A 72,089-nucleotide genomic window follows, 5' to 3' on the forward strand; every position below is an offset into this window, starting at 1 on the left:
GAAGAACAATGATAAGATCATCATAAAACCAGCGGACAAGGGTGGGGGGGTGGTCATTCTTACAAAAGAAGGATATGACCAACAATGCCTCCTACTATTGTCAGATGAGACTTTCTACAGAAAACTTGATTCTGACCCTACCGAGAGACTGTCCAACACCATCACAATAATGATATATGAAGCAGAGATGAATGGATGGATTTCCAGGAAAGAGGCAGATTTTCTAACACCAAGAACACCTAAAGTCCCCCTTTTCTACTCATTGCCAAAGACGCATAAAAACAAATCCCCACCACCAGGACGCCCGATAGTCTCGGGAATCGGGTCACTTTTAGAACCTCTTTCCAAATTCGCAGACGAATACCTCAAACCACTGGTGCAAAGAACCCCGACGTATCTAAAAGATACTCGTGACCTACTAACCCAGATAGCGGATAAAGCATTCGATCCCAATACCATGATTTTGGTTGGATTAGATGTGGAATCGCTTTATACAAGCCTGCCCCAAGATGACACAATGCAAATGCTGGAAGATCTTTTATTCCTCATTGAATGGCCTCACAAAACACCTCGCCATTTTATCCTTGAGTGCTGTCGTTTAGCATTAAAAGAAAATTACTTCGAATACGACGGACAACTCTTCCTACAGTGCCATGGTACCTCCATGGGCAGCGCCTTTGCTCCATCGGTAGCTGGACTGTATGTGAGTCAATTCGAACAGAAATTCGTCCTCAATAATGTCAACCCATACGTTTCCAGTATCCTTTACTGGAAGCGTTATATTGACGACGTTTTGTTGATTTGGGACACAAGAAATTCCCTGTCCACATTCATGGAATGGCTGAATGCCCAAGATCGCTGGCTGAGGTTCACTTCTACCGCTAACAGAGAGAGTATAGACTTCTTGGATTTGACCATATTTTGTGAGAATGGGAAACTAGAGACAAGGACATATACAAAACCTACAGCCAAAAACAGCCTACTGTCTTATTTTAGTTTTCATCCCCAACCTCTAAGAGACAATCTCCCTTACAGTCAGTTCCTGCGACACAAGCGAAATTGTAGCAAATCTAGTGATTTTAAACAACAGGCCACAATTCTGTGTAAGAAATTACGAGCGAGGAATTACACTCCACAAACCATTGCCAAATGTAAAAAAAGGGCCCAAAATCAACCAAGGGAGTGTTTGTTACAGAGCCATGAAAAGGAACCAGTAAAGGACCTTGTCACATGCGTGACTACTTTCTGCCCAGTCTCGTACCAGGTACAAAAACTTGTAAGGAAGAACTGGTCAATAGTGACCTCAGGTAATTTTGACTGGCCCAAGCCGAGATTTGCTAACCGGAGGACAAAAAATCTCAAAGACGTGTTAGTACACACTCGCCCCAGGAAAAGACTCACCACGACTACTATAAGGAACATCAATATGACCCCAATAACAGGCCATTTTCCATGTGGCACCTGTGGAGTGTGCAAATTCACCAGTCCAACCAAGACCCTACAACTGACAGACAGCCTACTATGGACTCAAAGGCAACACACTAATTGTAATTCCACCCATGTGGTGTACCTCGTAACATGCCCCTGCCAACAAAAATATGTGGGGATGACCTGTCGCAAGGTAAAGACTCGTATAGGGGAACATAGGAGCAACATACGTCTCAAGAAAAGCACAACAAAACTTTGCACTCATTTTGTAACAGCTGGACACTCGTGTGATGACCTCAGATGGACAGTGCTGGAAAAACTGCATGAGAAACATACTGATGCTGAACGCACACTTTTTGAAAGGGAACAAAGATGGGTTGATCGTTTGGGAACCCACCTATTTGGGATGAACGACAATATTCCATGGCACCAATTTTATTGAATGGCCACTGGTCTCCCGACACACCGTTTAACCCCCAAGCCTGTTCATGATGCATTCGCCCTAACCCTAAAACATTTAAGTGGGATCTAATATCATATCTAACATGAGACTCTTGATATTTTATTACTCACGAAAATCTTTGCAGATGGATTAAATCCAAATAATAAATCCCTTAGGTTTCATTATGTGTCTTGCTCGCAATACACCCCTAATCACTAGAGCTTAATCATACCAACACTAATTACGAGACTCTTAATTTTCCATACAAAGTCTGTCCCAAATATAGTACATGTAATATTTCGTACTATTTAGCACAACTGTTGGTCTTTATGTCTATGCAGAACGGTGACTGTAATTCACTCCTCGATTGTTGTCCCGTGCTTCTCATAACAAACGAATTGTCCCTGCCTCTTTTAGAAGCATTTCTGTAAGTAGTCCCCTCTTTGTTTCTTGTTTTTATCACAATAAAAACTAACGAGGGATTCCAGTTCCTCTTTCCAGGGGGCAGAGTCAGCACCAGCAACAATTGCAGCGCACACGAGGGTAAGAATGGCGCAAGCTGAGCGGAGAACCTAACGCAGTGAGTAACGGCTGCGCCCTTGCTGGCATTTTCAAACCCTGTTGCCCTTTATAATTCCAGCGAATGCCTATAAAAGCGACTCTGATAACCTTCACTGATGCGGAGAGTTTTCCTACAAATTAAGGTACCAATGTTTGTAGCGCTTGAATTCTACTTGCATGACGCATAATGTTAGACCCCCGTGCCTTTATCCACCTTGTGGGTCTGTGGGTTACTTATAAGCACTTTTATGGACTATTTAATGACCATTATTCTTAATTTACATCTCTCTGAAATCCCAGTGTCACGAGCCATTGTCCTATTTTCTCCACCGCCCCTATGTAATATTGTATCCACAATGTGATGCAGATAAGTGTACTTAGGGAGTTTGATGTAATCATTATCATCTCTTTGCACCGGACCATTAGAATTGAGTCGCCTGCTGTGCATGCTATATGCCGCTATGTACAATTGTCCTTATATTTGTTTTTCCTAAAATACAGGAAACTGAGTGTGATACTTTCACGCTTCCTATGAACACTACACGAATAGTGTGAGTATTCAGCTTGTTTTTATGTATTGTCCTGACGAAAGCTCTTTAGACCCCTCGGGCCAACTAGAGCTGAAACATGTCGACCTAGATGGAGTTATATGGTAGTCCTGTAACTCGATTACCTCGTATACCACTAATTTTAATCACTATTTACACCCCTTATTTTTCAATAAATTGTGTGTTCGGGTGTTAAATAGTTTTTTAGTATTTTTCTGGCTCACTAGCACTACACTTAAATCCTCTGGATGAGTGCATTTTTCATTCCTGGACACTTCTACTCTTTCCAGAGGTTGCCTCGGGTGAGGCAGGCATATAGCACGTCATTTGTTAACCCGATGAATATGCCATGACGCTAGAGAAGGGGCGGATAAAAGATACACCGCACTTATAACATCTCAACGTCTATGAGGGTTTTCAAAAGATAACCAAAGGTTATTGTAGATACAAGTGTCCATTCCTGCGCATGATGATTGAGGTATCCCCATATGAGAGGTTACCAAAGGCTATTTCTCCACTATATTATTGTTGGAGCTTTGAAGCTTAGCTACACTAATTATCACAAATGCGGCGTTAATAATATTGGAGGCTTTCATACCCAAATTCAATTCCATCACTAAGAAAAAAGTGACTAAATAAGTACATTTTAAAGGATTGAAAACAGCATCAAGTGAGTGCAAATGAGAGTCCATATTTTTTGCCATATAGACCAAGTTATATACTTTTTTACCATGAATATAGAGCTACTGGGTGGAGGAGTAAATCCTATATTTGTTGAGTCCTGAAGAAGATGGTTTACATTACCTTTGTCTAGTAACCATCGAAACGCGTCGACGCCAGTTGTTTTTCAGAATCCAACTTGTCGGAATTCTTTGGATTGGAGTAGTACTCCCACCAGGTTTTTCCTTTGAATATAAAACAATTGGATCTATTCAGACAACAGTCTATAAATCTATGTCCATTGGGTTTCCTTGTGTATTCTGATGATGTTTTTAACTGCATAACTTTTTCCAATTATGAACTGTATACTATTGATGATTGTAATGTATTTTTAATTTTTGGTTTGAGGATTCATTGCAAATTCTCTTGTACAGAGATATTGTATTTTACTTTTCTGTATTGATTGTTTTAATAAATGTGTATGCTTGTAAGTGCTACATCTGGATTTGAGGGTTTATGTTTTACTCTAAAGCAGTCAATAGGTTGATCCAAACAAAGATATATGCTCCAACAGTATGATGGGAATGTACGAGAAAGGGTGTCACTAGTTTGAGAGGAGATAAACTGCATGTGTGTATGTTCCTGCCTGCTCAGGGGAAATTTGTGTTTTTCACTCATCTGTGTCATGCCCAGCGGTCCAAGCGACCAACACCTCTCACTCCTTTCAGAAACCAACAGTGTTAAAAAACGATTTGCACTGAGAAAACCCTTTGAGACTCAAAAATAAGATTGGGGTGCCACCTCCACCCAATCAGAATAACTTTGTCACAAAAATAGCATCTTGGGAGCCATAAAGGGCTCTATAATAAATATTCACCTTTCCCAGTGTGCTGACTATTGAAAAAAGTGACTTCCACAGGATTGCCTCTGAGGCCGCCTTACGACTGCTCAGGTAGGGCATATAAAATAGATAATATGCCAGATTTCTGTCAGTGGTAGGATACTCACATTATCTTTTTTAGGCTTCTCCCTAGTTTGTCATATGTCAAATGTTTTACCAAGATTCTGATGCAGTCTCTTACTGTCTGTGATGGCTGCTTCAGGATGGACCTCTTCCCTGGGAATATAGCAGAACTTTCAATCAATTCCAGTGTCTGTTCAAGTTGCTTGAATATGAGTTTATCTTAAAGAAATAAAAAGACAAGAGACGTTTGGTAAAACAGGAACAAGTTGGTTTAATTAAACACAGCGGCTGGGAGAGTTTAGTCAGAACACTTCTGGGAAAAGTCTATCAGTGCACAACGTTTTGGCTGACATTATATACATCTTGCGAGGTACAATAAAGTAATTTCTGCATTCCTGAAAAAGCATCTCAGTCATGAATTAACAAGTTTGGGCATCTGATAAAGACACAGATATCTCTCAACCTTGGGGAGTGCTAGTGTGGGCCAGTGTGTATGTGTGCAGATGTCAGGCATGAGGAGTGCATGATCACTACATGTGTTGTGCATGTCGTGTCCTGATTAGCTGAATGTTCCTATCTACATGTGGTATCTAGCTTTGTGGCATTTTTGGGGAATGTGAGCCTTTGCTGCCACAGGTGGGTTCATATTGTGTTGCTGAAAACACGCTATTCAACAATATTACCAAACAAGGGAAATAGCATTATACTAGGTAAGGTAAGGCTGTTGGGAATGTCCTGAAGCCCATGCGATATTTCACAAATTGAACTTTTAATAGCAAGTTGGTCTGAAGTAGTAACAAAACACAACCTCATCCCAGAGTCTTAGTGCATTTTGGGCCATATGTATTAAAGCTAATTTTTTTTGCAAACGCTGCGAATCGCAAAAAACAGTGTTTGCGAATAAAAATGTGCTATTTCCAATGTATGAAGCAAAATCGCTTCTTAAAATGAGAAATCGCAAAAATTGCAATTCCTTACGTTGCGAGACCCAGTATTCTGCGAATTCCCTAGCGATACCTTATTTTGTGATTTCTCAGTTAGCGAAATTCGCAAAAGGGAAATCGCAAATTAAGAAATCCCTATGGTATGTATGAAAAAATCGCAATGTGCGAATTTATGAAAATCGCAATTTAGAGAATCGCAATTACCACCAAGTAGGAGCAGGGGGTAACCAGGTGCAAACTATTTAAGGAGTCCCAGAATGCAACAGACTCTTTCCACAATGGCTGAGCTGTACGTGATAGCCAGGAGGCTGCGTCTCAGAGCTGCTGCACAGAGGAGGAGACGCCAGGAGAGGATATTCCGTGCGCGCATTACCATGTTCCAGCGCACTGTGGAGGAGATCTATACACACTACAGACTGGATGAAGAGAGTATCCTTGATTTAATTGAGGAACTCAAACCCTTCCTTGAACACCTCACACGCAGGACACACTCCATCCCCACCCACATCCAAGTCCTGTGCTCACTGCACCTCTTGGCATCAGATAGTTTCCAGGGGGTGATAGCCTCAGCAGGAGGGGTGTCACAGAGTTCACTTTTGCGCTTTTTTCCACGCGTTCCTTTATGCCATGGTACAGAGGCTGCATCACCACATTAACTTCCCAAGCACCCCACAGGCATTAGACCAGACCAAGCGGGACGTCTATCAAATAGGCCAATTTCCCCACATCATTGGACGCATAGATGGGACACATGTTGCAATATCCCCTCCCTCCCAGAATGAGTACGTGTTCAGGAATCGCAAATCCTACCATTCCCTGAACATACAGGTGGTGTGTGATGCCAAACACATCATCACGGACATTGTCGCTAAATACCCAGGCAGCATGCACAACACCTTCATCTTCTGTCACAGTGGGATATACCGTAGACTCACAAGTGGGGAGTTTGGCGAGGGATATTTACTAGGTAAATGCATTTGAACAGAGGCCGCACTTGTTAAGAATAGCATGTGCAGGACAGTGTTTAACCATATCCATCCCACCCCACAGGTGACTGCGTATGCGGTCTGGGACTTCATACTGACGCCATACCTGAATCCAGCCAACGCTGGGGAGCCGCGGTACAACAGCGCCCACATAGCAACCAGAGGCACCATTGAGCGTACATTCAGAATACTCAAGAGAAGATTCAGATGCCTACACAAGAGTGGAGGGGATCTACAATACAGCCCCCAGACCTGTTGCAAGATAGTGGTAGCATGTGCCATGCTGCACAACATCGCCACCAGGAAAGGCACACAGGTGGAGCTCAGTGCATTGGATTCATCAGATGTGGAGGGGCCTGCTCCAGAACGTATGCCAGCCGGTGTAGCTGGTTCAGCTGCTGGGCACCAGAGGCGAGATGAGATTACACACAACTATTTCTAGGTAAGAAAATATGACACAATGCTAGATATCATTTGTGAGACTGTGTTTTATTCCTTAACTTCAGGATGAATGATGTCACACAGCCGGAATGACACCCAATGTCTCTCCCAATGTCCAGCACATGTTATTGTCACAGTGCAAGTCTTTTATCAGGAGCAAGTGTACATGTAAAGTGGGAGCTGCACCCATCTAGTGGTCACATTTGGTGCACCTCAAATGCGGCGCTGTCATGAGGAAGCCCCTGTTTGGGGTTGCACAGTGCCCTCCTCACTTCGGCCACTAGGCCTACTGGTACGGCCACTATGGCGCCTATCCATGGTGGGCGGGGGGGGGGGGGGTGAAGCTGCTCCTTCCTGACTGTGCATCCTCATCTGTGGGAGTCAGGACTCCTGGCCCAGTAGTGTCAATTGCCCGCAGCTCGTCTTCTGCAGATGTAATTTGGACCAGTGCCCTCGCGCTGCATGCCACCTCGCGCTGCATGCAGATGCTGCGCCTTGATAGAACATTGGTGGCAAAGTACAGGCGGCTCACCGTCCATGTGTACAGGTCTAGGTGCTGCACCTCTCTGCGCCTAGCAGCACGGTCAGCTTTGAGTTCTGCACAGAGTGCCTCAAGGGCACCCGTCATGCCCCTAAAGCCTGCCCTGACTTCCCTCTGTAACGCTTTTATATTTTTTGCTTGCAGATGCTGTACCTGCAACATGTGCATCTCCAGTCCACCAAACACTGTTTCATCCCCTGGGTCTGCAGCACTGCTGGATGTACGAGACGTGCACGGTGTCGCTCTGGCTGTGTTGGCTCTGGTTGCACATCGCCATCGCTGTCATGGCCTCGTCCTCCAATGGGGATAGTGGTGGGACTACATGTCTCCTGTGGTGCTTTGGAGGGTTGACTGGCCTGTCCTCCTCCTCTGTGTCCTCCTCTTGCCCTGCTGCTTCTCTGTTTGGGGTATCGCCCTGTCTGCCACTGCCTGTTGGCTGTGTTCCAGATGGTGCTGTGAACGTAAATGCACACATTTATTTACTGTTCTGACTTACATGTGTCTTGTATTTGCCTTTCCTGAAGTGCACATGCTATTGGGGAGTGACTGGGTGTAAATGCACCACTGCAATGTGCATGTGACCCATAATGCATTGCTGTGTGTGCTTGTGTACCTGCACCGGACTACTAATTTTGTCTTACCCCTGGGTCGCTGCTGGGGGGGGGGGGTGGGGGTGGTTGTGGGGTGTCAGGGGTGTGATTGCATGCTTCTTACCTTATCCTGGTACCGGGTGGTCGGAGCTGTCTAGGTCAGCCACACCCATTACGCTTTCAGGTAGCAGGGTCCTGACCACCAGTTCCTCAAGAGGTGTGGAGTCAGTGGCTGTGGAGGTCCTTCCACCGGTCTTCCTGGACTGTTCCAACCTGGCAGCCACTTTCTCCTTGCAGTGCTGGCGCATATCATACCAGCGCTTTCTTAAGTCTTCCACACTCCTGTGTGTAACACCAACACCATTCACTTTCTGCTGGATTTCTGCCCATATACGCCGCTTGCTTGTCTCAGGCACCCAGAGTGATTTTTTGCCAAATAGGTGCTCATGGCTGACTACCATTTCTTGAATTAGCACCTCCAACTCTGCCTCAAAAAACTTTTGCTTTCTCTTCCTCTGGCCTTCCCCCTGCTGCTGCTGCTGTGTTTCCTGGCTGGCCATGTCTCCAGTGTCTACCATTCTTTTCACCACTGCAGAGTTCCCTCTCCACCACTCCTTCTCTCTGACTGTGATTCAGAAACTCAGGTGCAGCATGGGTAGTCACACTTCCTGGTTGTGATGTCATCAAGCTGCACCTGAGTTTCCGATTCGAAGATTTGCAAAATTCGCAAAATTGCGATTTTTTACATTAAGGAATCGCAAATTTGCTTTTTTTTTACGTTAAGGAATCGCTATTGGGGTTATCGCAATGAAAATAGCGATTTTACAGAATCGCTATTTTATTGCGATTTTTTACATACATACCATTTTGCGATTCGCAAAAAATCACAAATTCAGAATTGCAAAAGGGGAGCTTGATACATATGGCCCTTTATAAGTAGCCCACTAAATTGATAGAGATAGTCATCTTCTGTTGATAAGGATCAACCACTTCATATTGTTTCTGACCCTCGGGTTGACCTAGCCACATACCATCCACTCAGTTTTAGATTCATGTGGGAGGTAAAGGCAGAGAAATGTACTTTACCTAGTAAATACTCATACTCTAAGATGTGGCACATATCTCCCAATTCAATTTTTGCAATTGATGCTTATCACACCAAATTCTGCATGATGTGGAATTTACTGTGGTTTCCCTTGGTACTGATTTTATCTGCTCAAATACTTAAGAAGAAAATTGTAGGTGTGTGGTGTTTACTGCTAAACTTCAAATTCTGATATCTGTGCAACAGAAGTTTATGTGACGATCATAATTTACCACCTCTCCAGAATCAGACTCTTAACCGTTCAGTGGAAAGTGCAAAGTCATTTATATTCCACATGTAGGCAACCTGGAAAATATACCATGTTCCAGAGAGCCAATGTGATATGACCTGTATACCCCAGGTGTAAACCAGTTGTATGTTGTAATTCTGTGAACTGTTCAGACATCAAAGTAGATGATAAGGAAAGTCAAGGTATACTCAGCTGGAAGAAATGTTTTGGAAAATCTCTAACATTGGTTTGGCTTCAATTATGCATTGTGTGTGATTAGTGGCATAGAAAGTCTTAGCAGGTTTAGGTAGCCAAAGTTAATTTTGTAAATGTTCATGTTGGATGGAATCACGATCAGGTCAGCATCAATGCACTTTGATAGGTTCTACATCATTGCCAGCCAAGGGCATAGGTTAAGCAAAGGTTGAAGCTCAGATTTCTATGGGCCATTGCTTTTAATTGTATTTTATTGAGTGAATCAGGCCCAAGGTTCATAGGAGCTTTATAGGCTAGTGCACAGAGAGGAAGATACACTGAGACAATAGTATATCAGATAAGACAAAAACCTGCATATCAGAGAGACATTGAATAGTATTAAATAGTATCAAAAGAGAAAATGTATGGGCAAAAAGATAAAAAGTAAAGGAGTTTATGAGAGCAAAGGAGAGCACATGCCGAGACTATTTTTATGATAATGACGTGGTGACGTTACAGAGCAGATGAGAATAAAAGAGAGTCAGCAAGCAGCAGTAGGAGAGGAGAAATGCAGTTACAGAGGCCATAAGGTATACAGAAATTAGACTGCGAGATGATGATTAAATGAAAGTTGTTTCATGGCAGTTCTGAATAAGGTGTAGTTATGAAGAAAGAGAGGACAGATAGAAAATTAGATTGAGAAATGGGAAGACCATTAATAGAGAGGAATGATCGGTTGATACACAATTTCGACGAGTTCTGCACGGAGATGCGCAAGCTGTTCGACAGGAAGACACACCTGCTGTCCTCCGATAAGGAGCTGCTCACACTGAAACAAGGCTCCTGCTTGTTTACGTAACCACCTTCAACCGCCTTGTGGTAGAAACGGACTGGCCACCCACCGAACAAAAGAACGTCATTGTTCTACCAAGGCCTGCGGGGTGAGCTGAAGGACGTCCTAGCCCAGGTTGTCTATTTGCCTCAGACTTGTGAGGAATTGATCGACCTAACTATTCAACTGGATCATCAGCTCCAGGAGAGGAAGACTGATAAAAGCAAATGTGAATGCAAATTCTTTCTCCCTCGGTCTAGGACTGTTCCAGGAGAAGGAACTCCAGCTACAGATGCACCGGAACCTATGCATATTGGAGGGACGCGAGGTCCCTTGAGCGCTGAAGAACGGGACAAAAGACGGAGGCTTCATCTTTGTCTGTACTGTGGCAAAGCAGGTCACTTCATCAAGGACTGTAAAACACGGACTACACCCCAGTTCAAGGCGTTGCCTCTTAAGACCCAGGCTATCGCTCAGAGAGTGTGGGAACCCCAGGAGAACCCGGAAACGCTTCTTAAAACTGTAATTTGTTGTGTTTTTTAAAACTTGCTGCACTCACCGTCTGAGCACTAAGCACTGCCACAAACCTCCGAGGTCAGCTGAATAATACGCTGTCACCGGCGAGTGTTTGTTTACCTCCCTGCCGCCATTACCAGGACACAGGCCACGCCCACTGGATAGGCCACGCCCCTCTTCGTCACTCGGTATAAAAGCGCGCTGAATACTAGCGCTACCTAATGTTATTGAGGAACCTCCTGAGGCTTGAGCCGGGAGTAGAGCTGAAACGCTTTTTAAAACTGTAATTTGGTCTGTTTTTTAAAACTTGCTGCACTCACCGTCTGAGCACTAAGCACTGCCACAAACCTCCGAGGTCAGCTGAATAATACGCTGTCACCGGCGAGTGTTTGTTTACCTCCCTGCCGCCATTACCAGGACACAGGCCACGCCCACCAGATAGGCCACGCCCTCTTCCTCATTCCTGCTCCCTATAAGTATGTGTTTATACAGGAAGCGCAGCGGACGAGCGCAGCGGGCGCGACGAATGCGCGCCTAAGGCGCGCATAAGGCAAGCTCGTCTGCGCTCGTCCGCGCCGAGTCCGTGCCAGGGGCCATACCCCTTTCATCTCAGGCTAAACAGACCATAGCCTACAGCGCAGACGCTCTTCACGACATGAGGCCCGTGGGACATGATTGTGTAAGGTATTGTCTCGACACAATCCCCCTTGCAGCCACCTGTCCAAAATGTAACGCCTCTCTTATCACATGGCAAACCAAAACCTTGAAGCAGGAATATTGCATGCTCCTATTAAATTGCAGATCCTTACCTAAACATAAGGTGGAAATCTCCCTCCTACTGGAGGAACGTAGGCCGGACGCAGTGTATCTCACGGAAACATGGCTAACGTCTGACTCCGACCCTGATGTGGTAGCATCCCTCCCCTCTGGTTATCAAATTACTCGTCAAGATGATCCAGATGGCAGAGGGGGAGGACTAGCAATCATATTCAAAGATCAATATCGCTGCAGACTTACCTTGGAAAACATCCCAGATTGTGAAAGCATAGCCTTCTCGCTGGAGCTTTCTCCCAATCACTGCTTCTCAGGCACATTGATATATCGCCCACCTGGCCCTCCCAAACAATTTCATAATCACCTACCAGCAATAGTGGCACCACGCATTAGCACCGCCGCCAACTTCACTGTGTTGGGCGACCTTAACTTTCACTTTGATTCACCGCTGGATCCCACGGCTACTACACTAACCGCCGACTTGGCCGCGTTACAACTCACCCAACGAGTAAATACATCAACTCATGTGAAAGGACATCTCCTAGACCCAGTCTTTAGTAACTGTGTGGATCTCGTAGTTGAGCCCCCACTCCCTCTCCCCTGGACTGACCATTTCTTGGTGCCTTTCACCTGGTCCACCCAGAAACCCATCCCGGTAACACCCAGGACAAGACATGCTAGATCCTGGGCACGGATACAAGTAGATGAATGGACAAATAAACTAATGGAAGAACTTCCCCCTAATAACGAAGATCCATGCCTGGCAAACCAGGACTATGAAAATTGGATCTTGCACTCCCTCGAAACTATCCTCCCTCTTAAGAAATCTACGGTAAAACGTTCCCACAAAACAGCACCATGGTACTCGGAAGCCCTCAGGAACAAAAAGCGCCAATGCCGAAAAATCGAAAGGAAATGGCGCTCAGACTATTCCACGGAGGAAAACATTCGATATCAGGAGGAAATCAAAGCATATAAAGAGGAAATAAAAGCCGCTCAAGCAGCATACTTCTCTGACAAGATCCTAGCTTCAAAATCTAAATCCAGGGAAATCTTTCAAACTCTGCAAAAATTGACTAAACCTCCCCCCCCCCAGTGTATATGAGGAAAAATCTGTCTCCCAATGCAACGATCTGGCGGAATTTTTCTCGGCCAAAGTAAATAAAATATACACTTCCTTCCCTCTCAGCACTACTCCTTTGACAGTTCAGGATACCATCCGGGGGTCAGACCTTGGGCTAGCCTCTTCACCCACACTTGACCACTTTCCCTGCATGGATCTGGAAGTGGTGGAATCTACGGCTCGGAAAGTAAAATCCGGTTCTCCAACCGACCCGGCACCTCCAGAGGCCAGGTTACTCGCATCTCAGACGGTCCTACCTATCATCAAGAACCTTCTGAATGCCTCCATTGCTTCTGGTATTGTCCCTCCTGCCTGGAAACAGGCAATGGTCAGAGCACTGATAAAAAAGCCAAACCTAGACCCATTGGACTTTGCCAACTATCGTCCAATCTCACTGCTTCCCTGGGTGAGTAAAATCGCTGAGAAGTATATCAACCTCCAGCTGGTTAGCTTTCTTGAAGATAACCAGCTGTTAGACTCCACCCAGACAGGGTTCAGACCTAAGCATGGAACAGAGTCCGCCCTCCTAATGGTCATAGAGGAGTCCAGGAAAATTCTTGATCAAGGAGGATCAGTGGCAGTGATCCTCCTTGATCTCAGCGCGGCGTTCGACACGGTCAGTCATAACACCTTACTGAACCGCCTTTCGAGCGTCGGCATTGTGGACAAGGCCTGGCTCTGGATTAAATCCTTCCTAAGCAATAGGTCGTTCCAGGTGTTTGACGGGCAAACAGTCTCCTCCAGCATACCCCTGAAATGTGGAGTCCCCCAGGGCTCCTCTCTAAGCCCCGCGCTTTTTAATATCTACATGAGGCCACTGGCTGAGGTAGTTCGTCCGTATGGAGTTAAGATCATCTCCTATGCGGACGACACCCAGCTGGTGGTCTCACTAGCGCAGGAGGCTCATCATCCACTCTCAGGAGGATTAACAAAATGCTTGGAGGAGGTGAAGGCCTGGATGACTCTGTCATCACTAAAGCTCAACGGTGACAAAATGGAGCTTATGCTCCTGGGCCCGGCTGATCCGACCTTCGTCAACTCATTATGGCCCACCTGTCTTGCCCCCCCCCCCGGTGCCGAAAGAAAACATCAAAAGCCTAGGGGTATGGCTGGACAGGAGTCTCTCTCTTAACACTCAGGCCACAAAGCTTTCCGCCATCTGCTTTGGACTACTCAGGACACTGAAGAAAGTTCTCCCTCTGCTCCCAATGGAGGCAAAGCAAACAGCCATACAGGGCATAATACAGTCACGGCTGGACTCTAACAACGCCCTCTATCTGGGTGCACCAGAGTACACATTAAAGAGACTACAACTAGTGCAAAATTGTGCTGCCCGCACTCTACTGCAGATCCCTCGCAGAACTTCAGTCAGTGAGGCACTAACCAGCCTACACTGGCTCCCAGTACGTAAGAGAGTCACTTTCAAAGTAATGTGTATTGCCCACCAGGCCTTCTGGGACTCGGGGCCCCAAATCACGCGTAGCCTAGTTAGTCAATATCGTCCAGGCAGAGAATTGCGCTCTAGCCAGGCTTTTATGGCAACAGTCCCTAGAATTAAAAGGACAAGATCAGGCGGAAGGATGTTTGCCTTCAACGCCTCTAAGATCTGGAACTCCCTTCCTTTTCATTTGAGATCCAATCCTGACCTCGCCTCCTTCCGCAAACAATTGAAAACACATCTGTTCAAATCTCCTTAACAACTCAGCTCCACCCCCCCCCCCCCTCCCAGTTCAGCCAACCTCTATTATACTTCCACCTGGTTCCTCTAGCGCTTGGACGCCTCAGGGCAGAAATTCGCGCTCTAAAAATTCATTTTCATTCATTTTCATTCATTCATTTCATTCATTCAGAAAACGAGTAGCCCCGAGCCTGTGTGAGACCCCAGGGTTGGGGCACGATACTAAAGAAGAGTCTCGTGTCGTCGGCAACACAGTGCAGCGCACTGTAATACACATTAACGTGTGCGTTTCCTTGTGGTTGGAGGACGGGGTACTCAAGTTAGTCCCGGCCTTACTGGACTCCGGTGCCACAGGCAATTTCATCGATCGTACATACGCGGAAGACCTGGGGGTGCTGCTACGAAAGAAAGACCACCCTGATCCTGTAAAGGCATTGGACGGGACTGCCCTGACGTCCGGACCTATACGCTACCACACAAAGCCCCTCATCATGCAGTTCGGAGCTGACTACTTTGAAACCATACAATTCGATCTGATTGATGCGCCGCACTTTCGGTTGATCCTGGGAATGCCGTGGCTGACGTTTCATGATCCAACGGTAGGATGGGCCAGCCGATCGGTGGTGATGGATTCGCAGTTTTGCAAGGATCACTGCACCAAGCAACATGTGCTTGCCGGCAATCAAGAGGATACTCAAGCGGTGTTCCTTTCCGCTGGTTGTATCGAACAGAAGGTAGGCTGCGTGTCTACTATCCCTCCTGAGTACCTGTCTTATGCCTCTGTCTTCAACAAAACCGAAGCAAGCCGCCTCCTGCCTCACAGAGACTACGACTGCCAAATAGAGCTGGTCCCAGGCGCGACAATCCCGTGCAGTCGAATCTACGTGCTTACTGAACCCGAGACTCTCCACCTCAGAGAGTACCTGGACGTTTACTTGGCCAATGGTTTCATTCGTCATTCCTCGTCCCCTGCCTCTTCCCCTCTTTTTTTTACCTCTAAGAAGGAAGGTGGCTTACGCACGCTGATTGACTATAGAGCCATAAACCGAGTCACAGTGAAGAACAGATACCCTCTTCCTCTGATCCCGGTGTTGCTGAACCATCTGAAGGGAGCCAAGATCTTCACCAAGCTAGATCTAAGGGGAGCCTACCACCGGGTGAGGATGAGGAAGGGGGATGAATGGAAGACAGCCTTCCGGACTAAAATTGGGCTCTATGAGTACTGTGTTATGCCGTTTGGGCTCTGTAATGCCCCGGCGGCATCTCAGTACTTTATGGACGAGGTGTTACGGGGTCTCTTGGATGTGTCATGTATGGTCTACATCGATGATATACTGATTTATTCCGCCACAATGACTGAACACGTGCGTCATATGTCCCAGGTCTTGGAGAGACTCCAACAGCACGCTCTATATGCTAAATTGGAGAAGTGTATTTTCCACGTCCCTGAGGTTGAGTTCCTGGGCTACGTCATCAACGCCAAAGGGATATGTATAAGGTGGAAGCCATAACTCAGTGGAATTCCACAAAGAACCAGAAGGAACTGCAGAGCTTCGTAGGCTTTGCCAATTTCTACCGGCGCTTCATTAAGGACTTTTCACGGGTTCTGCAGCCACTGTCTTTCCTCCTCAAGAAAGGAGCCAAGTTTGTTTGGTCTGAGCAGGCCGAAGAGGCCTTTCAGGTTCGGAAGAACCGATTCACAGAGGCCCCCATCCTAAGGCATCCAGATGTCCAACCGCCTTTTATTCTCGAAACCGACGCCTCTTACTATGCCTTGGGTGGAATCCTTTCACAAAGACACCCAGAAACAGGACAGCTCCACCCTGTGGCTTATTTCTCCAGGAAGTTGACGCCGTGCGAAGTCAACTATAGCATATCGGATAAGGAACTGCTTGCTGTGAAGCGGGCCTGCGAAGAATGGAGACACCACCTCATGGGGGCTCGCCATACCGTTGAAATATTTACAGACCACAGAAACCTGCTGTTCCTGAAGACGGCGAGGGCCTTGACCCCCAGACAGTTGCGGTGGTCCCTCTTTTTTGCAAATTATGATTTTGTGATAAAGTACCGTCCTGGAAGCAAACACGGGAAGGTGGACGCCTTGTCCCGGCCTAACGACATCGTAAGAACGGAGGAAGCCACGAACACCGCTCCCCCTGTGCTCACGAGGGCCGAATACCCTGCTCAAGAGATCGCTCTGGTGACAGACTCCGACTTCCTGAGTGACCTTAGGAAAGAAGTGATGGGGATGGATGCGCTGTCCGGGGTACGGGAGAACCCTGACCACAGGCGCCAGGAGACAGCCCTTCTTTTTCACCAACAAGCGCTCTTCCTGCCGTCTGCCGCCTTGCAAGAAAGGGCTCTGAGGTGGGCTCATGATTCCTCTCTGGGGGGTCACATGGGGATACACAAGACCATCGCCCTGCTTGAAAGACACTTCTGGTGGCCCCGCCTGAAGGAACATGTCCATCTCTATGTCTCTGGATGTGCTATATGCGCTCAAAGCAAGACCTGACACACCAAACCAGTGGGGCTCCTGCGGCCCATTCCTGTACCGGACACCCCTTGGCACACGGTCTCCATGGACTTTATCGTTGAGATGCCGTCCAGTAAAGGGCACACTGTCATTTTGGTCCTGATCGATCACTTAACCAAAATGGGTCACTTTGTGCCCTTGAAAAACATCCCTTCTTCCGGTGAACTATCTCTTGTCTTTTTGCAACATGTGGTGAGGGCACATGGGATACCGGCTGTTCTCATCATGGACCGCGATTCTCAGTTCACTTCCCGGTTTTGGAAGGAGTTGTGTTCTGTCATGAAGATAGATGCACGTCTATCGTCCAGTTACCACCCACAAACGGACGGCAAGACGGAAAGACTCAACCAGACCCTGGAGCAGTATCTGCGGTGTTTCACCCTGCACCACGAAAACGAGTGGAGTGCCTTGCTGTGGACGACGGAGTTTGCCTACAATAACAGCGTGCATACTACATTAGGCTGCTCCCCCTTTTCCTGCGTGTATGGGTATAATCCAAATATGCTGTCCTTCAGTTGGCCTGTAACCTCCAAGCATCCATCCATACAAGCACACCATGCGCATCTTCGTGCGGTTCTTGAAGACGCTAATAGTCACCTGTTGAAGGCTCAAGAGAACAGTAAGAGGTATGCAGACAAAAAACGCTCCCCCGAACCAGCCTACCAGATAGGGGATAAGGTGTGGTTGTCTACGGCTCACCTACACCTGAAAGGCTCCAACCGTCTGAAACCAAAGTTTGTAGGGCCCTATGCCATCACAAAGATCATCAATCCTGTGGCAGTAAAACTAAAACTACCCCATACTTGGAGAATACACCTCGTGTTCCACGTCTCCCTGTTACTTCCCTGTGTACCACACTCTAGGCTACAGGCTAGGCCAGACCCGGTAGAGCTAGAGGGGGAGGAGTACGAGGTACAGGCTATCCTGGACTCCAAAAGAAGCAGGGGATGGGTGTTTTACCTCATACATTGGAAAGGATATGGCCCCGAAGAACGCACTTGGGAAACCCTGGCTAACCTCCATTGCCCTAGACTGTTGCGCCTGTTCCATGCTCGCAACCCAGCCAAGCCATGCAGACCGCCGGGACGGTGGCCGTTGCGGAGGGGTACTGTCACGGTCCGACGTGTGTAGTAGGGCCGGGAGGACTACATCTCCCAGCAAACACCTGGACGAGCACCGGTTGTTACCTGGAGGACGGGCGGTTTATAATGCCGTCCACCAGGGGGATCCGGTGCTTGTCACTGTTTCCTTCAGTCGGAGCTGGAGTCGGCTCTTCACGCTCCTTGCCGTGGAACTTCCTGCCTTGCCTGACTTTGCAGGACAACTCCCGAGGAATCTTTGCCGGCGCGCCCTCCTGCGCCAGCCAGCACCATCTTGCCTGCGTAGGGGTAGCTGTGCTACGACCTACGCCTCGAGACTGCAGAAGGTACCCGGGACGCTGAAGGAAGCGCCTCGCGGTGCCGCTGCACGTGCCAAACAGGCGCCCCTGTGTGGCAGCTAACTTTCTTTGGTTTTTCCCTTTTCTTTTGCCGGAAAGGAGGGGGTACCTGACTACGGAGTAAATGCGGTAGGAACCGGGGGAAGCTCACGGATGCCCAGCTCCCCGAGGTCCCGCTCTTTCACAGCGCCCAACCCCTTCCAGGGTGTTTGTTTCTTTGACTTCGAAGCTCACTGCCGTCCGAGGGATAAATAACGGTAGGAACCAGGGTGGCTCATGGATTCCCAGCTCCCCGAGGTCCCGTTGTCACTACGCCCTCACTCTGCAACTTACCAGTCAAGTGGCATTGTTACAGCTCCCGCTCTCAGGAAGAGAGCCTCGCTGTCCCCATGTGAGTTCTGCTGTAGGTGGGCAGGTGGGGGTTGCTGGAAGGGTTCTTTCCTATAAGGAGCTAGTGGAACTTACCTGTTTCTTGTGTTGCTTCCCCCCACCTGCAGGGACTGCCAGAGACGCGCTCCTGAGGAGTATCAGGAGGGTGATGGCAGACGTTCCTTTTTACTCCCCTGCAATTCCGGTTGTTGTTCCCCAGCCCCTCCGGCCCTGCTCCACTGGAAGGAGTCTGCTTCTCCTACGGGGGAACAGTGTGGGGGGGGCTTTGAGAACTAGACATCGCTCCCGCTGGATCTCGCTCTCAAGGTTAGTGTACCCTTGGGGGAGTACGACACGTTCCCCCTCAAGTTGAAATTTCAACTACACTATCTAACCCATACTTCATGACTGTTACTTTATTGGGGGCCTGTTGTTTTTTAAGTTCACTTTTGAGAACTACAATGTTCCTACTTACTTGCATTCTACCCAATTTGAGGAATGCATTTTTACAGCAGGAAATCCCCAACTACACGGTCCCACACAAAAAAAAGAACACAATGAAAACCGGCAACAAAAATGTGCTCAGTCCGGAGGCCCTCTGGTCAGGCCAGGAGAACCAACCTGAGAACCACTCTTGCTTGGGGCAGCCTGATAGTCTGCCAATATCGACTCTGGGACAAAGGTAATAACAATAATTCACAGAAATTGGAATAATCTGAGAACTACACGCCTCTCTTGACCATACACACGTTACACCTAGTTTCCCAGATCCAAATCTTTTTTCCTAACTGTCCTAATCGTACCATGTATCACACCCAGGGGCAAAGCGTATCATCTGGACTATGCACTCAGACTGAAAAATGCTAAAGTGTACGCGTGTTTCTGACATATTGAGGCGGGCGAATATTAACAGGGGGACCTGACATTCATAAACGTTCTCAGACTACGTGGGAACATCTTTTTCACCAACCACTGGATATAATTGGCTGGTGGAATTTGATCCCCGAGAAATATTCTATTGGAGGTAGTGAATATCCCAATATGAGAGGTTACCAAAGGCTATTTCTCCACTATATTATTGTTGGAGCTTTGAAGCTTAGCTACACTAATTATCACAAATGCGGCGTTAATAATATTGGAGGCTTTCATACCCAAATTCAATTCCATCACTACGAAAAAGTGACTAAATAAGTACATTTTAAAGGATTGAAAACAGCATCAAGTGAGTGCAAATGAGAGTCCATATTTTTTGCCATATAGACCAAGTTATATACTTTTTTACCATGAATATAGAGCTACTGGGTGGAGGAGTAAATCCTATATTTGTTGAGTCCTGAAGAAGATGGTTTACATTACCTTTGTCTAGTAACCATCGAAACGCGTCGACGCCAGTTGTTTTTCAGAATCCAACTTGTCGGAATTCTTTGGATTGGAGTAGTACTCCCACCAGGTTTTTCCTTTGAATATAAAACAATTGGATCTATTCAGACAACAGTCTATAAATCTATGTCCATTGGGTTTCCTTGTGTATTCTGATGATGTTTTTAACTGCATAACTTTTTCCAATTATGAACTGTATACTATTGATGATTGTAATGTATTTTAAATTTTTGGTTTGAGGATTCATTGCAAATTCTCTTGTACAGAGATATTGTATTTTACTTTTCTGTATTGATTGTTTTAATAAATGTGTATGCTTGTAAGTGCTACATCTGGATTTGAGGGTTTATGTTTTACTCTAAAGCGGTCAATAGGTTGATCCAAACAAAGATATATGCTCCAACAGTATGATGGGAATGTACGAGAACGGGTGTCACTAGTTTGAGAGGAGATAAACTGCATGTGTGTATGTTCCTGCCTGCTCAGGGGAAATTTGTGTTTTTCACTCATGTGTGTCATGCCCAGAGGTCCAAGCGACCAACACCTCTCACTCCTTTCAGAAACCAACAGTGTTAAAAAACGATTTGCACTGAGAAAACCCTTTGAGACTCAAAAATAAGATTGGGGTGCCACCTCCACCCAATCAGAATACCTTTGTCACAAAAATAGCATCCTGGGAGCCATAAAGGGCTCTATATTAAATATTCACCTTTCCCAGTGTGCTGACTATTGAAAAAAGTGACTTCCACAGGATTGCCTCTGAGGCCGCCTTACGACTGCTCAGGTAGGGCATATAAAATAGATAATATGCCAGATTTCTGTCAGTGATAGGATACTCACATTATCTTTTTAGGCTTCTCCCTAGTTTGTCATATGTCAAATGTTTTACCAAGATTCTGATGTAGTCTCTTACTGTCTGTGATGGCTGCTTCAGGATGGACCTCTTCCCTGGGAATATAGCAGAACTTTCAATCAATTCCAGTGTCTGTTCAAGTTGCTTGGATATGAGTTTATCTTAAAGAAATAAAAAGACAAGAGACGTTTGGTAAAACAGGAACAAGTTGGTTTAATTAAACACAGCGGCTGGGAGAGTTTAGTCAGAACACTTCTGGGAAAAGTCTATCAGTGCACAACGTTTTGGCTGACATTATATACATCTTGCGAGGTACAATAAAGTAATTTCTGCATTCCTGAAAAAGCATCTCAGTCATGAATTAACAAGTTTGGGCATCTGATAAAGACACAGATATCTCTCAACCTTGGGGAGTGCTAGTGTGGGCCAGTGTGTATGTGTCCAGATGTCAGGCATGAGGAGTGCATGATCACTACATGTGTTGTGCATGTCGTGTCCTGATTAGCTGAATGTTCCTATCTACATGTGGTATCTAGCTTTGTGGCATTTTTGGGGAATGTGAGCCTTTGGCCAAACGAATTTTATTGTGGCCAATTTCCTTGGGCCTGTTTGTGTTGCAGCTATCTATCTGTGGGATCCAGCAGGGTTTTCCCAGAGCACACGTTTTGGGTTAAGAGAGACACTACCTGTGACCTGTCATCCAATAGGCATGGGTGTTGGTCGCAGAACCTGCCTGAACAAGTATCTCCGACTTGGGGTTGATGGGGTGGTCACTTTGGGAGAATTCCATTGCAATGATACGAGTTCATTGGAACTCCTAAAAATAATATGGCAGTCACTGGTATAATTTTTATTGACATTCTCACCATTGTGTGTACAGTTTTCCTTGCGTACATCAATATTATTCTTACTGGTAACAACATTGTAATTCATGCATGGATTATGGCATACATTGACACAGTTACTGCCGGTATCTACACCATTGTGTGGGCATAAATTATGGCATACATTGGCATTGCATTTATGGGTATTAACATTGCAATGCGGGCACAGGTTATGGCATATGTTGACATTGCAGTTATTGGTAGTGTCCGGTCTGCACATATCATGGTATTCATTGACATCGTATGTACCTATTCCAAAACTGACCTTCCTTGATGCAAAAATGTGAATTCGTCTGGGCTAGGTCTCCTCCATTTGGCTGCAGTTGGGTTCAAGGTACCAATCAGCTCCGATGGTGGCTCCCCATGAAATACCTTGAATAATCAAGAGACAAGAGACGTTTGGCAAAACAGGAACAGTTAATTTAACTAAATAGTGCAGCTGGGAAAACAACCACAGACATAGGGTCTGAGGACTCTCTCATCTTACAATTTATTTGAAATGGGTTTTTATACAATGCCATCAAAAGTTCAGTTGATCCTTTTTTAGCAAGGAATACGAACCACTATCTGAGCTTGCCTAACTATGTATTTTTGATTTGGGTTTGACATGGAATTTGGTATGGGCAAATTTATTAATAAAGATGCAATTTCATTTTTATTCATGAATGTATCATTATTCATATTGACATTGACTTTGCCCATATTAACAGAGCTCTGCATTTTTGGGCAAGTACCAGCTTGTGCAGTCAGAATTGGAAGGAGCGAGAGTAAAGAAATGTGTGTAATGGTCTAATTTCTGCATTCATTCATTTACCCAACCACTTACAAATATAGATGAAAACTCAACATGCATATGCAAGATAAATAAAATGGATAGAATAAACATGAACAATGCCTCTATCTAATGTGTCGGGCATACGATTAAAGTAACAAATCAAGTAAAAATATTGAGCAGAAAAGTGGACTGCTCTCTTGGAATGTTGCTGTGCATAATGCACATTAAGTGTGTAATAGGAATCTACCCTTAAAGACCTATTGATTTTAACAAGTGTTTTTTACAATAAATTTGTCTACCTTTCTACCTTATTCATAGTTATACGTAATAAACAGCTCACAGCTACGCATTCTGAGACGTTTGCCAACAATCGAAACTATAGTCTTTATCACTGGCTTGCCACCTAGCCAACTCAGGTCTCTCATATTAAACAAAGGGCAACCATTAGGCATACAGTCACATCATAGATATGTAAAAAGTTACAGTTCACAAAACTATATGTAACTTCTGCTTAGAGGACCTAATGATTATTCTCCTAGAACAACTGTTTGCCATAGGGGATAACAACACAACAACACAAAACCCTTGCCTTGTCTGTTATCTGTGAGATATTGTGTAACAAAATACCTGCCTATATATGTTTTAAAAGTAGTGTAATATTAATCCACCCTTAAAGACCTATTGAATTTATCATTTGCTTTCCGCAACTGCCCTTGTCATAAGGCGATCTGACATAACATGCCCAATAAACTAATCTGTCCTACAGCCTTTATCATGACTTGTTACTATAACCAACTCAAGTACACTGTAGGGAAAATAAGCATTCCCAAAGGAAGTCATAAGATATACAATCATAAAATGACAAATGTATACAAAATTACAGTTAGAAAAACAATATACACTTCCATTTGCATGACAGAATAGTGTGTACAAATATATCATCTAACATAGGTATTTTATCCTAACAATTGATTTAAAAAATACCATGCCTATTGGTGTAGATGCTCTAATATTCTCTCTTATTAACTACATTTGGAATTTTTTTTGTTAATTATATTTAGTATACAATGTTTACAAAAGACAATATTTCGACCATGCTATTTCTGAATCAAAGCTCCTCCTATGGGAGGCTAACAAGGATTCTCTCAGTGCAAATCTTCATACTATCTGGTTCTCCGGAGGTAGTAACAAAATTCCGAAGCCTTTGCCCATTATAGTTGTCTGTGAGTTTCCATTTAGCAAATAACCTATCTGCAGGGTTTAGCACGGTGTAATAATATTTAGCTATCCATGGAGGCTTATTGGCATGGGCATATTCTTTTCTCCTTACATATGTCTTCTTTATTGCCTTTGTAACTTTTCATATTAAACAGCTTAGTCCTAAAGCATTTGACATAACCTTTTCCACCTAATCAAATATGCTTATAACGTTTATAATTGCCTTGTCATCATAGCAACTCAGGCATACTGTATTTATCATAGGCTTTTACAAAATGCACGCATCAGGGATACAGTCATAAAGTTACAAATCGAACAAAATTACTTTTAGTGAAACCATATAAAACCTTGTTTGAGATGGCCTAACAAGGATTATCATAGTGCACATCTTCTGCCCTCAGTGTTTGTGGTTGTGGTAACCCACACTAAAACCTTTGCCTACCATAGTAAATAAAATGTGGTGTTTCTTTGGAGATTTGTCAAGCCCAATGACTTTGTCAAAATATTTCATTATAAACATATCTGACCTATGGCAACTGTCATACCTCTTCCCAAAGAAACATTTAGGCCTAAGGTGACAAATCATTGGCTTGTCACCATAACCATCTCAGGCCTACTGTATTAGTTTTCCCACAATGCAACCATCGGGCCATATTATACATGCATCGCATTTTCCTTAATTGCTCTGGGTGCACTTTTAAAAAAGTTGTGCCCAGCACGATGAAGAAAAATGTACCACATAATGGTGAATGCCCTGCCCCCCGGGGCAGCCGCTCACTCACAGTGCCCTGGGGGCAGCATCTTTGAAGCAGCTTTGTGTTTTCGCAGTGTAGGTGGCAACCCGCCTGTAATTTGAAGGGGGATAGAGATCCCCTTACAGTCAGTGACTGCCCTCCCTCAAGGGGCTATCTGGGGGGGTCCAAGGGACCCCCTTTTCCCCCTTTGGGGGAGGGAGTTGCAGCCACGTGCTCCTAATTCCAGATATAGGGTTGTGCTAGGTCCGTGTTCCTGGGTTGCAGACAGTAAATACCGGCCTCTGATCTCGGAAGCCGGCATTTACTGGCTGCAACCCAGGTACATGGACCTAGCACAACCCTATATCTGGAATTAGGAGCACACAGCTGTGGCTTCCTCCCCCATTGGGATACTCAAGCCATTGTGCCTTCCCCTTCCCATTACCGGATGGGTCTCACTATTACCGCGCCATTACCTTTGACGCTCTAAGCGGTCCAGTTCCCCAACACTTCTGATTGTATTTTTCTTGGTCTGGCTGTTCACCATTCGTGCCCTCAGCTCCATATTTGTTACTATCCATGAGGGAGTTGCCAGCATTTATTACAGGCAATTGCACACAGGCATGCTTATTCTAAATATCCTGATGATGCTCCATTTATTGTATGTATGTATCGAAACGCCATCAACACCCGATACACCTTATACACTGCTCTAAATTGTCATTTAATGTGTAAGGTGTTCTCTTGCAATTTGTTTGTTACATTGAAAATTGTGTGTTTAACAAACGTACAGCTTTGCCTGAGCCGTTTGTGTTTTTCATTGTTTGTCCCTCTTGGTTTAGTTGGATGCAGGCTTGTGTCCCACTTACAAATTGTTTCGTCTGTATTGTTCCTATTTGAATTTAAAATATTAAACATCTGACCTCTGTCCGGCTGGACAAGTTATACAAATATAGTACTGACTGGGTCTTTATTCATTTCCCCACCCTTATTATTGTAACTTCTCTAGGGACCACTGTTCTTAAAAAAACAACTTTTAGGAAATGGACATTTTTCTGTTCTTATTGCTCTTTGTGCCTTTTAGCTTATCTTCAACCCATGTCTGGGCTGGGTGACAGCTCCACTTTGTGCATTCCCTCCAGATAGCCACAAACACAGTAAGGCTAGATGTGGCTGGGTACCCATCTACATACATCTGCATTTTGATGGCCCTTTCTGGTCAGGAAGGGTCTAACACTTTTACTTCAGTAGGTATTGGCCTGACCCTACACTATGGGCTGATTTCTCCTCATGGATAGTCTTGGCAGACAGACTTGGCTTGGTTGAAAGAGATACTAGTGCACTTCAAAGCCTCTCTTTGAAGTCTCCTCCACTTCAAAGGCACGTTTGGTCTCTGATTCCACCAAATCAGTACATTTCTGGGTCTGTGACAACTCTATCAGGGAGAAGAACTGCTGTGCTGCTGAAAGGACTGCCACTCTGCTGGAACTCTGCCTTGCTGTGCTCTTGCCTTGCTGAGCTGCCCTGCTGCCTGCTGTTTCTCTGTCTGGGTGAGAAAGACTGGACCTGTATCAATTGAACCAAGAGTGACTCCAATGGCTTGCCTCCCATGATCAAGTCTCAGGGATATCAAAGACTTGAAACATCCTCATCTACTCCTCGACGTGTGAGTCTGCCCTGCCAAGTAGTGTCATCCCAGTTCTGGACCAATGGAAGTGAGCCTAAGGTGCTCTACCTTCTGTGGTCCTCATCGAAACCGTTGCGAAGCAAGGCGAAGCCCAGCAAAGCTTTGCCGTACAGCTGCCAGCCTCACCGGGATTGACTCCGGGTGGTGCAAAGGCCCGCAAAGTCTCGCCTCATAGCTACCTGTCCATTAGAACAGATGCACAGTGAAGCGAAGCCCCGCAAAGCCTCACTGCACAGCTTCTCAGAACTGATTCCGGACAACGCAAATCCTTACAAAGCATTGCTGTGCAGCCGTGCACCAGTATTTAAGGTATTGTCTGCATCCATCCCCAGTGGGTCCCTGCAGCCGGGCCGCACTCCATCACGGTTTGCCACAACTTGTGACTTTGAACAGGTAGACAGATTCCAGACTGCTTCTTGGTACCTGTCACACCCTAGCCTATTTAATTAATTCCTAAGGTATGTGTGAAGGAATTTGAGAAGTTATAAGACTCGCAAATTCAAAATTCCTTCCATGAAAGCAGTGAGAGTTTAGTACTTTGCAAAGCATGCAAAGAATTTCTTTTTTAAATTGGGAGAAAGAGTAAGAGTTGTGTTTCAGCTGCAGGTAAAGCAGTAGGATTCCTTATATACTCCTGCAAAGGCCAGTTCAGGGCAGTGATGGAGCAAAGTTTCACATACCTAGAAACTTGCTTGTATTCAGCCCTCTCGAAATAACATGTAACTTATTAACCAACATGTTTGTATTATTAACAATTGCATTACATGACATTTCTAGTATCTAGGGAAAGATTGCGTATGTGCTCTTACTAACAGTAACCCAAGTGCATGAAAATGGCCCCTGAAAATGCAGGAACTTTACTGCGCATGCTTCTGCTACATCTATGTGGTGTGAGGCATCTAAGCTTTTGGTGGGAGTTCTTGCAGCTGCGCACTAGTATTAAAGATGGCTGCTTAATGTCTCACACTAATGCACCTGCTCCTGCTCTAACTAAACTTTGTTTGTTCTGCCTAACTAATAATGCTATCGTTAAAATAAAGTAATGGGGATAGAGTAGAAATAAGTCGTATTCAGTGTATTCATTTATTTTTGCATTTTAATATGTCTCTCTTTGAGTTTATTAATAGCTCGTATTTGGGCCTGAAGGGTGACTTGTAACGCCATATTGAATCTGTACTGCGCATGAACCGAAAGTGCTGAGAGTCCTCAAGCGGTGGCATTGAACTGATGCCAATGACAGACTCGTCTGCGATGCGCCTGGGAAACTGACCCTAGGACCTGCAAGAGGAAGACAACTTGCAAATTTATATTAACATTGTATAATATTGTTGGGTGAAATAAAATTCATGGGAAAGTAAATTGTGGGCGATAACATTGATCAACTATATCGAATAGAAATGAACGCATACTGGTATGGTGTGATGACCTCTAATTGCTTTTCCGACCAATCAAATGAAGGGAATACACAAATTTGCAACATTGAGGGGTGGTACATTGCCCTGGAAATAGTACAACTAAGGTAGGCTTAGTCAGTTAGTTGGTTCTACTTATCACATACCTGTCACTGACCCAACGTATTCTGAAGGAGAATCGAGAGCAGAGGGCTGGCGAGCACTCTGTCAGAAGAATCAGGGTGTTGCTGAGGGAGCATTATCGATTACCCAGTCGGGGTGCAGGAGTAGCCAGAGAGGGGTGTGACGCTGGCGTTGCACTTAGCTAAGGATACCTGTTCTGATCTGCACCTGTCCTGTCCTGTTGGCACCTGATTGGTCGGGAGCCCTTTCTTGTCCCAGCCCGTGGCCAGGGTTGGTCTTAACACCATTCTTGGTAAATATAATCTATTTGGCATGTCCTTGTACCGTTTCCCTCTCCCACCCTTCCCAGGTACCAATGTCTAAAAGTAATCTCGCAATATTTCTACAGATCATTGCTTTGATCGAAATTTTCTTACTTGAAAAGTCTTTAACTGCACTTGTTTGGACCGTGATTCACAAATCTTTGCATAGATAAAGTGTTTAAACTTCCCTGAGTCTGTGGTTATTTTAGGTAAGGTAAAGTTATTTTACCTATTATGCTAACACCTTTGATGCTTAGGACTTAGAGTACAGGTGACAAGGATTGGTAAGTTATGGTGTACAGGTATAAGTCCTAAAGTAAAATTAAACTGATAGGCAGGAAAGTCAAGGCAAGATTACCGGTTCAAGGTGCGAATGTTTTATGGGCCCAGGTGAGTATGGTAAACTGAGCTGGTAATCCAGCGCCATCAGTATTGCTTTGGTAGCAGAGTAGTGATTAGGGTTTACTTAAGATAGGTAGTAAATTGTATATTGATTACATTTATTTTGTATTGATTTAATGTATTAACCAAAACCCGTTTGTATTGTTTCATGTTGTTTGAGAAATCCCCGGGGATATTGAATAGCGGGTGGTAAATGGAAGCCACACTGCAATGAGGTTACTTGCCTTGATGAAGTAAGTGCGTAAAGTTAGGTAGAACTTGAAGCACTAGTTAGGGATTTTATTTTTCTGGTGTAAAAGTGAGAATAATTGATAGCAAAGGAGTTCGCTGGTGAAACTTTGGTCTTATATCACCTAGAAAGGGTAAGTCTGAAGGAGTAAAAGGTTCTTTGATGCTTGAGTGAAGTGTAAGCGAAAGAGGTTTACTCGTAGTGTGTGAAGGGTAAGCAGAAGAGATTTACTCGCAGTAAAATACATTGTCTTTTCTTTGAATTTAGTCAATCAGGCACAGTAGCGAATGTTTCTATGTTGTTAATTAATGAAAAGTATATTTAAATTGAGAGGAAAATTGAGTTGTCGTATTACCTTGCAAAGGAGGAGTCAGTTGTGGGTGCTGCGCTGATGTCACAAAAAGCCACGCTAGGATTGGTTGAGGCAGTGGGTGTGTAGCTGAGGTAATATTGTAAAGGAGAGATGAATGCAGAGCGTGAGAACTCATCTCACGGAACAGCAGCGCAACCATTAGTTGAATTTATTTGAAAAATAAAAGTTCATTGAAAAATAAGAGACACGCTGGTATTGGAAGAGCATTTAAGTGAAGTAAACAATTGAGTAAATTACAATAATTAAAATTTTAGTATGAAAGACAGCGGTAATTGTATGTGGCATCTAGATCCAACAGTTATAGGAAATCGCCCTGATAGAACATATTTAGGATTTGCCTGAGAACAGCAAATTAGAGGAAGACCCTATATCAAGTACGGAGAAAAGAGAAAAATGTCATTCTTGCAGAAACTTAATTACTTAAAAAAGAATCAAATCATTAAGACGAGAGAAGGAATTGTTATTCTACCACCAAAGACACCCGCATCATACATGATGATAGAAAGGAGCTACCATACTTGTGTATGGTTAGAAAATTGGATAGAGTACACAAAGGACGATTGTATATTGGTACCTTTAATGGTAGGATTTTGCACAATTTACGAACTCGCTTGATTGAATTAGATCCCAGACCAAGATTCACGCACTATGAAGCCTTAGAAGAATGGGAAATTGAGACTTTTGAGCGAGATAGACCTAGATGCGAGAGGAATTTTGGTAGATTTTACCCTAGATTTCCTAAAGAGACAAGAGATAAGCAGATGAAACAATGGAGACAGTCCATGTTAGTGGAAGGATTATATCCTGTATTAACCTTAGAAGAACCATCAGGAAGTTAAGGTACAGAGAAAGTGAAAAATGTAATGATTAGTGGTGATTCAGAAGATGACTATCTTGAGGATTTAGTAATGAAAAATTCGCCACCTTTTCAGGAAGAAACAAATAGAGTTAATCCTAGTGCTCCATTCTTGAAACCACCTTTGATTCCCCCAGATTGTACATGAGACCAGTTTAGAAAAGGTATTACAAACAAAGGAAGGAGAAGCAATAAATAAACAGAGAAGTGAGTTAATACAGATCATTTCTCAACTGAATATCCTGAGGCCCTAACGATACCAGTAACTATAGGTCTTGTTGTTCCCTTGTATGGAGATAAGCAACCCTGTCCTAAAACTCCCTTTCTGAGCACACCCATAGTACAACCAAGAAAAGAAAACATAATAGTTGATGCCCAGGCAAGTGAGTGTGAGTCAGTAATTTCCTCGATTGGATTTGCCTATAAGAGAACCCTTGGGTGATTCGATCAGGAAAATTACTTCTGAAAGTTCAAGAGGAGAACAGATAGAAACGTACACAGGGACGAGACGAGAAGTGCCACTGTAATAACCCCAGAAGAGATAGAAAGATGGTCACGAGAGATAGAAAAGCCAAAATCACAGCCAAAAGTATTGGACATTTTTAAATTAAGAGTCGAACTAGAGGAAATGATAGCTGGAAATGTAAAATTGGAAAGACTAAATACCTTCAGTGAAGAAGAGTTGTTATTCCTATGCAGGAGTATCACTCGAACTACAAAAATATTTAATGAGAAATTAATAAATTTGGCCTCTGACATGGGAATTGACATAGGTAAATCTAAGGTATTGCATAAACCTTACAGAGCTGAATTTTCTGACAAAGATTTAGAAAACATGAATGTGTCAGGACGAAAAATGCAAATAAAAGAACTATTGTCATTATTGCAAAAATGGGAGACTTAGACAGATGGAAAGCTAGATGGACAAAGGAAAAGGAGGAAGATCAGACAAATCGAACATCTGAGTATCTGATGAAAGAACCCGGAAAGTTTGAAAGGTTGTGTCCAATGAGAGAAGTTCCAGGAGGAGGTTATGTACATGTTCCATGGTCTCTTTTTAAAAAAAAATATTTTTATTGAGTTCTTGGCAAAGATTCAACAACATAATGATTACAAAATATCCAAGAGATTCACAATCCCACAACTGAGTCTGAACATGATCAACAACGATGCATTTAAATCCCCCAACTAAGTACATAAAGCAAAAAGGATTATATTTCAACATAAACATTATATTCCAAATATCCAGCTCCGACCAATATCTCAGTCAAAATAATCTTTCCAGATTTTAGTAAATTTACGCAATGCTCGCATCCTTTTTGCATACAAATATTCACTGCTCCTAACTCTCTTAATTTTTTTAAAGCACTCATCTGCCGTTGGTATTATTTCTGTTTTAAAGTATTTAAGAATCAGAGATCTGGCAATTGCAACAATAATATACAAGAGCTTCACTAAGGCATCGTCCAAATTAAGCTCTGGATCAACCCCAAGTATAATTAAATTATTATAACTAACAATTGTAAAATGTAAATATTGAGACAATATTGAAAACATATTTTCCCAAAATACCTTAATTTTGGGGCAAAAGGCAATGATATGCGACCAATTAGCCAAGTCCGGTTGAGTGCATCTAAAGCAAGTAGGCGACGTATTACTATACATTTTTGACATGACTGCAGGCGTGTAATACAAAAGCCATTTGCTAAAGAAAAGCATACGTCTCCAATTGGCGCCTCTAAGAACCGTGAAGTTAAATTTATTTAGGGTTTATTAGGATGTATCCTTTAAGTTGAAGCTTTCATGCTTGTGCCACTTTTTTATCGCTTTGGCACTTATATCCTCCTCCCTACTTTGCGCCAAACTTTTCCTCCATACTCCCGCCCTCTTAAATACTGGGGACCAAAAAAGATCATTCGTTAAATAAGAAATTTGACTTATCTGTGTTATGTCAATATAGCCCAATAACCTGTGAAGTGCCACATATGAGCCCATAAGAAGAAAATTTCCACGTATTAGCATAGACATCTCATCGAGAGTCAATCAAACTCCATTTTTAGTAAAATTAGATAAATTAGTGAACCCAAATCTAGCCCAATTGCGTATAGTATCTGGTTCTAGACCGGTCCCCATTCCAAAGGCAGCCTCTCTTAATGGAGTTGCTAAGGTCAGGAGAGATAGTGAGTATCTTTTCAACATAACATCTCGCTTTTTGAGAAGCCAGCTCAAAGTCTTATATCTGACTAATTTGGGTGATTTAAAGATCGAGAGTGGAGAAGGAATCTTTGTTTCTTTACAAATTAAATCAAAGAAGAAATTAATAAATAATACATCTCTAGATGCTGGATGTTTAGGGTTTAGGGTTTCTATAGCTATTCGTGGGGTCTTTTTAGCCCAAACGAAGGCTGAAAAAAGGGATTCAACTCTTGAGAAAAAATAGCCAGGAAGGGAGCAGGAGATGGTGGAAAACAAAAAATTAAATAGAGGGAGTACTGACATTTTAATTAATGCCACTCGGCCTAGAATGGATCAAGGCAGTGCTTCCCATCTTAAAAACATATTGCGCACTTTCCGAATTAAGGGCTCAAAATTCAGCATATATAAATCACGTCCCGAGGATGTAAAATATACCCCTAGATACCTTTTGGGTCTGTTGTTAATACATCTCTGAATATCTGGATGCAAAACCGGATTAGAATTACGGCAGACTATAATCTCGGTTTTCCTTTTATTAATACGGTACCCCCCCAAGGCCTCAAATTGTGTAAAAATAGAAAAAACTTGTACTTGCGACTGCATCTCAGGTTTCAATAATAGCATGATATCATCCGCGTACAGTTTGATCTTGTCCATACCATTTATGGGCGGAGATATATCTTTACTTTTTCTTATCGCAGTGGCTAGAGGCTCAATAAAAAAAGCAAAAAGGGTGGGAGAAAGTGGACAACCTTGCCTCGTCCCTCTTTGAACTGGGATTGACCCTACCATCGATTTATTGATAAGAATATGAGCTTTTGCTCCCTGATACAGATTTTTAATTAAAGTAATAACTTGAGAAGGAATACCAAATCGATATAAAATGAAAAAAAGAGTGTCCCAGACTACTAAATCAAAAGCTTTTTCTGCGTCTAAAAGAAGAACTAAAGCCGACACCTTACGTGTTTCAAAAAAATCTAATGCCTCTACTAAATAATGTGTGTTGGTGAGCAATTGACGGCCTGTGATAAACCCATTTTGGTCTGCATTAACTAACTGTGACGCAACATCATTAAAGCGGATAGAAAGCAATTTTGTAATAATTTTGTAGTCCGAAGTCAATAATGTTATAGGCCTATAAGAGTTTGGATCTTTTGCTTCTTTTCCTTTTTTCAAAAAGCTGACCACTGTTCCATCATAGAAGGAGGTCGGAATCGTACCCCCCTGAAGCATCGAATTTACTAATAAAAGAAGTGCTTCAGAGACACAGCTAAAAAAAGTGATAAAAAATTCGGCCGGAATTCCATCTGGACCACAGGCCTTACCACGTGGCAGATTTTTGACTACCAGCTCCAGTTCGCTAATAGAGAAAAATAACGCCATTACTTATTGATCCGTATTGGAGAGGGAAGGAAGGGAATATTTATCTAGTAAAGCATTTAAACTGAATTAATCCATGGTATGAGAGGAAGAATAGATATTCTCATAATGGGACAACATAATTGCCCCTATTTCAGCCTCATCTGAAGTATCTACTCCGGTAATTGGGGATTTTAAAGATCGAATCAAAATAGCTGCGGCTTGTTCTTTTACTTGCCATGCCAAAAATTTGCCAGTTAAATTACTGTGTTCATATGTTTTTTGGGCTTGCCTGCAAAAGATTTCCTCACTTCTTAAAAAGTAGTGTGCACTCAATTCACGTTGTGCGGCGCTTAATAGATTCTGTATCCCGACAGATGAATTGTGATACTTTTGATGAACTAAAGCCTGTATTTTTTGCTGTAGTTGATTTTTTGTATCTCGAAATACAGCTGCTTCCCTAGCATCCCTACTTATGGCGATGCCCCGGATAAACGCTTTTAGAGAGTCCCATATAATATGGACGGGGGCTGTCCCCATATTTCGTTCTAAAAACTCCTTGATCTCAGCCTGGACAGACATAACCCAGGGTTCATCACACAAATAAGACTTATTAAAAACCCCTCGTTTCACAACATTGATCTTTTCATCCAGCACAACTTCAAAGACAAGCATTGCATGATCGGAGAAGCCATTATGTAAAAAATGATGGTCCCGACTTTTAAGTATTGAGGAAATGAGAAAAAAATCTATACGAGAAAATGACTTGTGCCTCCCCGACCAACACGTGTATTCCCTTTTGTGAGGATTTATTAAATGCCAACACTCTGCTAGATCAAAAGTCCGAATATTGTTCAATATTGTCTGAAAAGATTTGGGTTTAAACTGCTTTTTCCCACCCAGGGTTGAATCAAGGTGTGGCTTCATCAAGATATTAAAGTCCCCTCCAATAACCATATCTCCGTCAATCATAAGAAGAGACTGAAACATTTCTTCATAGATTGCAGGGCTATCATTATTAGGAGCATAAAAACTCACAAAGGTAATAGGTGATAGTCTGTTCTTAATTTTACATTTAGCCCAGCACCAACGACCCCGATCATCTGCTTCAGTTTGAATTATTTCCGCCTCTAGTTTCTTGTTGAAAAAGAGTGCAACCCTCCGCTGCGACTCCGAAAAAAAGGAAAACCCTCAATAGGCAGCCCATCCTTTAAACATAGAAAATGTATACGCTTTAGAGATTGCGATATGAGTTTCTTGTATCATAATAATTGCAGGATTCTCCGTCAAAAGCCATGCCTCTATTGCCCGCATTTTCTTTTTATTATTGAGGCCATTGACATTAAAAGAAATTATTTTCAGACCAAGCTTAGACATAATTCAAACATATAATTGGAACCAATGACATAATTTTCTTCCCTTATTTCCCCAAACTTCTTAGAACCATCTGCTCCCTGATCGAAAAGCATATTAATCATCAGCCAGAAACAAAATAACAAAAAGATCTTCGCCAAGAACACATTTTTAATTTTGCTCCTCCCCCTCCCCCCCTGCCTGTTCCATGGTCTCAACAGAATATTTTGTCATTTACAAATGACTTTCCAAAACTTAGAGAAAAACCTGCAGAATGGTACAGGAAAGTCGAGAGATTTGTGAAAGTTTCAAAAGTATTGTAAAAGATTTAGATGGTTTAGTTGACATAGTTGTCCCTATAGATTTATGAACAGAGTGTAAAATTATGGTAGATTGGCCTAATGATGAATACCCAAGAGATCCAAAAACAGGAGCTCCGTCAGATGATGTGATGAAAAAGTATAATCAGGTAATAACTTATCTGAAAGGAAAGGTACCCCTAAAAGAAACAGATTGGACGAGCATAGAGAGAACAACTCAAAATAAGTATGAATCAGTACATGCATATTATGAACGCCTTTTACAAGTATTCACACAGTACAGTGGGTTGGAAAATATCGATAACAAGGACATGACACATTTTATTTATCGTTTTGTGTCATGTTTAAAGCCAGAAATGTCACAAATGATTAAAGATCATAAAATATGTTGGCAGGCAAAGCCTGTTAATGAAATCCTCAAGTAAGCAAAATATTGTGGGGATGAAATTGTTGATAAGCGGAAGAAGTTGGAAGAAAAGGTAATGTGAGCACAAGTAAAATAAGCAGAACAGCAGGAACTCCAGTTAAGTCAGCTGAGAAATAATCAAGGAAAGGGTGAAGGTCAAGGAGACAGAGTGGGGGGGGCGATCAAAAGGGAGAATAAGTAGAGAGGAGGCAAAGAAAAAGTTTCCCTGTCATGTGTGCTGAAAATTGTGGCATTGTAAAAACAATATCAATAACAATATCCAAAATGAAAATTTAAATCCACAGACGCAGAATGAGGTGTCAAGGAAGCAACAGCAACATGTAATACAAAACCAGTGACCACATGCTCTTATGCCAGATTTTGTGAATCAAGCCAAATGCAGTGTGGGCACAGGATTTCGAGAGGGAAGTGGTAGAAAAAATAAGGTAACACCACAGTTTCTTTTGCAAGACAAATTTTTTGAAGACGAGTCATACTGACGGGGCCTGAGAGGGGAGGAAGAGGAATGCGTACTTGGCGCATCCTTACCGGTAGATCAGTCAGGTCCATATGTAGAAGGAAAGGTTGAGGGAAATGACATCACCTTCTTGTTGGACACTGGTGCTACCTGTTCTACTGTGAGAACAGCAGATATCCCAAACCTACCCCTCTCGGGAGAAGCGATCCAAGTAGTGGGCGTTTCTAATAAACAGATTAGGACCCCTGTTCCAGTACCAATGGAAGTGCGAATTGGTAATTTTAAAGAAATGCACAAGTTTGTTGTGTGCGATTCTAGTCCTGTAAATCTGTTAGGAAGAGATTTGTTGTGCAAAATTAACTGCACAATTTTGTGCACCCCAAGTGGTGTTGAGATTCAGACACCAGATGAAGATGGCATTTAACAAAATTATGGTGGCCAAGTAACAAACTGAAATTAAAAAGATGACCCTAAAAGATTTACCAGAATAACTGCAAAATACTGTAAACCCTAATGTGTGGGATTTTACTGGAAAAGACGTAGGATTAATGGCAAATGTCTATCCAATAAAAGTGACAGTGAAGGAAAGTGCAGTTTACCCAAATACCCGACAGTACAAAATGAACCCACAAATAAAAGCAGGTGTTGCAGCAGAAATAGAGCGGTGGATTGAGCAAGGCATTTTAAAAGAAATAATGAGCAGTCCATGTAATTCACCTATAATTGGTATAAAGAAACCGAGCGTGAAATATAGGGTCGTACAGGACCTGCGCAAAATAAATGAAATTGTTGACCCATGCTGCCCAGTAGTACAGAATCTAGCTGTAATTTTGTATCAAATACCATGGGGTGCTGGATGGTTCACTGTAACAGATTTATACACTGCCTTTTTCTCCATTCCATTGCATCCAGACAGTACATTTTTATTCTAGTTTAAATTTGACGAGCATGTCTATGTCTGGAATCGTGTTCCTCATGGGTACACTGAAAGTACATCGATTATTTTTTTTTAATGTTTTTATTATATTCACTCAACATATAGGCAATACTGACAGTATTCAGACAGCCGTATAGCATGGGTAGCTTACAAAGGTCCAAATATAATATCCTTACAAATCAATATTACACTGTATATCCTGTAGCAGTTCCTTCGATACCTCCTGCCCCCTCATGTTCCCCCCCCACTCTTATTCCTCATCCGAGCTATCTTCATCAGACTCTGGCAGCGGATCACAGATGTCCCCTCGAAACGTATTCCAGGCCGCCCAGATTTTAGTCCATTTTCGGGGGCTCCCTCTAGTTGCGTACACCGTCCGCTCTGTGATCATTGCAAGATCCATGTCTCTGCACCAGGCTGCCAATGAGGGCAACTCTGCTGCCCCCCATTTCTGCGCAATATTCCTTTTAGCAATCATGAGGCCTAACATGACCCATGTCTGTCTGTGGCGTGTGAGATCATTGGGCTCCCATATATTGAGTAAGCATCTACGCGGTTCTGGTAGAAGTGACACCTCCATTGTCTGCGATATTGTACGTAGTACCTGATGCCAATAGTCTGCTATTGCTGAGCACTCCCATATGGTATGTATAAAAGTACCCTCTTCCCCGCGCCCTCTAAGGCAATATGGATGTTGTGTCTTTTGTATATTCGGTGCAGGATTTTAATCTGTGCTAGCCGAAGCTTGGCAGAGATTCCCACCTCTTTGGGCGACGCCAGGGCTTCTTGCCACTCTGAGTCATCCATGTCTCCCACCTCCGTCACCCATTTACCCCGTAGTGAAACTGTCGGGTCTGGTAGGTTATTAATTAACTTCCTGTACGTAAGCGATGTGGCGCGTTTGTGCATGTGTTCAGTAAGTAGTCAGTCTTCCAGCGGGGAGTATCTGGCGGGATCACTGCTAGCAATGCATGTCTTATTTGCACGTATCTGAACGTCTGGGTCGGGCCGAGGTCATATTGTTGCTGGAGTTGGGTAAATGGCGTCACCGTACCTATATCCCACAAATCTCCCACCGTGGAGATGCCTATATTGTCCCATTGTGTAAACCCCTTGCTGCGCCGCAGATGCCCTCAATTTTTGGTGTCCCAAAGTGGGGTAAGTTTAGTTATAATCCCTCTCCATCCCAACCTTGCCTGCGCCGTGTACCACAACATGGGCGTATATTTCGTGGGTCCCTCCAGTTTCGGTGTTAATCCTCTGTTATAAAGTATGGCTAGCATGTTATTCGTGCCCAACTGTGCTCTATCTGCCCTATACGCTGGGTCATCCTGAGGTGCATGGATCCATTGGTTAATGACCTTAAGATGCGCCGCCCAATAATATAATTGTAAGTTCGGGAGTGCTATCCCGCCATCATACCAACTTTTATGTAATTTCGCCGCTATTTGTTTAAAGTATCGGGGTGGGACCGGGAAGGGTGTATTGTCAAGGGCATAAAGAAACCGAGGCAGGGCCATCCTTTTATATAACGCCACCTTACCCAGGAGCATAAGGGGCAAGGACGCCCAATGTGCCACGTCGTGCTTTAAGCGCTCTAGAGGGGGTGCCAGGTTCCTAGCGAAAAAGTCTGTTGCATCTTTTGTGATATGTATTCCTAAGTACTTAAAGGAGTCCCCAGCCACCACGAGCGGGCAATCAGTGGGGAGCGGCGGCTCCGGCCCCTTCAATATGTAGAGGACTGATTTGGACCAGTTTATTGTGTATCTTGACACTTTTCCGAGGGTATCGCAAATGTGAAGAAGTTCTGGTATACCGTGTTCTGGATCCGTGAGGTATTCTAGAATGTCATCAGCATAAAGCGAGAGACGGTCCTCCCAGCCCTCCCTCCATCGGATTCCCTTAAGCAATGTTGCCAGAGGCTCCAGTACCAGTGCGAACAGGAGCGGCGACAGGGGGCACCCCTGGAGCATCCCTCTTGCCAGCAATATCTCGTTCTATATATGTCCGTTGGCCGTAACTCGAACCAAGCGTCTCACGTATAAGTATCGTATCCATGCACACAATTTAGGACCAAATCCCATATGTGGTAGGACTGCAAATAGGTATTGCCATTCCACCATGTCGAAGGCCATTTTCGCATCTAGAGACAATATCACCGCCGGTTCTGAGAGCAATGGAGCCTTTGCCAGTGCCCCATGCACGCATCTAAGGTTGAGGGCCGTGTTCCTATTGGGCATGAAACCCAATTGGTCTGGGTGTATTAAGTGTAGGAGGTGGGCCATCAATCTGTTTGCTAACAATTTAGCTAAAATCTTGCCTTCCGCATTTAGCAGTGATATGGGGCGGTAGGCTGTGCATTCGGTTGGGGGTTTACCAGGTTTTGGGATTGCCACTATTGTCGCTATTCACTGATCCAGGCTTTCATTATACATTGCCAATAGAGGCAGGCCCATCGTCTCAGCCATTTGTTTATACCATTCTATCGGGATCCCATTGGGCCCTAATGCTTTACCTGATTGTATCAAACAGATTGCAGTTTTTAACTCGTCATTCGTTAGGTCTGCTTTCAGGTCCAAGGAAGCTTCTGGTGTTTGGGTTGGCATTTCTATATTTATGAGGGAGTCCGCTACCTCCGCCTCTGTCACCTCCAAAGTCGGAGTGTATACCTCCCGAAAATATTCTGCTAGTGTGTGTACTATGACTTCTGGGTGCATTTTGAGCTGTCCCTCCCTTGTCCGTAGTTGTTGTATTCCCCTAGGGCCATCCCCTCTCTTATCGAGACAGGCCAACATTTTACCTGCTTTCTCCCCTACGTCGTAAATGTTATGCCTCGTCGCTGTAAGGCTATCCACTGTCTGTTTTTGTAGATAGTCCCTGTGTTGCTGTTGTCTGAGGTGCAGGGTGTGTGCCGTTTCCGGCGAGGGGTCCGCTGAGTGGTTTGTGTCAGCTGCTTGCAGAGCTAGCTCTAACTCTAACAGTTCCTTCTGTTTTGTCCGCTTGTGCCCTGTGATGGAGGCAATTGCTTGTCCTCTAAGGACAGTTGTGTACGCTTCCCACACTATTGCTGGCAATGTCACCGATGCAGTGTTTTTCTCAAAGAAATGCTTAGTGGTTTTACGGAGTTCTTTTTTAATGACGGTACACTAAGATATCCAGGGTAGATAGGGTACATCCGCCGGCGGGACTTCTGCTGGCAGGAGAGAGTTAGTAACACCGGGGAGTGATCCAAGATGCCCCTGGGCTTGATTTCTACCTCTTCAACGTTTTGGAGTCTGGCGCCTAGCATCATAAAGTAGTCCAACCGGGACAGACTGTTATGTACAGTGGAGTGGTATGTGTATTGGCAAGCCTTGGGATGTGTGTGTCTCCAAACATCTACTAGCCCCATTGCCTCTATGAAGCTTCGGAAGCGGGAGGGTCCGGGCGTCTGGGATCTAGCCGGGAATTTGTCTATGGTGGTGTCCAGTATAGCATTGAAGTCCCCCCCAATGATAAGGTCTCCTTCTGGTAGGGCGAGAAGGAATTCGCTGAGCGCTGGGAATGCCACTGAATGAAGTGCCGGTAGGATGTATACTGAAACTACATTAAGGAGTCTGCCTTCCCACTGGCCCTGTAGTGCTGCAAACCTTCCCTGGTTATCCGTAATAGTCTGCAGAACTATGAATGGAGATGTTTTCTTCACCAGGATACCTGTCCCCCTAGATCCCAAGGAGAACTCGGAGTGTACTGCCATTTTATACCCCCGTCTGTTCATTGCCTTACATGCTGCTCCTGTGAGGTGTGTCTCCTGTAATAGCGCTAACGCGGGGCCCTGGCGTTTTAGGGCCTGTAATACCAGTCCCCTCTTTATCTTATCGCCCAGACCTCACACATTCCATGTTATAATTTTTAGGGGGGTTACTGGGGCCTCCTGCATTGCACTCTGGGTGCTGTCAGGCTGCGAGTCTAATGCCATGAGCGTAGTGTGTAGGTATCAGGAACTGTTGCCCACCCAACTCAAGTAAGGATCCGCCAATCCATCGAATCTCCGCTTCACTATCAGTGCCTTTACAAACGAAAACAACACAAAACAAATTCCAAACTTCCCCCCACTATCCTCCCTCTCCTCCCTGCCTCCCTGCTTAGCGGACTCAAAACCGCCCACCGCCCCAACTCAGCAGAGTGCTTCTTCCCAACCCCAACCAGAGTACTTGCTCGACAGGGGAAAAGAGTCCAGAAGAGGCCTCAGTCCTTCCACCCCTCCAGGGCCAGTTCCAGTCCAGTGTCCAAGGCGGCACGGTCACAGCTTTGCAGTCATCGGAGCTTCTTCCCAAGTGTCATCGGGGTCGGTAGGTTTACCCTTGTCCGGTCTCCTCTGCTTCTGACCTCGGCGAGCGGTCCGTTTCTTGGTGCTGCGTTGCTTGGCTGTCTGGTTCGTCTTCTGCCTCTCGGCGTTGGCGGTCCCTGTTCCCGTGGCGCAGTTTATCCACTCGTCGCCAACCTTCAAGCCAGTCATAGGCCTCTTCCGGAGTCTCGAAAAACCACGTCTTGCCTTCAGCTACCACTCTGAGCCGTGCAGGAAATAGCATGGAATAGGGCAGTTCTTGGGCTCGCAATGCTTTTTTCACCTCCAGAAAACTCCGTCTGCGCCGGGAGACCGCCGCTGTGTAGTCCGGAAAAAAGGCAACCGGCGAATTATGGAACCGAATCGGTGGAGATATTCTTACCGTTTGCAATATGGCGTCCCTGTCCCGGAAATTGAATAGCCTGTCGAGCACTGGTCTGGGGGGCATACCCGGTTTAGGTTTTCTGCCCGGGACCCTATGTGCCCTCTCCACTGAGAAAAAACTGGATAGTCCCTTGGGTTGCAGCTGTGTTTTCACCAGTTCTTCGACATAAATATCCATAGCTTGGACCCCTTCGCTTTCCGGTATTCCAAGAATGCACACGTTGTTCCGGCGGGAGCGCCCTTCCTGATCATCAAGCTTCTCCGTTAACAGTTTATTTTCTACCTCAAGCCGGGATATAGCTCTCTGCACCCTCGCTGTATCCGTCACCAAGGATTTGGTGACTATCTCGACTTCCTTAACTCTGTCCGCCATTTTCTCAAAGTCCGCTCGGAGCAGAGTAACGTCTGTCAATATCGTTCCCACCGTGGTTTAGACACTCGAAAGGGCTGCCATAATGTCTTCTAGTGTTACCTTTTTCGCCCTGTCGCCATCCGATCCCTTGCCCGAGGACGTGCGCCCCTCCGGGAGTGGCAGAAAGCCTTTATCATAAGCATACTTGTCCAGTTTTGCTTGCGTGGTCTGAGTCCTTGAGCCCCTGCCCGACATGTCGTCGTCACCGGTGGGGTGCGTAATATTCTGGATTATGGTTTTCGCCTCTTTGGGTTACGGACCCTGCGATTTATTAGGCGTGGATGTCTTTAGCTGCGCTGGTGCGGGGGAGCCCCGCCGAAATTTGTTGGAGTGCTGCTGCTGCTGCTGAGACTCCGAGGTCTACGTCCGGGCTTTGCTGCTGGTGCGGCCACTAGGTTGCATCTCACACCCCTTTAATTGCTGTAGTGTAACTTTTGCCCCACAGACCCGTCTCTGGGGCTTTCTCCGGACCGGGCAATTTCTCCACGTTTGCCGCTATGCCAAAGCACTCCTCACCATATGGGGGGAGGGTTCGTGGGGGGAACAGCTGCTCTCGGCGCAGGGGGCACCCTCTCAGTTGCCACAAAGTGTTGCGTCCCCACACATTCCAAGCCGATTTCGATCACAGCCTCCCGCAGTTTGGGCTTTGGTTGCTGCCCAGTCACAGGCCTTTTCACATTGGTACCGCTCCCCCGCGCTAGGGCCCCTTCCGTTGGTATTGGCAGAGCCCTCTGAGAGAGACTCAGGCGCAGCAGGGCACGCCGGTGCAGTTCGTGAGTTGCGTCGCCGGGGTTGCACTTGCCTCGCTCCGCCGCCTCTCCGCTGCATTCCCGGGCCTCTAGGTACTGTGGGCCCTGGCTTCTGCCCAGGTAGTGGGCCGCCACCAGTCGCACACGATTTCTGCGCTCCCCGCCATCGGATTTTTCGCGGAGTACTGCTGATTAGCACTGCCTGGTCCCAGACCTCCGTTCCGGCCCTTGGAGCACTGTAGGTCACCGGATGAGTGTGCGGATTGATGTGAAGGGCTTTACCTTCCCCGGAGCTCTTCCACTATGCAGCCATCTTGCTTGGCTGTTAGCCACGCCCCCCCAAGTCCATCGATTTTTTTTTTTCACAACAAGTTTATTGACAAAGATGAGCATATGTAATAAGATGGACCCCCACAATCGGGAAGGCACCATCAGACATTCCGATACAATCAAGTAAATAGAATTGAGTATTCAGTCAAAAATCATTGCAGTACAAGGTCATAAGAAACGATCATCTCTGTTTTTAACACTAAATTATCCACTCATCCCCAACTCCCGGATCCCTCCCCTGGATCCCACCCTAACCCTATGCATGTGTGCATGGACGGTGTCGATGAAAATTCTCAAAGTGGTAAGTGTGTGTGTGGGGGGGGGGGAACGGGGCCGTCCGGCCACAGGGAGTTAAAGATCCTCTTCTGGTTCCACTGGGGGGTCCAGCAACAGGTCCCTGTAGTCCGCCCATCTCTTCCATACCTTAAAGTGCTTACGGGGGCACCCTCGGGCCTCAAAGATCGGTCGTTCCAGACCCATGCAGAAGTCCAAGCCAGCCTTCCACGCACACAGGGGGGGGGGTCTCACATCCTTCCATACTCGGGCTAGGTCTCTTTTGGCCACCACCAGCCCCAGGAGGAGCAGGTGTCTCTTGTACACATTGCCACCAACCCCCTCTAGAATATGCAGCAGCCCCAGACGGTGGGTACGAGGGAGGGTCCATCCCAACACTTCCGACAAGCAGTCCCATACACCTCTCCAGAAGCCAACCAATCTAGGACACGACCACAACGTGTGGATCAACGTACCCCTCTCCAGCCCGCATCTCAGACAGTCCGGGGACTCTATCAGTCCCGCCTTCCACAAACGCTCGCGGGTATAGTAGGCTCTGTGCAGGATTTTGAATTGGATTAAACGGAATCGGACGGCAATGGCCGCACCCCTCGGGGATTCCAAGGCCTCACGCCAATCATCCTCATCCAGCTGACCCACGTCCACCTCCCAGGCCGCCTTCAGTGGAAGGAGGGTGGAGGAACAATGGATGACCATTGTCTGGTAAATGCGTGAAACTTTTTTGTCTCCCAGATCGCCCATGAATACCTTAGCTTCAATCGGGCTGAAGTCAGGAAGGGAGTCAATGCCGGTGAGACTGGGCAGCAGCGCATGCCGGAATTGCAAATATCGAAAAAATTGAGATTGGGGCATGTCAAACTCGGCGCTAAGGGCCTGAAAGGATTTGAGGGCTGTGCCAGACATCACTTGGCCTAATTGTGAAATACCAATTGCGTCCCAGCCATCAAAACCTGATAGTTTAGACAGTTCCGGTAACAAGCCGTTACGCCACAAGGGCGTCTCCGCGGTCAGTCTGCCCCACCAGCCCATGCGTCGCAGGGCCTGCCGCCACACCGCAAAGACAAGTTGTGTAACCCTCGGTAGAGAACGACGCAACCGGGGTGAATAGAGGATGGTGTGGAGCGAGTTGTCGCCTATCAAGGCACGTTCCAGGGCGTAGGCCGGATCTTCGCCATTGCTATACCACCAGTCGTTTAGGATGAGGAGGTGTGCGGCTTGATAGTAGGACTGTAGATCCGACGTGGCCAAGCCCCCACCGTAGGTGGACAAAAAGCACGTACGTAGCGCAACCCTGGCGGCCCCTCCGGCCCACAGGAAGCGGCCCAGCAGAGAATTGACCTGTCGAAACCACTGAGGTGGGACGGGATATGGGTGGTTCTGCAGCTGATACAAGAGGCGTGGTAGCGCCACCATCTTAAAAATGGCAGAGCGGCCAAAGATGGACAGGGGCATCCGAGACCAAGTCTTAACGTCCGACTGTACCTTCTCCCAGACTGGTATGAGATTATGATCCCAAGCAGTGGCCGCCGAGGCCGACAGAAATACGCCGAGATATTTCAGCCCGGTCGTAGCCACCCGCAGCCCTGAGGCCCAGGGGTCCGCCAAGGCGCCCCCTCCGAGCACCCACAACGTGGATTTATGAAGGTTCAGATAGAGGCCCGAGGCCTCCCCAAATTGTTGCATCACCTCCAGGACACGCGGGCCCGAGCGCTGCAAGTTGGTAAGAAAAAAGAGGACGTCATCCGCATACAGGGCTATTTTGTCAGACAGAGTGGCAGTCCATTGAAAGCCCTGTATCAGCGCATCCTGGCGCACTCTGGCAGCTAGGGGCTCCATGGCCAGTGCGAACAGGTAGGGGGAAAGAGGGCAACCCTGTCTGGTCCCGCGGCCAATATGGAACGATTCGGACACAGCCCCGGCGACCCGCACCGAGGCCGTGATGTCGGTGTAGAGGAGCCGGACGTATGACAGAAAGACCGGGCCCAAGTTAAGGCCGCGCAGCAAGGCAAACAGGTACGACCAGCTGACAGAGTCAAAGGCCTTGTTAATGTCGGCCAGCAACAGCGCCGCCCGGTCCCCCAGAGTCTCAGCCGCATCAATCGCCGCCTGAGCGCGACGGATGTTATGTCGCGTCGCCCTGTGTGGCATGAAACCTGCCTGATCAGGATGGACCAGGTCGGCGATAAGAGGAGCTAGGCGGTTCGCCAGGGCCTTGGCCAAAATCTTGGCCTCCACATTAATCAAAGAGATGGGCCTATATGAGTCATGACTGTCTGGGGGTCTGCCCGGCTTCAGGAAGACCACTATTTCGGCATGCCGCCAATCTGGGGGCAACACCCCTCCGGTACGCGCCGCTTCCAGCGCCCGGCGATAATAAGATCCAAGCTGAACATGGAATTTCTTGAAAAATTCGCTAGGATAGCCATTTGGGCCGGGGGCCTTGCCAGTGTTAAGTTGCCCTAAAGCATCTCCCAACTCCTCAGCTGTGAGGGGAGCATCCAGGGCCGTCTTAGTCTCATCAGATATCGGCACGGGCGGCAGCTCCTCAAGGAATCGGGCCAAGTCGCCATCCGACAACCGGTCACGCGGGGCATACTGGGTGGAGTAGTACACGGCAAAACTCGTAGCCAATTCATGTGGATCGGTTATAACCTCCCCACCATCATTCGTGAGACCTGGCAGTAGGAGGGGTTGAAAGTGTTGTTGGCACAATCTATGCAGCATGGAGCAGGACTTGTCCCCCCATTGATATATCCTACTTCTGGTGGCCAGCCACGCCTGCTTGGCCTCATCCATCAGGAGGGACCCGTAGGTTTGCTGTGCTTGTAGCAGCAGGCGTAGCCCGATGGCATCACCACCCTCACGACTGTTTCGCTCCAGAGCCGTTACCCGTACAGCCGCCTCTGCAACCTGCTCTCGACGCTTCCGACGGGCCGCCGAGCACCATGCAATATCTGCTCCCCGTATGGTAGGCTTCATGGCCTCCCACACCATCCCCACATCAGCGCCCTCCACTAGATTTTCCCGCCAGAAATGGTCAATCGTTTCACGTAAATGATTAGCATATGGCGGCTGAAGGAGATGCCACGAGGACATCCTCCATCGAAACGGCTGTCTTTTCCGAAGGAGTTCCAGGCCAATCGAGACAGGGGAATGGTCGGACAGGCCCCTCGGTAAGATGTCTGCGCCCTTCACCCTGCTCAAATAGTCCCGGGGCACAAACACACAGTCGAGCCTCGAAAAGGAGCCATGTACAGCCGAGACATAAGTATAGTCCCGGGCCGTGGGGTGCATATGTCGCCACACATCAACCCAGCCCAACCCCTCACTCATTGCACACAGTCTGGAGGGCGAAGGGGAGGGGGGCGGGAGCTCAGATCCCCCCAGACGCCTCTGGCGATCCACGTTTACATTCAGCACATCATTCCAATCTCCCCCAATCACTGCTAAGGGTCCAGAGATGTCCTCCCATACAGCAAACAGTCTCTCGGCTAAGGCCCACTGGAGTGGGGGGGGGGCGTAAACACTGCCAAACACCACCGACTCCGCACCCACCTTGCCCTTAATAAACAGGTAACGACCCTGAGGATCCACCCACTGCTTCTCGTGGATATAAGCCACCCTGCGGTGAAGCAATATGGCGACTCCCCTGGACCCCCTGGAGAACCCGGCATGGAAGACCTGTTGATATCCAAATCTCTGTAGGCCCAGAGCCTTTGTACCCATCATGTGTGTTTCTTGAAGTAAAAGGACATCTGCAGCTTCATTCTTCCCCCAGCGTAACACAGCCCCACGTTTAATTTTATCCAAAAGCCCCCTGACATTCCACGTAATCACTCGTATAGTATCTACAGGAAGTCTACGAACCGGTTCAGCCATGGTCCAGTAAGATCCAACACCCGAGCCCTCCACTCCCGCGCCACCCACCACACATCATTTGGAACATCGTAGCAACCCACACATGCATAGCCCTGTCAACCCCAAGGACAACGGTCCCCAACCCCACGATCCCGCAACCCCAAACAGTCCCCGTCCCCAACTCAGCGGCCCTAACCCCGACCGCCCTCATCCCGCCACCCCCAACCCTATACCTCAAAGAACCTTGAAGTACCTGTCGCGGCATGGGTGGTCCCGAGACCAGAACATAGGGCCCGGGCCCACCCATACCAATGGATCCCAACATTCCCAACCGGAACAAGAAGCTTACTCCCCCTCCCACAGAGTCTCTCTCTCTAGAGGGAGAGTGGTAGCCACCATCACGTAGTCCCCGACCCCCCACCCCACAGCCCCATTCTCAATTAGTGGACAGACAAAGTACTGCCCCACGGCGGCAACAGTGCCGGGCAGTCATCAAGGCCCAGACGACTCGAAGAGTCCAATCAGAAGTCACAGCCGTGACAGTAGAGATGGAAAGGCAGGGCCTCGGAATGTTTTAGTGGTCTGTCCCAGATTGTTCGGAGTCTTCGGTCCTGCCACTGGTCTGTGTGCCATCAACCGAGGCCGCACGTCTGCGCGATTTGGATCGCTTGGTTCGGCCCCTTCTCCTCGACGTCCGGTCTTGCTGAGCCCGTGGTGAGCCCTCTGGAGAGCCCGGATTGAGCCCCGGTTGCGAGTTAGGCCTAACCCGCACCGTTTCATCCGTCCATTTGAAGAGGTCTTCCGGCGTATCAAAAAACAATGTCCGCGATTGAAAAATCACCCTCAGGCGTGCCGGATACAACAGGGAATATTGGAGCTTAAGACCCCTCAATTTCGCCTTGGCGGCCATGAAGGAATGACGCTGCTGTTGCACCATTTTGGTATAGTCAGGGAAAATCATTATCTTATGATTTTCATAGAGGAGGGCGTCCCTGATTCTAGCTTCTTTCAACACAGCATCTCTGTCATGGTAATTTAGTAGTCTGGCGATCACCGCCCTAGGCCGCTCGCCCTCAGGTGGCCTTTGCGTCAGGGCGCGATGAGCTCTCTCGATGACGAAGCAAGTGGACAGCGTCCCTGGGGGCATCCACGATTCCAGCCACTGTGTGAGGAAGAGCTCCATGTTGCCCTTCTCACAGCGCTCCGGAAAGCCAACAAAGCGGAGGTTGTTGCGGCGCGCCCGCCCTTCGGCATCTTCCACCCGGAGCGCCGTGATTCGCTGCGCTGATTCCATCGCCGCCATTCTCTTTTTAAGGGTAGTTACATCTTCCTCCACCACTGTTACCCTGGATTCGGTTTCTGTGATGCGCGCCACTGCGTTCCTCAGGTCTTGGCGTAATAGGGTGACATCTGCGCCCACTGCCCCGATCTTGGCGTCTAGCATGTCCCTCGAGTGAGTTATGGCCGCCATAAGGGCTGCATTGTCTGGCCCCCCTCCAGGCGGAGCACCCCCGGATGAGCCAGCGCCCCCACTGGGCCCGGTGAATTTGTCGATAGTCACTTGCTTGGCGGGGCCACCACCTCCCCTGGTAAGTCCATCGATTTTTAATCAGATTTTGGAAAAATGTCTTGAATCTTTGGTGCTGCCCGGACAGTCAGTTCTGGTGTAGTATATAGACGACCTATTGGTTGTGTCTAAAACCCGAAATCACTGCATTGTTGATACAAATGCATTACTGAATCATTTGGCTGAAGGAGGACATAACGTGTCACCTGAAAAATTACAATTTTGTACAACATCATTAAAATATCTGGGACACCAGATAGAGAGAGGAGTCAGAAGAGTGACTTCAGAAAGAGTCAAAATAATTAGATACATGAATTTACCGCAGACACAGGAAGAAATCTGGATGTTTCCCGGAGTTGTAGGTTACTGTAGACAGTGTATTGTGGGATTTGCAGTCCTAGCTAAGCCATTGATACAATTGACAATGAAACGACCGTAAGACCCAGTAGAATGGGATGAAGAGAGCATGACTGCTTTCCTAAAATTATGCAACTGTCTGTGTTCAGCTCCAGAATTAGGGATGCCTGATTATTCAAAAGAGTTTGCACTATTCTGTGATGCAAGAGACAATTGTGCCCTTTCAGTTCTGACCCAAATCCATGGTTTAATGCGACGTCCTGTGACATACTTTTTTGCCACTCTGGATCTAGTGGCATCTGCATTGCCAGGATGTCTGAAAGCTGGAGCTGCAACTTGCATGAGCTTAGGGCAAAGTGAGTCTATCATAATGGGACATCCTGTGACAGTGTATGTTCCACATGTAGTCGTGATTCTGTTAACCAGAACATGCACTCAGTACCTAACTCCTAGTCGGCTAACTAAGTATGAGCGAGTCATTCTAGGTGCAGAAAATGTGACAATAGCCAGATGCACTGTCCTGAATCCAGCAACCCTGTTACCTAACTCACATTTTGAAGAGGTAAAGGGAAAAGTCGAACTTGATTGTGTTGACTTCACAGAATACAGTACTAAGCCACGCCCAGACATACAAGAAGAACCACTAAAAGATTAAGAATATGAGCTATTTGTAGATGGCTCATGCATGCGACATGAGGAAGGAGGATTGAGTGCTGCTTACGCTGTGTGCACATTGGGTGGTATAGTCGAAGCATCCTATTTACCAGGAGTCAAGTCCGCACAGGTAGCCCAATTGATTGCTCTGATTAAAGCTTGTAAAAATGGGAAAAACTGGAAAGTAACCTTATCCACTGATAGTCAGTATGGTTACGGGGTTGTGCATGACTTTGGCCAACTCTGGATGCAAAGGGAGTTCATGACCTCTTCAGGAACTCCTATTAAAAATGGACAATTTGTAAAAGAATTACTTGAAGCTATTCAATTACCAAAAGAAGTGGCCGTGGTCAAATGTGCTGCTCACCAATCTCGAAATGATAAAGTGACAGCCGGTAACCGTTATGCTGACCAGGTGGCCCAACGTTGTGCCAAATACCAAATGGGAGTAAACAAGAAAATCGATGCATGTGGAATCAGCTGCCAACTTATGCTGCTAGAGGGAGTGAGAACATGGGAGAAAGTGAGAGATTTCCAAAAGGAAGCAGAACAAAAAGAAAAGAAAGGATGGGAGAAAATAGGTTGTCAGAGAAGGGCTGAAGATGGTGTTATCGTTTACTTGGATGGGAGACCTGTGTTACCAGACTGTATGCTTGCACCTATGGCTAGATTGTACCACGGAGACGCACACATAGGTAGAGATGCAATGATAAGATTGTTCAGACAAGAACGGTTCAATGCAAAGTTCAGGAATGTAGCAGATAGTGTTTGCCAGAGATGCTTAACTTATTAACAAATGAACCCTGGTAGGAAAACTTTAGTTTGCCCTGGGAAGATTAGAAAGGCAGAAGGCCCATTCATAAGACTACGAGTTGATTTCATTCAGTTGCCTGCTTGTCGAGGATCAAAATATGTCCTTTTCATTGTCTGCCTGTTTTCCAAATGGGTAGAGGCTTATCGAACCAGAAGGAGTGACAGCTTAACAGTAGCAAAACTTCTGTCGAGAGAGCTCATTCCTCGGTTCGGTTTTCCAGTAACGATTGAATCAGTCTGAGGGTCTCATTTTCATAATGAAATAATTTGTTTAATTTGTGAAGCATTCAAAATTGAGCAAAAGCTGCACTGTGCATACCGCCCAGAGGCTTCTGGAGTGGTAGAACAACTGAATGGCACAATCAAATCGAGATTGGTAAAGATGTGTGAATCTACCCTACTGGAGTGGCCTGACGCTTTACCTCTTGTTCTGATGGGACTCAGAAGCATTCCAGACAAAAATACAGGCTTGAGTCCCCATGAGATACTCATGGGAAAAGCAATGAGGCCGGCATGGGTACCACGACACAAGCTGATAAATATATCTGATGATTTGGTATTGGAGTTCTGCAAAGAGCTGGCTGATCAAGTGTGTTCTATCTCTCACCAGGTTGGGAAAGACGCTGTGCCAGACAATCGACTCCAGTACATGACCTGAATCCAGGATATTGGGTACTGATAAAGGAGCACACCCGAGAGTCGTGCCTAGCACCAAGGCGGGGAAAACCACAACAAGTAATACTGCTTACCTCCACAGCTGTGAAATGTAAAGGCATACCAAATTGGATACATGCCAGCCATACCAAAAGGGTGACAGAACCTGACAAAGCAGAAGCTGAAGGTTGTACAGCTGAAGGGTCCCAAGCAACAGATTCTGAAGTAGCTGATGAGGAACAAACGAGCACCAGTCAGAATGAATGAATACCCAAAGTCAACATACCTGAAAACATTTTGAGAACAAGAAATCAAACACATCTAGATAGACAGAGTGATAGTGAAGATGTGTCAGGAATAGAAGAACACACTCAGCCAATAGTAATTCTGAGGAGGACCAGATAAGGAAAGATCAATTTACTCAGATATACGAAACACCCATCAGAACTCCAGTGTCTGAGGAGGGACAGATAGGCACTAGAAAAAATGTTCAGGCAGAAGACAATCAAGAAAAAAAAAGACCTGAACAGGACCAGACAGATATAGAAAAACGTGTTCAGGAAGAAGAAAGTGAACAAAGCAAAAGTCAAAGCCAAATCCAGCAAATTCATGAACAGGGTCAGGCTAGTGTAGGAGAACCCATCCAGGCAGGATCTGCAGAAATAGTAAGCCCTGGACAAGTATTATAGTAATATATTTATTGTTTTAGGTTAATAAAAACCGTTACAAAAAGATGCATTGAAAACAGTCTCTTCAAGAGTGATTAAAAGAAAACCTTAAAAAAGGAATTCATGGCTAAAAGATAACAAAGATAAAAACAATAAAAACATGGTACGGGTATATTGTTCGAGGCTGCTTGGTCCTATCCCGAGGTTTCCTCTCGGCCAAGTACCTGGGTTTTTTGTTTCCGTTCTGCTAATTTCAGGAATTTCACCAGCTTCCCGTTTAAGGGCGGGAAACCAGGATCAAAACAAGCAAGGACGGCTTGTCTGCGTGAGCGGACTCCTAGTTCGTTGAAGGCGGTTTTCAACAAGGCTACTCTTTCCTCATTCAGCCTCGAGCAAGTGCATAGTAGATGTTCTAAGTCTTCAGTCCCCCTTCCGCAGAGCCGGCATTTGGTCCCGTAGTTCTGCCTCAGCCATGGTGGTAGGTGAGGAATGGCAGGTAGGATCCCTAGCCTGTGTTTGAAAAAGGCTTCTTTTGTTTTCCAGCCATACCCCAGACCAAAATATGCTGGCAGCCCCGGTGTTTTGTATATACACAGGGTCATCCAGGCATGGCGCCTCTGAGAACGCGAGGCTTTGTCCTCCACATGCGAGTGTCTCTTTAAACTCTTGTTCACTATGCGCTTGAATTGCGCATGTGATAGGGGAGTCTCCCATAGGTCTTTCAGTCCTGTAATGGCCAGGGACTCCTCTAAATATTTTTTCGCCGTCAACCCAAATTCAAACTAAATCTAGGCCTGCGAAGTGTAGGATGGCAGGTTGAATAGAAGTCTGTAGGCCTTTGAGATAGTTGTATCAAGAAGTTTTGCGTCCGTTCCTCTTAGGGCCTCGCTGCCATACGTGATTGATGACTCTATTTTGATTTTAGCTACTCGAAGTAGTGGCAGTAGAGTCTCGCCACTCAAGTTGGACTTTAACTGTTTCAATGTCATGGCTATTAGCATGCCTTTCCTCTTGATGGCCTCTAGTTGGTTTAAATTGCAGCCGCCTTTGTCGACTTGGATTCCAAGATATTTGTATTCAGAGCAGGTTGAAATTGCTTCTGTGCCAAGCGACCAAGTGTGCGACTTTTTGTTCCCAGTTATGCACAGAACTTTTGTCTTGCTGATGTTCACTTCTAATAGGTTTTCAACGGCATAACCATGAAGCGTGTTAATAAGATTCTGAAGACCAACTTTCGTGTGGCTAACCAAAACCACGTCGTCAGCGTAGGAAATACTGGGCAGCCCTTTGCCTCCTAACCGGGGATCATGGGAATTACAGGCCTCTAGGGCAGGTGGCAGGTCAGCTGTAAAAAGATTAAAAAGAATTGGAGCTAACACACACCCCTGCTTTAGGCCCTTTGTGGTAGGAATAGGCCTAGAGAGGTGCGAGCCATTCCCAAGCTTTACCTGGACCCACGTGTTCGTATGTAATTCGATCGGGAGGCTTAGTAGAGGCGAGGGGATCCCCCAGGAGGCCAATTTTCGCCAGAGGATTTCACGGTTGACATTGTCGAAGGCCGCCTTAAAGTCCACAAAACAGAGGTGGAGAGCCTGCTTGGTCACCCTAGCCTTGTCAATAAGCAACAAGATGGCCACCAGGTTTGTTGTTGTCCCCATGTCTTTGCAAAACCCCGTTTGACTAGATGGTATTAAGCTTTGGTTTGCAGCCCATTCTCGCAGCTGGATCAGTAGAAGACCAGCAAAGTATTTAGCCTCAATATCAAGGAGTGCAATCAGGCGGTAATTTTTTGGAAGGAGTCTGTCCCCCGCCTTATAAATCGGTGAGATGATAGAGCCCTTCCATGAAACGGGAAGGCGCCCGGAGTTATTGATAGATGAATAGAGGGGGATCAACTTGTCAGCCCAGTATTCTGGTTCAAGTTTGAAAAGGGCCGGAGGAATACCGTTTGGACCAGCTGCGCCGTCTTTTCTGCCTTTGGAAATTAATTTCATGATTTGGGCCGCGGAGGGTACCAAAATGACGTCTTCTCGTGCTGAGCTTATTTGAGGTTTTCGGCCCTCCGGAAGATTGTGAGGCACCCTTGTTTTGCCGTCCTGATGAATGAAATGTTCGTCGAGAAATGATTCCCAAGACGATTTCGTTATGTAAGATGTTACACCATTGTTTTTCGGGTTTAACAATTTGTTTATGATCGACCAGAACTGGGCGCTGTTATTGCCCTTGGATGCGTAGTGAAGTTTGGCCCAAAAGTCTGCTTCATATGTTCTTTTAATTGCCCATTTCAATTTTTTGAGACCGGCACAGTGTTTGTGAATCTCTGCTAAAAGAATTCCATCCCCCGGGCTTTTCTTCAACTGTCTTAAAGATTTATTAATCGCTTTTTTGTGTGATTTCATACCCAGTTTATGGGTGCTCGAGATCTTCCTTGTGCCACCATGTACTGGTGGTGAAAAATGCCGTACGGTTGTAGAATAGTTGTTAGCAAATTCCATTGTGAATTGTTCCCAGCCTGCTACTGTGTTTCCGGAAGGGTAGTTTGAAGTGCTCAATTGAGTTTTTGCAGCTTGAAGTACCTCAGCAGTATTTGCTACTGAAGTTTTGATGCGTTTGAGGTTGATGGAGTAACTATCCTGCGGACCTGTTGCGTTCAAAAGAATATCATCAGGGAGAGCCCCTAGACTGACTTCTTGAGGGCGATGATCACTGTCACCCTTATCTCCTTAATTGTAGCCCAAAACGTAATGAAATAACGTAAGGGAGACTAACGTATAATCAATTGAAAAGGTGGTCTTGCCTGAGGTGAATGAGGGCACAGATGGTGAATCCTCTGCGAATCTTCCGTTTAAGACCCTCAGGCCCATGTGTTCTATGTTTTCCAGTAGTTCCTTTGCAACCTTAGATGACTTGCATTGGCTGTTAAATGCTTGGGTTGGTATATTCCAATGGAACGACTGGGCCTGAATGTCACTGTTAATAGAAGACCCTAAAATGCATTGGTTAAAGTCTCCAGACAAAATTAGGTTTGGTGATGTTCGAGTAGTCATAAAGTTATATAAATGGTCCTTCAGGATATTCCCCTCCTGTCTCTTAGTTTTAGGGTTGATGTAGGTGTTGGTCAGCTGTAGCTCTTTCTTATTGCCCCCGAAGTTAAGTAGTAACTCCACTGTGTTTATGGCCAAGGAGTTTGAGCTGAGTGCCCGAGCATAGCCAATCGTTGATATTTTAAGATAGGTTGCTAGGCCTCCTGACAGACGACCAAACTTACTTTTCCTTGTGGCTGGGGTATGATGGCAGGTATAGCCCTCTCGATGAATCGGCTCTTCCAGCCAAGTTTCCTGAAGGAGGATGATGTCAAACGATTTGACATATTGTAGAAAGTCAGTGTCCGCTACTTTATTGTAGAGCCCGTTGATATTCCATGAGCATAGATCCATGTGCAATGCGTCCATACTCAGATCTTCCTCTGTTCGGTGTCCTTGTCATTGGTGGTTAGCTTGCGAATTGCATATCCTGATGAGCCGGTGTTCAATCGTATGGTGCGTATTTGTAAGCCTTGAACTGTTTACCATGGGTGACGCCTGCACTACTGTAGCAGAGGGACCCAATGCACCCTTCAGCATGGACCGTGTCGTTGCGTTTGTATTGGGGCGCTGCTGGGGCCTCTCAAGCAGGGGCAGCGGGTATCCTGTGTTGTGGTGATCCCCCATACTTTAAGGAGATCTTGCTCCTTAAAGATTTTGTTGACAATTTCAGGGGAAGTCCATATAGCTTTTGTCGCCTCATTCCCATCCAATCGGTCTGTTCTTATGAATTCTATGGACAGAAGGTCCGCTGAAGATAAGTCCTTAAGTGCTGGTATGGTGCTGAGTAGCCGTAGTAAGTTCCCTCTATTCAAGATGTCAAATGGGCCCTTTGATTGGTACTCAGGAATAAAGAGGATGCTGGTAGAGTGATCCTTTGGATAATACAGCGGAGGGATTAGCTGATTATTCAGGGCTTGAGGACTTAAATTGTTGCGGTCAGAGTGAGGCAGGATTCCAATGGGATTCTCTCCAAAGGTGAAAGTTGTTGAAACGGGCACAGTAAAATCTGTGATAATACTAGCTGTGGTGGGTAAAGACTTAGTTTGGGGGCTCGGGAGCCGTGGATCCGCCAGCTCTTGGGGACGGAAGCTTGCACAGGTGGACATGGATGAGTCGTCACGTGCACGATCCGAGTTTTGAATTGGCTGTGCTGTTACAGGATCAGATGTCTGAGGTAGCATAAGGCGGCTTTCCTTAGTCACATTGCAGAGACAATGTTAGTCAGACTTGTGTTGGGATCCGGTTCTACCGTCGGATAAGACTCTGCCATCCTCCAGCGTGGAAGCAGTAGGACTTGCTTTTTCAGGTACCCCATTGGGGGAAAGTCCGGGGGCCATAGGTAGTGGATCCTTTCTGATAGGGCTTACTGCGTTAGGACTCCCGGCCAACTGTTCAGATTTTTTTCTTGTTTGAAAAAGTGGATAGACTTCTGGTATACTTATTAATGTTTGTTTGTGCCGGCCTTTCCTTTTCAGCTGACGCCGCCCTTTCGCATTGAGGGGTGGCTTGATTGCATTTGGAGGAGGAGAGGAACAAATTGCCGTGTGGGCCGGTTCCAGTGGCAGACCCCCTGATGGCGGCTCCGGTGAGACTTTATCGGTGGTGCTCGCTGCAGTTGACCCTCCTATTAGTGGTACGTGAGAGGCTGTTCCGCCCGGGTTGGTGCACTTGGGCCTTTCGTTTGTCCCCTTTGGCAGCCCTTCTAATAGATAGGATACGATTTCTGGAAGTGCTGCAAGTTTGTCAATTATGGGACCGCAACTACACGCCAGCTTTGCCTCCTGCTGAGCCCTATTGATTAGCGAGTTTAACTGGCCAAGTTTGTCGTCTATCCGCCCTACAAAGACTGCAAGAGTGTCTAGTAGAGACAGCTGCAGGTCCATTTTGTCTGATTGAAAATGGAGAGTATCAACAGTTCGTTGCATAGTATTGAGCAGGATGTCCCACGTTTTTGACACTTCTGTTGCTTGTGAACTTTTTAGTGGCCCCATGTCGATGTCCCTTTTGTTGGGAGTTGAAGACAGTGAGGAGTTCGGCAAGGAGGTTGAATTTGAGAGGGCACCCTCATGAATTGGAACCAATCTGAAGGCCTGGATATTATTTGATGGTACCACCTTTGGTGAAGCTGGATTCATGCGCGTAGGTGAAATGTATGTGGCAACTAGATCTGCCCATTCTTGCGAGCCCAAATAGGTTGTGTTGGCGAGGCCGTCGCTCCCTAGGTTTGGTCTGTTCGGCCAGTCCTCTTTACTGTGATCTAGCTGGTCTTTTACTGCACCTTCTGGGGGCTGTGAGTGGGATCTTATATTATCCGTTGGGGCCAGATGGCTTTTATCTACAGTCGGCAAGTTGTTTGGGTTGCCTGTGTCATCACTGCTCTGGGCTTCTTGCTGTTGATTGAACTCCACACCGCTGCTGGTGAAAGAATTATGCGTGAACCGATTATGTGTCTGACTTGATGCACATGGAGATAAGGCTGCTGGTGCCAGGGTGGCGTTTGGGACCATGACAGAGGAAGGTAGATGGGAGACAGACGTTGCCCCCCAGTCTCCTGCTGGCGAAGGTGATGGTCTGGAAGTGGCCTTGTTGGAGAACTCGTGATCGGACAGGGCCCCAGTTGCCCCTGCTAACACTGGACTCAAAGCCGGTTGACTGACCGATGTGGGAGAGTGAGATGAAGTGCAGCTGGCTTGCTGCGGAGGTTGAACAGGAAGCGGGTCCCCCGGGGTTAGGGGAAGAAGTGAATCCTGTAGGCCCTGAATTTTCCCACTGGACGAGAAAATAGTGGAAAAAGGATCTTTCATGAAATTAAATTTTGATGTAATTTTAGGCTGTCGTAGGTTGGGACGAGGGATCGCAGCGGGCGAGACTCCATTGCTGGACACTCGAGGTTCTCCAGGTTCTCCTTGAGTCGCTTCCCAACTCCCGCTAACCTCTTTGACGTTTTCTGTTTCGCTGATGCTTGATGTGGACCCCAGCTTTGCCTTTGACTTAGTTTTTGATTTGAGTTTCGGCTTACTTTCCAGGTGGACCCTTTTCTTGCCTGACCTCATGTTGAATTTGCTGAGCCTTTGTGGTGCTGTCAAAGGTAGTTGCGCACCTCTCCCAGTGGTGTAAGGGAAATAAGGGGTCAGATTGTTGTGGTGCTGGGTATCCTGTGAGACATTTGACTTTGTCCTTGCTTGCTGCCCAACTTACTGCGCAAGGACTTTGCTCGCTAAGCTAAGCCCCAAGGACTGAGATTGAGGCTTGAGGCCAAGGCTGAGGCTGAGGCTGGGGCTGAGGCTGAGGCTGGGGGACTAGGGACTAGGGGGCTGGCTTGCACGCCTGACCTGAGCACCTGGCTCACGGCTAGCACGGCTAGCTGGCAGGGTGGGACATGAATCGTTCCGTACAAGTTGGTAAGTTAGCGAGCCACAGAGAACTGATGAAGCTGTAACAGGCTGTGGTAATTTAATGGCTAGCAGGTTTTAGTCTAAAGCAAGATGGGAGTGGAACGTGACGGAAAGTCAGTAGGGGCGGGGATTAAGAGAAACCACTAGCCTCCCCTTTTAGCTGGTGGCTTGCTGGTTTCCCGCTGTAGTGTTATGAAAGGTTCACAGCCCCTGCTGCCTTTTCCGCGGGTCACAGCCGGTGTCTCCGTGGGACTCAGCGGGTCTCAGTGTGGTTCCACGGTTAGTGGGAGTTGCGGCACGCCTTCCCCTCACCTTCCTGACTCCCGTCACCCGGTTTCCGGATCCAGTTACAGTACTGATCCCAGATTCATCTGCTACTGCCGCTGCTGTAACACCCCCGAATCACAGAGTTGCAGAGGAGGGCACTCAATTGAGTTTTCAAGTTACTCTAGGCGCCCATGAACATCCAACAGTCACTTGTTCTTATAGGCCCGCAGGAGGCTCGTGGTAGATGCTAGGGAGCCCTCGGCTTGCAGGGGCCAACCCGTGACGAGACGTGATGAGCCGGACCGAGCCGGGCCGAAACCGTAGCCGGGGCTGGAGCCGGACCCCCCCCTCACCCCCTTGGCTCACGCGGCTCAACTGTATGCAGCTTCCGATACACAGGAGCCGCGGAGAAGGAGGCGCTGCCGTGAGCCTCTGCGGCTCGGTGATCCCGGTGAGCGGGTGCAGAACGGATACAGGAGCGGGAGGCGTGGGTGGGTGAGCGGGTGAGCTCCCCCGCAGGCTTCTGCAGGCAGCTCCAGTAGTTTAGCAAACTCCGGCAGGGGGTTCAGGGAGCGATTCCCCACGGCGGCGGGAAGGAGCGATGGTAATGCCGGTCAGTCGTGCTGCTTAGCGCTTTAAGATTCTACTCAGAATGGCGTTCGTTCGTTCAGCTCTCTGGACCACAGGACAAAACAATGCTGCTGGTGTTTGTCTGGGAAGCGCTGGACAAGGTCAGATTGAGAGGAATTCAGAGGAATTCAGAAGACAACGAGTGTACCACAACTGAACGAAAATAAAAGAACAGCTGAGAAGAATCAAAGCACAGTGCCAGATAAGAGACTCAGAAAAGGTGATACTTGGCCTGGGTTTATCAAAAAACTGAAATATCACCATAAGATAATAAATGAAGACACTGATCAAGTAGACGAATTAAGTCAGTGGACCATCCACAGAGAAACCCAGAAGGAGGAGTCCACAATTGAATAGACTGGATAATAAATTCAAGGGTCCTGGAGGACATATATAATACTTGAGGACTTTGAAAATCTGGAAATCAGTGATGAAAGTGGTGAAGAACTGATTATTGATCAAATTGACGAAGAAGTGAGAGCAACTTAAAATTAATTTCACAGGTTATATTCTGTTAAAAAGTTACAAAGAGGGGCTAAGTCTCCTTAGTCAAAATGGCTGATAATAGAGTTACTGAAAACTCGAAAAGAAATTAAATAAAAATATGCTGGAGAATATGCATATGAGTATATTGATAGCACTCATAGCACGGCTAGGACTGACAGTAGCAATACCTTATTTGATGGCTGCTAATGAACTAAATGACACTAGTACACATGAAAAGGTAGATAACACTAAACAAACCAGAGTAGATTTAGAAGCACCAAGTGAGATAGAATTACACTATAGTAAAATTAGAAATAAAACAGATTTATATATATTTGCTAATCTGTTAACACATTATGTAGAAACTATGGAAGTTAGTGATTGCTACGTGTGCATGAAGTTGCCCACATCAGCCGCAGAAGGAGTAACATATCATCATTTACCTCTGACACATGGTATCTCATGTAGTATTTTAGCTACTTTGTTTTGCAAAACTTGAAGGTTGCAATATTATTATTCTAATAGAGATGTGATTTTTCCTGAAGTTCCTTTACGTAGAAATATGAACCCTGCCGTTAGTACTAGAGATTCAACACAGTTTATGGGTGAATACTTTCTAACAATGAAAACAATAGAAATAGCTGAAGCACATAAAGACAATTTAACATGTAAGTTACACGAAGAAGAGAAAATATTTAGTAGAGAAAAGGAGACAGGATTTCCAAAGAAAAGCCGCTGGACTGAAACGCCAGATTCCTAAATGGGCTGAAAGTAAAGAATTTACTGCTACTGGCAAGACTCATGCTGCTATGGTATTGGACTTTGAAAAGAAAAGGAAAATCTGTCTCCATAGAGAAAAGACAGATTATTATAATAATATTTTCATTGTTTCCAGTAAATGTGACCACAATTTCCTGGTGGTTGGGGGTTGGGGTCTAAAAGGGGGAACTGATACAATGTTTCCTGGAATTTATTATATTTATGGGAACAAGGCGTATTTTAGCCTGCCTGATCATTGGTATGAGAGTTGCTATTTCGGAATAGTATTCCCAAAGGTATACCATGTAAAAAGGATTACTGGAAGCAATTAAGAAAATAATGGACTAACACATAATAAAAGAGCTAGTTTTTCAGAAATTGTAGGAGATATATTTAGTGCATTGATACCTTCAGTGGGAGTTGTTCTGAATACTCAAAGAATTTGTAAATTGTCGATAGTGGTGGATCGCTTATCGACAGACACTGCTGGAGGGTTTCTGATGATCAATACCGAACTAGTTGCGGTGAGATAAATGGTTTTACAAAATTGACTTGCTCTTGATGTATTATTGGCAAAAGAGGGTGGAGTGTGTAAAATGTTGAAGGCGCAACATTGTTGCACTTACATCCCTGACAAAAGTGTTGAAATTGGAAGGTTTGCTAAAAATATTACACATTTGATAGAAGAATTGAAACCATTGGAAGTTGATAGTGCATGGAAGGGACCAACTAATGGTCTCTCCTCTGTAGGTAGTTGGTTTTCTAACATAGGAAAAAGTGTTGTAAGTAGAATACTGATGCCAATAATGGGGATAGCCCCTCTGATTTTAGTAATAATGATTTTGCGCAAATGCTGCAGAAACAGAAAGTGGTATGCAGTAAACGAAAAAAGAAAGAAAAGAAAATTTGACAAAATTCAACTTTATGAAATGAAAGGGGATATTTGCAAAAGAATGAAAGGGCTTTAAAAAAAAGGAGCAAGAGGAAATTCTAAAGTAATGGAAGAAATCAAAATGGTAGAATGTTAAAGTTGCCATCTGGTTCCGTAATTAGTGATGTTATAGAATATTATCAAAGAGAGGATTGATGGAGCAAGGTTTCACATATATAAAAACGTACTTATATTCAGCCCTCTCGAAATAACATGTAACTTATTAACCAACATGTTTGTATTATTAACAATTGCCTTACAGGACATTTCTAGTATCTAGGGGAAGCTTGCGTATGTCCTTTTACTAACTAACCCAATTGCATTAAAATGGCCGCTGAGCACGCGGGAACTTTACTGTGCATGCGTCTGCCACATCTACATGGTGTGACGCATCTATGCTTTTGGTGGGAAATATTGCAACTGCGCACTAGTATTAAAGATGGCCGCTTCATGTCTCACACACTAATGAACCTGCTCCTGCTCTAACTAAACTTTGTTTGTTCTGCCTAATTATTAATGCTATAGCTAAAATAAAGTAATGGGGATAGAGTAGAAATAAGTGGTATACAGTGTATAAATTTATTTTTGCATTTTAATGTGTTTCTCTTTGACGTTATTATTAGCTCGTATTTGGGCCTGAAGGGGGACTTGTAATGCCATATTGAATCCGCACTGCACATGAACTGAAAGTGCTGAGGGTCCTCAAGCGGTGTCATTGAACTGATGCCAATTACAGAGTTGCCTGCGATGCGCCTGGGAAACCAACCCTATGACCTGCAAGAGGAAGACAACTTGCAAATTTACATTAACATTGTATAATATTGTTGGGTGAAATAAAATTCATGGGAAAGTAAATTATGGGCGAGAACATTGATCAACTATATCGAATAGAAATGATCTCATACTGGTATGGTGTGATGACCTCTCCTCGCTTTTCTGACCAATCAAATGAAGGGAATACACAAATTTGCAACATTATGGGGTGGTACATTCGAGCACTCTGTCAGAACAATCAGGGTGTTGCTGAGGGAGCATTATCGATTACCCAGTCGGGGTGCGGGAGTAGCCAGAGAGGGGTGTGACGCTGGCGTTGCACTTAGCTGAGGATACCTGTTCTGATCTGCACCTGTCCTGTCCTGTTGGCACCTGATTGGTCGGGAGCCCTTTCTTGTCCCAGCCCGTGGCCAGGGTTGGTCTTCACACCATTCTAGGTAAATATAATCTATGTGGTATGTTCTTGTACCGTTTCCCTCTCCCACCCTTCCCAGGTACCAATGTCTAAAAGTAATCTCGCAATATTTCTACAGATCATTGCTTTGATCATTATTTTCTTCCTTGAAAAGTCTTTAACTGCACTTATTTGGACCGTGATTCACACATCTTTGCATAGATAAAGTGTTTAAAACTTCCCAGAGTCTGTGGTTATTTTATGTAAGGTAAAGTTATTCTACCTATTATGCTAACACCTTTGATCCTTAGGACTTAGAGTACAGGTGACAAGGATTGGTAAGTTATGGTGTACAGGTATAAGTCCTAAAGTAAAATTAAACTGAAAGGCAGGAATGTTAAACCAGGATTACCGGTTCAAGGTGTGAATGTTTTATGGGCCCAGGTGAGTATGCTAAACTGAGCTGGTAATCCAGCGCCATTGGCAGCATGTGTATTGGCACTGCTTGATAGCCATCTACTATGTCCTACATAGAACCACCTACAATCTGGCAAATATTAAGGCCTCCCTCTCTCTACCCTTGCCTCAAGATGCAAGTGTGACTCACCTATGAAGTCAATTCTGCACCCGGATTCATCTCCCTTGGTCACCCACACCCTGCACCATCACTTGCAGCTCTCCCTGCCACCTGTTACCATCTGAGCACAGGAAGGCTGTAGGCTTTGCTGATCTTCGATGTTCCCCTGGTGCATAAAGTCTTGCCCACTGATCAACTTGGAGCCAGAAACAGTCATATGCAGGAATATTGGTAGGTCGTTTTTTTTTAATGGGCATCGTGAGAATCGGGCGAAACAAATAACTTCAAGCTGGCTTCATAGAAGCCGAAGTTTCCAGGCACATATAATGTCAAAAAATCACCCACCACTACTTTATGTTTGTCTTAAATGGTTACTAGCTCATCTGAACCCTGCTCCAATGTTAGGCAGCCTCCAGACACTATCAAAAGCATGGGGATCATGTGCCTCCCAGAGTTATTATTAGGCTTGGGTGGAATTTAAATTACGCCGGCATAATTGGAAAAATTGATCAACTATATTGAATAGAGATGATCTCATACTGGTATGGTGTGATGACCTCTCCTCGCTTTTCTGACCAATCAAATGAAGGGAATACACAAATTCGCAACATTATGGGGTGGTACATTCGAGCACTCTGTCAGAACAATCAGGGTGTTGCTGAGGGAGCATTATCGATTACCCAGTCGGGGTGCGGGAGTAGCCAGAGAGGGGTGTGACGCTGGCGTTGCACTTAGCTGAGGATACCTGTTCTGATCTGCACCTGTCCTGTCCTGTTGGCACCTGATTGGTCGGGAGCCCTTTCTTGTCCCAGCCCGTGGCCAGGGTTGGTCTTCACACCATTCTAGGTAAATATAATCTATGTGGTATGTTCTTGTACCGTTTCCCTCTCCCACCCTTCCCAGGTACCAATGTCTAAAAGTAATCTCGCAATATTTCTACAGATCATTGCTTTGATCATTATTTTCTTCCTTGAAAAGTCTTTAACTGCACTTCTTTGGACCGTGATTCACACATCTTTGCATAGATAAAGTGTTTAAAACTTCCCAGAGTCTGTGGTTATTTTATGTAAGGTAAAGTTATTCTGCCTATTATGCTAACACCTTTGATCCTTAGGACTTAGAGTACAGGTGACAAGGATTGGTAAGTTATGGTGTACAGGTATAAGTCCTAAAGTAAAATTAAACTGATAGGCAGGAATGTTAAGCCAGGATTACCGGTTCAAGGTGTGAATGTTTTATGGGCCCAGGTGAGTATGCTAAACTGAGCTGGTAATCCAGCGCCATTGGCAGCATGTGTATTGGCACTGCTTGATAGCCATCTACTATGTCCTACATAGAACCACCTACAATCTGGCAAATATTAAGGCCTCCCTCTCTCTACCCTTGCCTCAAGATGCAAGTGTGACTCACCTATGAAGTCAATTCTGCACCCGGATTCATCTCCCTTGGTCACCCACACCCTGCACCATCACTTGCAGCTCTCCCTGCCACCTGTTACCATCTGAGCACAGGAAGGCTGTAGGCTTTGCTGATCTTCGATGTTCCCCTGGTGCATAAAGTCTTGCCCACTGATCAACTTGGAGCCAGAAACAGTCATATGCAGGAATATTGGTAGGTCGTTTTTTTTTAACCCCTTCGACGCTCATGACGAGCTGGGCTCGTCATGAGGTAGCCTCCTGGCACGCTCATGACGAGCCCAGCTCGTCACGTAACATGCGAATCCGCAAAATCCAGCGTACGGGCGGAAATCATGCCGCACGCATGCGGTTAATGGGCATCGTGAGAATCGGGCGAAACAAATAACTTCAAGCTGGCTTCATAGAAGCCGAAGTTTCCAGGCACATATAATGTCAAAAAATCACCCACCACTACTTTATGTTTGTCTTAAATGGTTACTAGCTCATCTGAACCCTGCTCCAATGTTAGGCAGCCTCCAGACACTATCAAAAGCATGGGGATCATGTGCCTCCCAGAGTTATTATTAGGCTTGGGTGGAATTTAAATTACGCCGGCATAATTGGAAAAATTGATCAACTATATTGAATAGAGATGATCTCATACTGGTATGGTGTGATGACCTCTCCTCGCTTTTCTGACCAATCAAATGAAGGGAATACACAAATTCGCAACATTATGGGGTGGTACATTCGAGCACTCTGTCAGAACAATCAGGGTGTTGCTGAGGGAGCATTATCGATTACCCAGTCGGGGTGCGGGAGTAGCCAGAGAGGGGTGTGACGCTGGCGTTGCACTTAGCTGAGGATACCTGTTCTGATCTGCACCTGTCCTGTCCTGTTGGCACCTGATTGGTCGGGAGCCCTTTCTTGTCCCAGCCCGTGGCCAGGGTTGGTCTTCACACCATTCTAGGTAAATATAATCTATGTGGTATGTTCTTGTACCGTTTCCCTCTCCCACCCTTCCCAGGTACCAATGTCTAAAAGTAATCTCGCAATATTTCTACAGATCATTGCTTTGATCATTATTTTCTTCCTTGAAAAGTCTTTAACTGCACTTCTTTGGACCGTGATTCACACATCTTTGCATAGATAAAGTGTTTAAAACTTCCCAGAGTCTGTGGTTATTTTATGTAAGGTAAAGTTATTCTGCCTATTATGCTAACACCTTTGATCCTTAGGACTTAGAGTACAGGTGACAAGGATTGGTAAGTTATGGTGTACAGGTATAAGTCCTAAAGTAAAATTAAACTGATAGGCAGGAATGTTAAGCCAGGATTACCGGTTCAAGGTGTGAATGTTTTATGGGCCCAGGTGAGTATGCTAAACTGAGCTGGTAATCCAGCGCCATTGGCAGCATGTGTATTGGCACTGCTTGATAGCCATCTACTATGTCCTACATAGAACCACCTACAATCTGGCAAATATTAAGGCCTCCCTCTCTCTACCCTTGCCTCAAGATGCAAGTGTGACTCACCTATGAAGTCAATTCTGCACCCGGATTCATCTCCCTTGGTCACCCACACCCTGCACCATCACTTGCAGCTCTCCCTGCCACCTGTTACCATCTGAGCACAGGAAGGCTGTAGGCTTTGCTGATCTTCGATGTTCCCCTGGTGCATAAAGTCTTGCCCACTGATCAACTTGGAGCCAGAAACAGTCATATGCAGGAATATTGGTAGGTCGTTTTTTTTTAACCCCTTCGACGCTCATGACGAGCTGGGCTCGTCATGAGGTAGCCTCCTGGCACGCTCATGACGAGCCCAGCTCGTCACGTAACATGCGAATCCGCAAAATCCAGCGTACGGGCGGAAATCATGCCGCACGCATGCGGTTAATGGGCATCGTGAGAATCGGGCGAAACAAATAACTTCAAGCTGGCTTCATAGAAGCCGAAGTTTCCAGGCACATATAATGTCAAAAAATCACCCACCACTACTTTATGTTTGTCTTAAATGGTTACTAGCTCATCTGAACCCTGCTCCAATGTTAGGCAGCCTCCAGACACTATCAAAAGCATGGGGATCATGTGCCTCCCAGAGTTATTATTAGGCTTGGGTGGAATTTAAATTACGCCGGCATAATTGGAAAAATGTAGGTAATTCTACATTACTTTTTGACACGGAATCACTGATAATAACATGATTATGCCTATTTGTGTAATCAAGAGAAATTTGGGTAGAAAAAGTCCTATATCAAGAGCATATTTATTGAAAGCAAGCAGCTGCTTGTGGTTTCTATTCGTGTTCTGTTGCATTTAGTGCTTTGGATGGAAGGGCGCATTTTGCAATAAGAAAATAGCACTAAATGCTAGGAGTAATCAGGGGGGATTAACAGTATTTCTTTGCACAAAATACATCTTTGCATCCCTTTTGGACATGAGAGGGCGTTGTTATGCTAAGAAAATAGTGCTAAATGCAAAATTACTCAACCTGCGTAATTTTGCGTAATCTTGCTGAATTTTTCAGTAATTCTGCATGATTTCACTACACGGAATTACATGTGTTATGCCCAGCTCTAGTCATTTTGATTCCGATTTAGTTCAAACTACTATCGACCATAGGGACAGGGACAGGGACAGGGTTGCAGCTGTCCCACTCTGTTTTGGGGGATACTGCAGTTCTCATCACTAAATCTTTGGAAGAGGCAATGGATGTTATTTGTATTTTATGGTAAATATTTTTTGCAACGATTCTTTCCCTGAATAATAATAAATGCATGTGAAGTATAGTCCAATATTGTTCATTAACAAAGTCTCAATATTTTTCTGTGGGGATTTTCAGCCTTTTAAATCTCCTCAAAACTGCAAAAAGCTGTGCTTTTTTAAGTTTAACGAAGTTAATGCAAATTTTCTTCCCTTTAAGATGTTAGATGAAGCTGCGCGAGACACACACCAAAGTCTGCGAAGTTTTCAAAAAAGCTACAAAGTGATCAAATCATATCCAACTGTTCTGTGTCTGCTCTGCGGTGTTTGGCACAATACTTGTCTTCCTCTTTCAAAGGGAGTCCTCAGTACATCACAGCCTTAATATCACCGAGCTTTAAATAACACATCACTAAGAGAGCCAGATAAAATAAATGAGACATGTTTGAACATTTAGCCTGATATGCAGAGCCCTCATGAATGTTTAATCCGAAAACGATTAGAGAGGGAAAAACAGATGCATCTGTATTAGCATAATATTTGACTTGCTCTAAAAATCAAACGTTGTCAGGGTTCGGCGCGTGACAAACTAGCTCATAAACCCTCTTGCATTCCAGAATAAATTACCCAGGCTTCGGCTACCCTAAAATCAGCATCGAAAATGCTATGCAGTGTACATCAAATGTTTTTGAAACCTATTTCCAATTTCTTGCAGCCCTTAGTGAACGAACGGAATATTTTCGTAGCGTTAAAATGGAATATGAAATACAAATATTTCCCACCGACACCTTTCTTCTGTCCCATCAAGAACTACCTTCATTTTCGGTTATGCGTGCATCTATTTAGCTGATATAGCCACTTCCTCTGAAGTCTTTCCAGATACAAATGTGTAAGCCGCTCCATTTTAAATCTGTTTCCTTGACTTTCATTTTTATGAGCCATCAAAGTAGCCCACAATTCAGTTTTTTCCTTCGGCCTCTGGAGTGAACTTTTTGAGTCAGTTGTTTTTTCAAGGACAAGTGGATTTAATAGCTGCATCAGTCCTTTCACAATCAGGCTTTTTTGTTACAAACACCTAAATCCTACAAAACTAAGTGGAAGGTGATCGCTGAATGGCCTGACTCCTTTAGGTGTCAGCAGTTCAGCTGTAGTAATTGTGCCCGCTTCCATAAATCGTATGGCTATTTATTAATGTAGCAGCAAGCTGGCAAAAATCCTGCAAAAATATAGTTCATTCCTCATCATCAAATGAGACCAAGACATGTTCAGGGGCTTCTGTGGTCAGTTAGCTGGACATTTATTGAAGTTCATAAAAAAAAAAACGCTTGCAGATAAAAAAGCATGTTTTATTTCAAAGTAGCAAGGCACTAAGGACCCTGTTACCTGCCTTGTGTGTTTACTGATTTGGCTGAAAACAGTGTTTCTGATAGAACAGAGAACTACAAAGAGTGCAGAAATACAGTATTTTTCCAATACAACCATGCAACCATACAACCACTGACTCACTCCCCATTGCAGTCCAAACTCAGTGGGAAGCCCTGCCCCGGTGCTTTCCAAGATGGCACTCGCCCCCCGCGGGGGAAGGGAGCCCCGGACTACCAGTGAGAGCTGCGCAGCAAGTAGTGCCAACTACACCGCTTACGCCTTTTACAGCTGCGAAACAAGTAGTGCCAGCTGCACCGTTTAGTCCTTTTACAGCTGCGCAGCAAGTAGTGCCAGCTGCACCGTTTAGGCCTTTTACAGCTGCGTAGCAAGTAGTGCCAGCTGCTTCGTTTAGGCCTTTTCAAAGCTGCGCAGCAAGTAGTGCCAGCTGCACCGTTTAGTCCTTTTACAGCTGCGCAGCAAGTAGTGCCAGCTGCATTGTTAAGGCCGTTAACAGATGTGGAGCAAGTAGAGTTGTTTCCAGCTGCATTGTTTAGACCTTTTACAGCTGCTCGGCTATTAGTACCAGCTGCACCTTTTAAGTTACTTTTCCGTGGGGACAGTTCTGATTGAGTTGGAGTCCCGCTGCAGGGGCAGCACCATTGACACTATGGTTTTAGGGCATTTGAGTCCCCCTCTGAGATGGCCAGTTGCCCAGGGAATCTGCAAGGTTTGTAGGGCGCCAGGCCCTTGTACATATATGTTGGTGCTAGGAAAGGTTTTTCATATAGTATGTTTTCCGCACCCTGTTCTGAGTACCTCTACAGGTGCTCTTAAGATGATGAGGCTGTTGTGCATATTTAGGCTTTGCTAGTCAGATTCCGCTCCACCCTATGCTCTTTGCCCCTAATGTTAGTGATCCTCAGGAGCTTTGGGTCCAATAGTAGTCTGTTGAGACCTTGGGCGTACAATGCGGTTGGTGCCGAATGTGGTTCTGTTAACAGTCTGGTGTTAAGTACAGTGTTCACCAATGGACACTGAGTGTTCTTTTACATTCTGCTCTACTTTGACTAAATTTGCCTTGTGATGGCTCTGAAAGTGGCCAAGTTGGTCCTATAATTTGTAAACAATTCCCTTGTAAATTTTATCTAGTGTCAGGTGGCATCTTGTATCCCTAGTTGAAGGGTCCAACAAATACCCACCTCACTTCCCCGACGGCACATTAGCTCTGATATCTTCACCTTAACGTCTGGATTATGTGCCCCCTTTATGCCCTTTTATTTCTCTTTTCCACCGCTTTCCCAGTAACACCCTTCTCTTATCCCCCCACCCTCCTCCGCCTCATTTTCCCATCATGGCCACCACTCGAGTTAAGGTTGGAACCAACTGCTACAAAACCATTTATCCTCCCAGACTGACTAAAGCTGCAACTAAACGATTGAAGCATAACACTATTGAACGTTTCCCGGATTCCCTTTTTGTTGATCAATTTCACAATAGTCGTTTTGGGAGGCTCAAAACGACTTCATTTTCTTCACTCACGACACCCCTTCTTGGTCCACCAGCTTATACAATTCCCTTAACGTCACCTCCTCCTCCTCTATCCCTCACAGGAAACAACAAAAAATGGCCCCCTCTGCGTGTTTCAACGGTTACCTCTCTATCTCACTCTATAACAACGGTACTGTCATGGTCCAAGGCAATGACACCTGTCTCTCGCTCTTTGACCACCTCTTCCCCGCCCTACTCCCCTCCTCTGCGACCGGGTTGTCCCCTGACTCTCCCTCTAGCTCCACCCATTACTCCCTTTCTCCTCCCTTGACCCCCCTACACTCCAATTGGCTGCACTCTTGAGAATCACAGGTCGGCCCTCTTCCCTTCCCCTCCCCTGTGACCTCCTCTCCTATTCCTCCCCCTCCCACTTCACTTCAGCCTCACCGCTAGCTAATACGCTCCCCGTCCAATCTGAACCATTCCGGTACTCCAATCTCTTCTCCTCCCCCATTTTCCTTCCAGTCACCCCCCTTTTTAGTCCACCTCTCCTCCAACCTTCTCCCCCAGTGAACTTCCCCTACGCTCCCCTTATCCCTTCTTCCATCCCTCCTGTCCACCACCACCTCCCCCCGTTATTCACCCGGATTTCTCCACAATCCCACTGCATCTCTCTCCTCCCTCCCACTCCTCCAGCAATGCTGTGCTACTCCCCTTCCCCCCTTGGTAACCCTTTCCATTTCCCTCCCTCGGGTCCAGCAGTACCACTTCCTTTCCCCAACTTCCCTTTCTCTCAACCATCCCACTCTGCCAGATGCCCATTCCCTCACAGCCACCTCTCCTAGCTGACATGCCCTCCACAACCACCTCACCTCCTTTCCACCCAAACCTCCTACATTCCCATGACTCCACACAGTCCTCCCCTCTCCCTCTTCCCTACCGCTTTGTTCTGCACCCTTCTCCCCCTAAAGTTGTCCCTAATTCCTCTCCTTCTTACAACACCAACAAAGACAACTCTCCCTTAACCTCCGATTCACTAACTCCCGCTCTCAACCTCCACCTTTTCCCACTTGTGAACCCTACACCCCAACTCACCTCCTCTCCTCCCACCTCTCCCTACCTTCCACCACCAATTCCACCCCCCCCTGTTTCCATCGAGCCACACAACCCTCCGTGCTCTGCCTTACTCTCTCAAGAAAATAAGCTAGGTTCTCTTATCACCTCCATCTCCCAGCTTACAGCTGCAATTTGACTTTTAAGCTCTAAGATTTCCACCTTTCCTTGCACCTCTACTCCTTCCCAACGTCCCACGAGATGCACCTTGCCCCCTCACCTCAATATAGCCAAGCTCAACCTGTCGTCTGCAAACCTCGTTAACTCGCACAAGCCTTTGAACGCCGCCCTTCTTCAACCTGCATACCCTAGCAACTCTACTATCTACACTATTCCGACCATCTCCTCTGTCAGAACCAAGCATCCACCTAAACCCTCCCGAGCCCCCCCGCATAAGCACAACATCCCTATCACCCTTCAGAGCCCAAGTGCCCCGTCAACAAAACAGTCCTGACAGAGCTGCGCTGTCTGCTCCACAACTGCAGATCTGCAGTAAAACACAA

This window comes from Lissotriton helveticus, chromosome 10, assembly GCF_964261635.1.
Source record: "Lissotriton helveticus chromosome 10, aLisHel1.1, whole genome shotgun sequence".
NCBI lineage: Eukaryota > Metazoa > Chordata > Amphibia > Caudata > Salamandridae > Lissotriton > Lissotriton helveticus.